Source organism: Castanea sativa, chromosome 7 (genome assembly GCF_040712315.1).
Source record: "Castanea sativa cultivar Marrone di Chiusa Pesio chromosome 7, ASM4071231v1".
Lineage (NCBI taxonomy): Eukaryota > Viridiplantae > Streptophyta > Magnoliopsida > Fagales > Fagaceae > Castanea > Castanea sativa.
Window position 1 is genome coordinate 21,022,722 of NC_134019.1, and position 72,089 is coordinate 21,094,810.

General features: G+C 37.2%; 6 protein-coding genes across 8 annotated transcripts; 1 reads left to right on the forward strand and 5 right to left on the reverse strand.

Annotated features, from left to right (window-relative positions):
- Positions 1-11,636: 11,636 nt before the first annotated feature.
- Positions 11,637-12,706, reverse strand: LOC142644125 (uncharacterized). Its single transcript, XM_075818803.1, has 2 exons — positions 12,594-12,706; positions 11,637-12,441 (listed from the first exon to the last, which is right to left on the reverse strand). The coding sequence occupies exons 1-2, from the start codon at positions 12,704-12,706 to the stop codon at positions 11,637-11,639; spliced, it is 918 nt and encodes a 305-aa protein (XP_075674918.1).
- Positions 12,707-15,439: 2,733 nt separating this feature from the next.
- Positions 15,440-15,919, forward strand: LOC142644126 (uncharacterized). The gene has a single exon (XM_075818804.1). It carries the CDS (start codon positions 15,440-15,442, stop codon positions 15,917-15,919), a length of 480 nt encoding a protein of 159 aa, XP_075674919.1.
- A 5,725-nt stretch (positions 15,920-21,644) lies between these two features.
- On the reverse strand, positions 21,645-30,360 carry LOC142643358 (methylmalonate-semialdehyde dehydrogenase [acylating], mitochondrial). The gene is made up of 19 exons (XM_075817946.1): positions 30,222-30,360; positions 29,994-30,103; positions 29,418-29,489; positions 29,160-29,321; positions 28,998-29,076; positions 28,741-28,895; positions 27,871-27,934; positions 26,875-26,954; positions 26,479-26,544; positions 25,460-25,510; positions 25,182-25,333; positions 23,957-24,047; positions 23,651-23,731; positions 22,790-22,867; positions 22,625-22,660; positions 22,486-22,529; positions 22,299-22,377; positions 21,942-22,032; positions 21,645-21,842 (listed from the first exon to the last, which is right to left on the reverse strand). Exons 1-19 carry the CDS (start codon positions 30,244-30,246, stop codon positions 21,733-21,735), a joined length of 1,626 nt encoding a protein of 541 aa, XP_075674061.1. The 5' UTR covers positions 30,247-30,360; the 3' UTR covers positions 21,645-21,732.
- A 5,110-nt stretch (positions 30,361-35,470) lies between these two features.
- LOC142643309 (methylmalonate-semialdehyde dehydrogenase [acylating], mitochondrial-like) lies at positions 35,471-56,939 on the reverse strand. Of its 3 annotated transcripts, none has more exons than XM_075817875.1 (22): positions 56,790-56,939; positions 54,744-55,047; positions 54,060-54,632; positions 52,566-52,595; positions 52,377-52,471; positions 52,088-52,159; positions 51,832-51,993; positions 51,656-51,734; positions 51,424-51,578; positions 43,131-43,194; positions 41,599-41,678; positions 41,224-41,289; positions 40,940-40,990; positions 40,666-40,817; positions 39,186-39,276; positions 38,812-38,892; positions 36,903-36,980; positions 36,642-36,677; positions 36,500-36,543; positions 36,327-36,405; positions 35,888-35,978; positions 35,471-35,802 (listed from the first exon to the last, which is right to left on the reverse strand). In XM_075817875.1, the coding sequence occupies exons 3-22, from the start codon at positions 54,610-54,612 to the stop codon at positions 35,699-35,701; spliced, it is 2,163 nt and encodes a 720-aa protein (XP_075673990.1). In that variant the 5' UTR covers positions 54,613-54,632; positions 54,744-55,047; positions 56,790-56,939; the 3' UTR covers positions 35,471-35,698. The 3 variants fall into 3 exon arrangements, with proteins under 3 accessions (XP_075673990.1, XP_075673989.1, XP_075673992.1); XM_075817874.1 differs by having other exon boundaries at positions 40,940-41,023; XM_075817877.1 differs by lacking the exon at positions 52,566-52,595.
- Positions 56,940-60,663: 3,724 nt separating this feature from the next.
- Positions 60,664-61,632, reverse strand: LOC142644128 (uncharacterized). The gene has a single exon (XM_075818805.1). It carries the CDS (start codon positions 61,630-61,632, stop codon positions 60,664-60,666), a length of 969 nt encoding a protein of 322 aa, XP_075674920.1.
- Positions 61,633-65,702: 4,070 nt separating this feature from the next.
- On the reverse strand, positions 65,703-66,176 carry LOC142644129 (uncharacterized). Its single transcript, XM_075818806.1, has one exon. It carries the CDS (start codon positions 66,174-66,176, stop codon positions 65,703-65,705), a length of 474 nt encoding a protein of 157 aa, XP_075674921.1.
- Positions 66,177-72,089: the final 5,913 nt, after the last annotated feature.

Genomic DNA, 72,089 nt, shown 5'->3' on the forward strand with positions numbered 1-72,089 from the left:
TACTATCAAATTGCATGTCATTATCTGAAATAAGTGTGCGAGGTACCCCAAATCTAGTGATAATATTCTTCTAGATAAATTTCTTGTTGTCCACATCCCTAATATTTAATAAAGGCTCAGCTTCAACCCACTTGGTGAAGTAATTAGTTCCCACAAGTAGCTACCTTTTGTTTCCCATAGCCCTCGAAAAAGACCCAACTATATCCAATCCCCATTGAGCGAATGGCCAAGGACTAGACAAAGGATTAAGGACACCACCAGGCTGACGAATATTGGGATGAAACCTCTGGCATTGGTCACATTTTCTTGTGTAGTCCTGAGTTTCTCTCTGAATATTGGGCCACCAATATCCCTGAGTCAGAGCTCTATAGGCTAAGGATCTCCCACCAGTGTGACTTCCACAAATTCCCTCGTGCAATTTTTCCAAAAGTGCCTCCGTCGCTTCAAGGTGTACACATAGCAGGTATGGCCCAGAAAAAGAGCGTTTATACAGCTTCTGATCCTCAGACAACCAGAATCGAGGTGTCTTTCGACGAATTTTATCTGCTTTAGACTTCTCCTCGGGCAGAACATCGCTTTTTAGAAAAGAAACTATGGGGTCCATCCAGCTAGGTCCGAACCTTATTAGATGGATACGAACGGCACTTGCGGTGGTTAAAGTCGGTTTTAGCAAGTCTTCGACGAGGATAATCCTAGCAGACATTGAGCCAAGGACGTCGCCAAAGTGGCCAACAAGTCTGCATGCGTGTTTCCACTTCTAGAAACATGCGTAAGGATGAAAGAATCAAACTTGGATTGTAAACATTTGACCTTAGTCAGGTATTCTTGCATTCTCGGATCCCTAGCCTCTATAGTTCCCAACACTTGGCCCACGACTAACTGAGAATCCAAGAACATATGAACTAACTTTCCCCCCATCCATACCGACTAAGACAGCTTCGTACTCAACCTCGTTATTAGTGGCTGAGAATGCTAATCTCAAGGATTTCTCAAAGGTAATTCCTTCAGGGGATACCAAAACAAGTCCAACGCCTAATCCTCTCTGATTTGCTGCCCCATTAACATACACTTTCCAAATTGGAGGCCCTTTGTATGTGATCATGCCAACTAAGTTTTCATCCATATGCAATTCCTTTGTAGTTTCTTCTAATAATGGTTCGGCGAATTCTGCCACCAAATCAGCGAGGACTTGGCCCTTCACAGAGGTGCGCGGCATATCTTTGATATCGAAGGCTCCCAGAATAGTTCCTCACTTGTCTACCCTCCTCGAGTAGTCAGCACATCGCAGTACTGACTTGAGAGGAAGTTGAGTCAAAACCACGACGGTGTGGGATTGGAAGTAGTGAGGAAGCTTTCGTGTAGCATGGACTACGGCTAGAATTGCCTTCTCCAAAGGCAAATAATGCACCTCAGCTTCATTCAAAGATTTGCTGACATAATAAACCGGTCTTTATACTCCACCGTCGTCCCTTATTAGAACCAAGCTGACTGCATGGATAGCTACAGCTAGGTATGCAAATAGGATCTCATCGACCTCCAGCCGAGACATGATGGGTGGTCGGGAAAGATATTCCTTAAGTTTCTAAGAAGCTAAAGCGCACTCCTCGGACCATTGGAATCCTTTCCACTTATTTAACAATTGGAAAAAAGGTCTACACCTATCAGCAAACCAAAAGATAAACCTGCTGAGATCAGTAGTCATCCCACTCAATTTCTAAACTTCCTTCAGATTATGAGGTGGTTGCAAGCCCTGAATGGCTCTGACCTATGTCGAATTTACCTCTATTCCTCTATGAGTCACCATGTAGCCTAGGAACTTTCCAAAGCCCACCCTAAAAAAGAACTTAGAGGCGTTAAGACGCAGCTTATACCTCCTAAGTGTTTGAAAGGTGTCATCCAAATATTTCACATGCATAGGTACTATCTTACTCTTCACTTCCATATCATCCACATATACCTCAATAGTCTTCCTAAGCTACGACTCGAACATCCTGGTCATCATCCTTTGGTAAGTAGCCCCTGCATTTTTCAGAACGAATGGCATCACTTTATAGTGATAATTCCCCATAGGAGTAATAAAGGCAGTCTTCTCTTGATCACCCAACGCCAAAGGTATTTGATGATAACCTTGGAAGGGATCTAAAAAACTCATCTGAGGATGTCAACCATAGCATCCACTAGCTAATTGATGCGAGGCATCGAGAATGAGTCTTTTGGGCAGGCTTTGTTCAGGTCTATGAAGTCCACACATACTCTCCACTTTCCGCTCTTCTTTTTTACGACGATAGTGTGCGCCAATCATTCTGGGTAGAAAACTTCTTTAATAGCCCTAGCCCTTTTAAGCTTGAGCACCTCTTCCTTGACGGCCTCGGCATGTTCTTTCGAAGAACGCCGAGATGGTTGCCTCTTGGGAATAACAGCAGGATTGAAGTTCAAATGATGGCAAATGAAACTTGGGTCAACCCTTGGAGCCTCATAGGGATCCCATGCAAAAACATCGATATTCTTTTTCAAAAACATCACTAATTCCATCTTCTCTTGATGTGGTAGCCGTATCCCAACTTGAAAGAACCTTTCAGGGTCATCATTTATGAGAAATCTTTCCAACTCTTCACACGTGGCCTCCTCTGCTGTCACCGCACCGAGCGCATCCAGAGTTGTTAATTGCTATAAATCTTTCACAGCCAAGGTCGAGGATTCTGATTTGGCTTGATGCAGCACTGCGGCCGATATGCATTGCCTTGCTACTGATTGGCTCCCAAGAATTTCTTTAATCAATCCACCTGAAGGAAACTTCACTTTAACATGTAAAGTTGAGGAGACAGCACCCAAAGCATGCAGCCAAGGCCTTGCGACGATGGTCGTGTATGAAGAATATACGTCAACCACAATGAAATCTACATCAACTGTTTCTGGGCCCAACAGTACAGGTAAACGAATTTGTCCCTTTGGTATGACAGTCTTTCCTTCAAAGCTTATCAACGGCGAATCATAGGGAGTGAGATCCTCCGGCTCTAACTTAAGCCCCCTAAATAAGTCAGGGTACATAATATCCGTACCACTACCGTGATCAACCAGCACTCTCCTGAAGTCATAATTTCCTATCCTCAATGTGACCACCAAGGCATCGTCATGTGGTTGAATGGTCCCAACCTTATCCTCATCAGAGAATCCCAAAATGGGCGTACTCCCTTTGATCCTCTTCGGCCTCGAACCAGACTCCTCGGCTTGGGAATGTGACACCGCCATCACCCTTGTAGGACAACGTCCAATTCTACTAGGTGCAACGAAGATGACATTAATCATTCCTAAGGGCGGCCAAGATGGGTTGTTGTTCTAATTATTTGAACCCAAATGATTTCCTTGTCTGTTTGGCTAATATAAGTGTTGCTTCAATTTTTCCTCACTAACAAGCTCTCTAAATGGTTCCAAAGTGTCCTACAATTCTCAGTAGTATGACCTACATCCTGACGATATTGGCAAAAAAGGTTCTGATTCCGTTTCCCAAGGTCCCCCGCCATTTTACTAGGCCACTTAAAGTAGGTTCCTTGTGGACTTTCTCTAGCAATTAGTGCACCAGTTCTCGGAATACGGTATTAACTATTTGAGGATTGGCTGAAGTAGATTGCCCTGAGAAATCTCTCCTCAGCTTATTGTTATGGTACCTCTCTGACCTAAAATCTCTCCTCTCTTGAAGGATAACCTTCACCTTACCCTTACCCTTACCTTGTTGTTGGTCTTTCTCAACCCTTTTATACTCGTCAATGCGATCCATGAGTTGATGTACACTCCGCACAGGCCTTTTAGTCAGAGATTTCCTTAAGTCATGATCAGTTGGGATGCCCACTTTAAAAGTGTTAATCGCCACCTCGTCAAAATCGCCATCGATTTCATTACATCTCCCAGTATCTGTCAGAGTATGTTTTCAAAGTCTCACCCTCCCTCATGGCCATGTATAACAATGAGTCCAAAGGCCGAGGGACTCTGCTACATATGATGAATCGAGATGCAAAGGCCCTAGTGAGTTCCATGAAAGAATCAACAGACCCCGGCTTTAGTCCGTTAAACCATCTCATAGCAACAGGTCCCGGACTAGAGGGAAAGACTTTGCACATCAAGGTTTTGTTCTGAGAAGGTACCGCCATCCTCTGATTAAAATGGCTCACGTGTTCGACTGGGTCTGTCCTGCCATTATAGATGGTGAAGGTGGACTGAGTGAACCGCTGTGGGAGCCTTCCCTTCTCAATCCTACGTGAGAAGGGTGACTTGGAGAATTGGTGCAACACCCGGCTCATAGCATCATTTCCTAAGATCCTAGAGGGAAATTTCTTATGCCTACAACCTGGTAGCTCATCCTTTTCATAAGAGAAGGTTTCGCTAAGGGGAGTCTTGGACCTTGGACTGTAACTGCTTCCCTAGGACCCCTTAAAGGAAGGAGTGTACGGAGGTAAAGCCCGCCTTCGTCTGATACAGCGTAACTTTTTCTTAAGGTGATCAATCTCCCTTTGCATGGCCTTGGCATCATCCTCATGGGTGGCCCTGCTTCCACCACGTGAATGGCTTACATCAAGGTGTACTGTATGCACAATTCCCTCTCGATCCCTCCGACACTTAAGACGCTCGAAATGATCTTCGTACTAGGACCCTTAAGACTCTGCATGATTCGAACCTAAGCCTGCCATAATGTTCCAATTCCTTCAACACTAGATTCCCACAGACGGCGCCAATTGTACGTGCACAATTTGTACCCGGTCTAATCACTAGATAGACCCAGGCCCAAAGAGTCTTATACAATGAAATTTGTAGATTATGGGTTTGAAATCTAGGTTAGGGATATTGGAGAGTTGATAAACAGGCTAGAATGCCGCAATCTATACAAATAATAGATGAATATGACAAAAAAAACTCTCCTTGGATATAGGCCGAGGACCACTTGTACTGCCTTTCTCTAAGCAAAAGATTACAATTGGTCTTCAAGTTTTTTCTCCCCCCCCCCCTTCTTCATACCTCTCCTCTCCTCTTATATCCCTCTTCTTCTCTTCTTTCTCTCCCACATGTAGCACAGATTTTCCTCATAGATACTTATCCCATCCACCACCTTCTTAAAGTCTTCAAATAATAGCTGGAAGGCTAAATATTACTATTCAAAGGTCATTTCTCCATTAATGCGGTCAGAGAGGTAGATGTAGGGCCTTTAATGCGGTGGTAGCAACTTTTTTCCTTAGATATTTCTCGCACGTTCCTCCTTCTAACGAGTGCTTGGATCACGCCTTTTTCCCAACAGATCTTCTAGAATTCTGTCTCTAAATTCTTTAACACGTCCCATGGCCTTTACTGGGCCCGTCCAAGGAGATACTCCTCCTCAGACAGCTCATCTGCCCCTTGTAGCGCGAACTAGCCTGTGGGCCTTGAAGACTTTAATCGAATGGACTTATACCAACAAACAAGGCCCAAATGTGCATTTAGGCATTTTTACCCCCCACAACTTATTCAATAATTTTAAAATTATATAAATCTTAACATTGCTATCTAAAACAAAATAACACAAAGAAAAGTAAAATAAATACACAAGTTTTATGTCTACACAATATTAATATCCCAAAATATAAAACAAAATTACAAATGACTTATTAGATAACTCATTTAACAAAGAATAAAAACATATAAGAAATTTATAATCTTGAAAATTAATTTTATAATCTATTATCAATTTTGGTTGACACTCTTTTTCAATTTGAGATATACATTAAAATTTGATTGTTTACTTATTTATACATGATCTCTTTTATGAATATCATATCATTGTTAAGTAACACACATTCTAGGAAATATCATAATTTATATTGAAAAGCGGTTTATTTTGGACATAAATTGTTAAAAAATAGGTCTAAGCATTCATAATTTATACTAATTTGATACTTTGGCTTCACTATTTTCACACTTATGAATGTTTCTCACACATGTCTACAATTTTAAATCTATATTTTTAACTCTACTATAACCAGATTATCTTAGCATGTACTTTGCTATTTGATATCTAAAAATCTTTACTCATTACAGATTGTTCAACCATTCATCTATCAATTAATTTGCATGCAATTATGTAAATGTCACAATTGTTTCCTTAAAGCTCACAATAAACAATTAAATCAATATTGTCTTAATTTTTTTCTTTTTTTACCAAAAAAAAAAAGTTTTAAAAAATGGTTTGGGTTCGGGTCAGGTTAACCAGCAAAAAACACGAGTTAGGTCACGGGTCAACCTATTTTTGCTTCGAGTTAAAAAAATCAGATTCGGGTCGATTTTTTCGGGTCAAGTCAGAAAATTCTTACCCGTTTTACCATGTCTACTAAATGTCATGGAAAATATGATATTATGTAAAAATAAATAAAAAATTCGATTTTATAAAGTAGTATATTACTAATTTTTTAACACTTGAAATTTAACACCTCAATGTATTAGGATCAATTGGAAAAAGAAAAAAATATAAAAAAACAGCCCTAAAATATGATATTTTTACAATGGGATAATTGTATTCATCCATCATAATTATAAGGTATTTGCAATTTGCACCCTAAAATTCTAACTACTGTAACCAACATCCTAATTTGAAAATGATTTGCAATATCCCCACATCATCAATTTAGGGAGGATGAGTGGGTGGTTGTAAATTTTTTTTTTTTTTTGGAGAATCGAATGATTGTAATTAAACCATATATTAAAATGTAATTTAAGTGATTAGCGATGGAACATGGATAACTCAAAAAAAAAAAATACCCTACACAAAAAGGTATGAAGTTGATACACCAAGTTTAAGCCTAATAGTTTCTCAAAAAAAAAAAAAAAAACATTAAGCCTAATAATTTGCAATGATACTATTAAAATTCTAAGCCAATAGTTTATCAGAACGATATTAGAAAGACAATTTTAATAGATTTATTTGTAAATCCAAATTTTTTACTTTTATTAATTCAATAAACACTCAATTATATTAGTTTGTAGTAATACTAGCAAAAATAGTAAATTAAATATTATAACTATATATGACACTTTAATATTATTCTCAAAAAAATAATATAATATTTTGGATGACTAAAATATGAGAAAAATATATTTATATATGAAAAAATTAAATATTAACAAAGCCTTAATTTGTTTTACTCCATATATATAATAAGAATCTACTTTTTTTTATTTCAGCAAAAAAAAAAAAAGAATCGATTTTTTTTTAAATCCACTTTTTTACTATTATCAAAACAACTCTTATTTTTTAATTAATTGATATTTAAAACATAAGGACACTAAATTATTTTTGAAAAATAATTAAAAAAATGAAATAAAATAAAAGAGCATGAGTAAATAGTCAAACTAAAAAAATCCCTTAAATACATCAAATCCCATACCATATTTTATTTATAATTGTAAATATTAATAATTATAATTATAAGCATTGAAAATTCAGAATGCTTCAACATTTAGTCAATCAAAAAGTAGAATATAACATCAATGATTTTTTTGTTTAAAGCTCTCAACAAACATATAACACATGCAATTAGCTTAGTTAAAAGCACTTCTAATAAATTTATCTATAAATCTAAATGTTTTACTTACTACTATTAAGTTCTATAATTATACTCAATTATATCAATTTTGACTCAAATGAGCTACAAAATTTTAATATTGATAAAATAAAATCATTATAATAATACTATGGATTGATAAAATTAGAAAATACAAACCAATTTAGTCCTCTATATTTTCATAAAAAAAATTCTTAAATTATTAGAAATTTTTTGATTAATATATTTGGGAATGAATATTAAAATGGGTTTTTCTTTGGTTTTTATTTATTTATTATTATATTTTGGTTTTTAAAATTTTATTAATCTCCACCGACCTTCTACTTCCACCGACCTCAAACAAAATAAAAGTATTCCCAATACCCAACGTTCTTCTCACTTTTCAGTTTTCAATTTTCAAAACTCTCTCTCTCTCTCTCTCTCTCTGAGAGTGAAAAAGCAGCAATCTTTCGTTCCGACTCTGTATCTGAATCGAAGAAGAAGAAGAAGAAAAAGAAAGATTTCTCTCTCTATCTCTGAGAGTGAAAAAGCATCAACCTTTCATTCTGAGTCTGTATCTGAATTGAAGAAGAAGAAGAAGAAGAAGAAAGATTTCTCTCTTTCTAGGAGTTGAATCTCGGCTTCGTCTGCTGACTTCGAAAATTGAGAGAGATACAAGAGGAATGCTACAGTGCCATCCACATCCTGGTGAATGTTTGGACAAATCCAAAAAATTCCACCGTTGTTATTTTATGGGCTTGCAGCGGAAACCAGGTGTTTGTGCTCAGGAAGGTGAACCATTTGATATAAGGTTTACTGTTGAGGAATTTAAGAACACAGTGGGAATGTACACCTGTAAAAAGCCTGGGATGTGGATTGGTGTGTGTCATGTAAAACGAAATAATATTCCGCTGTTTGTCTTTCCTGGTGGAGTTAGGCCTGCCCGTCCCAAGAGAGTAGCCAGGGGAAATGGTGCTGCTGCTGAAGCTGATGAAGCCGGTAATGGAAAGAAGAGAAAAAGAGATGAATCTATTACAGGCCGTAAATTGAGAAAATATGATTCTATGGCAGGGATTAGGAATTCACCTTCGGCAGTGGAAGCTAAAGTAGAGGATTGTTCAATCACTGCAAGATGTCCTATTGTGGATTGTTCACAAAGTTGTCTAGGAGTTGAAAGCCCTTTCAGATTTAGCCCACCAGTGGGAGCTTCATCTTCTGTTGGATGTTCATCAAGCTCTACCGCAGTTGAGATCCTTGTTTCTGATATGGTTCCTGCTCCATCTGTGTGCCAGCAAGGTTCTTCCAAAGAACATGACAGATTTCAAGATGATGCGCAATCAGCGGGTGAAGTCCAACAAAATTTTGGTGAAGGAACAAGGGTAGAGAATGACAGGGTACAGCAAGGAGTGGCTACAGGGAGAGATTGCTCTAATATCTTCAGGAATGATGGAGGGGTAGAGGAACTTGAGCCTGCTGCACCAACCTCTAATGCAGTATCTGCTGCATACCTTGCCCCAAAGCCACTTATCAAGTTTAAATTTACGTCTTTGGTTAGAGCAAACTGCTAGAGCAATACGCAAAAATCCAATTGTCTTGAAAGTATTTTTCAGGGAGCGGATTCTGTATAGTGTCAGACCAACATTGTTTTTATCTTTTTTTTTTTTTTTTTTTCTCCACTGATGACATCTGCAAAGATGGACTTTTTTTTTCTGGAGGTGGCCTGGTTGCTATAGGGAAGTGTGTAGCTTACAACACAGGCTTCTTTCCTTTACAGACCTCTTGTATTAAAATTAATTTTCAATGAATGAATTCAGTTTTTGAGATTCTGACTCTTCTCTCTCTCTCTTAGCATGTGCTGTTTCCCTCCTTTCGTTGAGGTGGACGTTGAGGCGGACGTTGTTGGTGATAATAATGGTGATCATGTTTTATAATAGATCCGCTTCAAGCTATTGAGAGTATTAATAAATGAATTTGGACACTTGAAAGTTGGTTACATATTGATTCTCAATTCTTTGAATTCATTCTTGAGAAATGTTTTCATGAAGCTTCTTGAATGTAATTCTTAATGTACACAGAATCAAATTGGTAAGCATGGCAATTTGGTGATCTGTGTACATTTAGAAACTCTCGCGCATTTTTTGCCCAGTTGTCTTAACTTGGATTATCGATCTGAGTTACTTTGGAACCCTGGAGGCCAGGTAAAAAATTTCGCATAATGGTAATTGGTGAATTATTAACTTTTTTGTGAAGTGATAGAAGAAACCTAAAATTGATTTGAAAATAAACTTATAGATTATACTATTGCTTTTGGATGTTGAGTTGTTCTTTAATGGCATACTATGTACTTGATCAAAGTATTAGATATTTATCTGTTGTTATAATATTTGTAGGGTCCTCCTAGCACACTAAATTGCTGATGTCACCATGAAAAGTTGACACATCGAGATCCTATGGTAGATGAGTGTGTGATTGCCATAGTGAGGTTGCTTGGTTTAGAGTGTCTATACATGGTCCCATCCATAAAGCTTGGTTATGCATTGATCACTGCATTTGTAGAGCGATGGCGCCCAGAGACCCATTCTTTCCACCTTCCACATGGTGAGGTGACAATTACACTACAAGATATGGAAGTTATAATGAGGATGCCCATCGAGGGTGAGACAATGGTTGGGTTCACTAAAAGAACTTGGAAAGCTGTGTATAATGAAATGCTTGGAATTCAAATTCCAGATGAAAATAAAACCGTGCTAGATGGTCAAAGGACTCAAATAAAAGCGCTCGTTGACCGAATTGCACAACCATTGCCTCTGGATGCCAATGAGTTCCAGGTTCATCAGTATGCTCGCTGTTATGTACTAGCCCTACTAGGAGATATGGTATTTGTTGACAAGTCCGGAGATAGGGTCCACCTCATGTGGTTGGAGTTCATGGAGAACCTTCATAATCCACCTAAGTATAGTTGGGATAGTGCAGCCCTATCATGGTTGTACAGGCAATTGTGCAAGGCAAGCAAAAAGACGGCAAAACAAATTGGTGGAGCATTGATTTTGGTCCAATTGTGGATATATGCCAGATTCTCACATATGTCCCCATAGAAAGTGCCCCCACCAGAGGGTGTTTATGGTCCACCACCACCACCAATTCCTCTCGCCATGAAGTAAGTATATATTGCATAATTATTATGCTATCATTAGACGTATTATGCCACAATCGTTTTATCGTTCGAGTTTTACGTAAATGACTAATGACCATGCTATGTTATGTGCTTGTAGGTGGGCAGGGGCCAAGTGTACAAAGAACACTCCCACACACATGCTTTTTGCATATCGCAATCAACTTGCCACAACACGACTTGACTAAGTATAATATTTGTTTTTATATAACGCTTATATCAATTTATGTCTTTGAAATTACACCCATTATAATCAAAATCATAAAAAAGTATTTCATTACCCACTATTGTACTAGTTATGCAAATTATGAGAAAATTGCTTAACGTGGTTGCTTTTGTTGGGGGCTACTATAGGTTAAGTGGAAGCCATATGCGGATGAATTGAGCCGCCTTCCTTGTAATTTTTGCATCAAGGGAAGTAACGTGTGGAGATCGAAAGTGTCACTTATTTGTTTTTGGCTTATAGAGTTCCACCTACCTGATCATGTCCTCCGACAATTTGGGCTAAAGCAGGAACAACCTAAAGATGTTAATACTGATTGCAAATTGCATAAAATAGATGTGAGGGGCAAGGTAGAAAAAAATTGGAGGGTGGAACATGCAGTCCATATTCAAAAATGGATTGATCGTTCTCAGTATGTCTGTCATGCAAAGAGGATAAAGGAGGTGATGTCATGTCATCATCAATACATGGTGTGGTATCGTAGGATCACTCGACTGTATATCGACTGTGCTAGCACTAAAATGGAAATTTTGGTAATGTTTACAAATTTATTTTGTTTTGCAAGTTCTGTTTGATGTCATGTCTGTGTCCTATGTAATAATGCCTGTGATTTAATGACAGATTGCCAACCAACTGGCTGTCCTTAACTGGTTTAATGAAGACTTTAAAGAATACAAGTTCATCAAGAAAGCCCTTGAGGATGTGGATGAAGTTGACCATGTGCAATATCACCCAATATTTTAGTGCGCCGATTATAGAAATAGGCGACAAGTTTGCACCAAATGTAGTCAACCAATGCAGATATTGGTAGTTCACGTGCATCTTTTAGAACTCCATTGAAGCACTCCAACATATTGGTAGTCATTACCCCATAACGGCGTCCACGATCATGTGACAGTGTCCACGTCTCCAAACCCTCCTTCATTAGATATAAGTACGGCTTCTTTTTCTCTGTGCTAGGATCCTTACTAAACTTGAGTTCAGCTTCCTTAAGGTAATCCAATCTTTTATCAAGTTTGCAAGCTTGAGTAGCGTATCCTACTTTCAAGGCAAAAGACTTTAAGAATGGGTCCTTAAATTGAGTGTTGAAGTTGCTAGCAACATGTCTAATGCAATATCGATGATATACCGATACATAATTATGGGGCCACTGTTCAATGGAAGATATGATAGCTTTATGTCGGTTAGATATCATGCAAATGCCAGAATCGAGTACCACATGTTGTATCGCTGTTCGCAAGCAAGATAAAAAACATCCCCAACTAGCCCCTGTCTCATCATCCACAACCATAAAGGCAAGCAGAAAAATCTCATTGTTAGCATCAGTGGCCATTGCAATTAACAACTTTCCTTTATATTTTCCATAAAGATGAGTCCCATCAATACTAATTACTAGCCTACAATGTGCGAATCCAACAATGGAAGGAGCAAAAGCCCAGAACACATACTTGAATATAATAGTACTTGGTGTGTCCCCATTGATTGACCTATAAGACACTTGTGTACCCGGATCACTATCCTTATATGCTAATAACAACTTCTGCAACTTTTGGTACGTCTCTTCTCAATTCCCATGTACGTTTGAATGGCCTTTTGTTTCGCATCTCATATCTTGTAAACCGATATGTCGTGCTGAAACCTTTCCTTCATTAGGTTTTGGAGATCCTTTATTTTGTAAGTGTGATCTTCAAGTACATATTTATGAAGTTCTTGAGCAAGAAAATTTGAATCCAGCATTCTACCATCTACCATCTTTGTTCACCCCAACTGATGGACAAGTGTGAGGACCGTTGGATATTGTGATGGCCCATAGTCCGTTAAGTTTCCGTTGCGAGAATGCTTGGACTTTCCATGCACATGACTAGTTCACGCACTTCACACACAATCTCTACTGGTTGGACCACTCAGTTGTATAACTCCTGTTGTTGTCCATAGAATACACTATTAATGCCTGCTTCACCATCTCTTTATTAGGGAAAATCAACCTTTTGCTAAAATTCATTCCTCGCTCCCAACTTGATGAAAATGGTATCTCAACATTTGAAGGATCAACTATATTATCCCAAGTGTTTGCATGAAATGATGGGATATGAGTTTCGTAGGTAGGGACTGTATTCATAACATTTTGCACACCTATATGATCACCTATATCATCATGAAACTCCATAGCATCATCATCATGATCATCCACAACATCATTATGAACATTGTCAACATTTTCATAGTGATCAACGTACTCGTGGAAGTCATCTCTTCCAATCATCTATTCATACTCATCTCTACCATGATCAACATCGTCTTTATCTTCCCCCCTAGAGATTGTATACATTCTTGTTGATAACTAGATCTACAAACCTCCATTGGAGTTAGTGTCTCATGACATGGTAGTGTATCCCCAACTGTGGTGCATGGGGTAAGAGTTGGAGAAACATACGCATGTAATGATTGTAATTCTTCCCTTCCACCACCCTCCAAAATTGTTTGTTGCACATATTCACTGCCAACTTCTGTATGACGCTCCACACTTATACATAACTCAGCAGCTTTTAACTTAGGCGTAAAGTTTATCCTGTCAAACATAATCTTAACATGTTTGTCTCCTTTTATTTCAATAGGTGTGAAGACAATGCAGTCACTAAAAACTGCATGAGGAGAACGATATATAATTTTTATGTCATGAAACCAACGGTCCAAATCCAGCCCTTTCATAATTTCTTTTTCAACTTCTTCAAATTAATCTCCCGCCATTTTTTTAGCTGAATAATCTCTAACCTTTTACCAGGCCCTTCATTCGTCACTCCATGAATCACATCACTGTGGGGCTCCCCACCATAATATAGATATAAATCAATTGAATTCATTACAAACCTATTCAAAGTCAAATGAGTTTACTAAAAGTTAGTGACAAGTATAACACTTTTATCCAATATGAACTATAAAATATTATCTCCAAGAAAATATAAAGGTAACATTGAAATTTTAAACAATTGAAAATTTATTATCTCCAAGCAAATATAAAATATAAAATATATCATTCTATGGTCTACCAAATATAACATTAGAGATCATATTTTTGAAATTTCCAAGCAAATTTTGTATGATTAACCAAGAACATATAAAATACTCTCTCCAAGCAAATAGAAATATTTGAATTTTTATTCTCAAGCAATTTTTTATATGGTCACTAACCTTTAAAAATTAAAAAACTGTTGCACCTTACAAGTAACAAACCCAATACAAATAACAACACATTGCAAATAATAACATGTTAAACACATTACAAATAACAGCCCATTTCACAAAAAAAACTCATTACACATTGCAAAAAACAACCCATTACAAATACATTAAAAAAATAATAATAAAAAACACACACACACATTACAAACAACTAATTACTCATAAACACTACAAAAGTGGTATGTGAAAAATATATATCTACCAAATGAAAACTTAATTCACTAGGTCTAACCAAAAAAATTTTGAAAAATGTTTAGATATTTACCTAGTGGTTGAAGAAGAATGAAGCTTTTAATTTTGTAGAGATCAATGAAAGTTTGCTTTGAAGTAAAAAAAGAGAGTTTGGGTGTGGGAGAGAATGAAAGTTGCGTTTGAAGTAAAAAAAAATGGCGTGGGAGAGAGCTGGGATTTGTTATATATTTTGAGAGTTATGCAAAGCTAAGACAGTTGTGGTGGTTGAAGAAATTTAATTGAAACTCGAGTTCCAATTTTCAAAACTTTTACTTACCAAGAACTCGAGTTTGCTAGACTCGATTTCTGAAAGGGTAAAAAATTATTCAACTAGAACTCGAGTTTGCTAAACTCGAGTTCCAGGTGGTTTTTTTTTTTTTTTTTAATTCCACGTCAGATTCATGTTGGTCGGACCTCAAGTATAGAAAAATCGATTTTTAGGCGCATGCCATTCACCCAATTCTTTCCTGAAATTGTACTATTTACCAAATTTTGCCCATTAAAATAAGATTGGATTGTATGTTGCAGTGTCCAAAGCTAAACCACACCAAGATGGGAGGTAAAAAAAGACATGTATTAATGAGATGGACTTCGTAAGTACTATAAAGTATAATCACTAAAAATAAATATAGTCTCAAAAATGCCATCAGCTTCACCAGGGCTGCTTCCTTGGAAGGATTCAGATGGTCAACTCTCCATATTGGAAAAAGCACCTTCTCTCACAAAGAACAGTTCTGAAAGGAAATCAAACGGATCAATTGGGAAAAAGAGTAAAATAATTAAAAAGGATGGTCCTAGTATCCAAGAGGTGCCTTCAGTTTTCAATCTGCCCAACTAGTTTCAGTTTTCAATCTGCCCAACTTTTTTTTTTTCTCACGCCCTATGAGCTTTACTTCTCACGCCCTGTGAGCTATACGTTTCCTTTTCTTCCTAATACGTGGGAAGACCAAGAGTGGAGCTATTAGTAGTTGTTGCTTGATTAGACAGTGAGGAAGCAGTCACTAGTTTGTTACCATGGAATCTGACGTGTTGGAATGTATACAGAACATGAAACTCACTACGGAGGAAGACGAGGTTATGTCAATCCGATCAGTGAGGAGAGAAAAATTTTTGGAGGAATTCTCCCTAAGCCTCATAGGGAGATTTCTCACATCGAAGCAAATCAATTTACGCGCTGCAAAAAACTTGCTGCGGAATATGTGGAAGCTAGGTGACGATATGAAGATAATTGAAGTGGGAGAAGGGCTTTTAGTGTTCAAATTCTTGATGGAAAGCCAACTGCAGTGGGTTTGGAACAACGGACCTTGGTGTTTTGACAACCTTCTCTTGGCTTTGCAAAGATGGGAAAAAGGGATGTCCGTCAAGTCCGTAACATTCTTGAAACAACCATTTTGGATTCAAGTGTGGGGTCTGCCGTTTGATCTCATTAATGAAGAGGTTGGAAGTGACATTGGTAGGAGTATAGGTGAGTTGGTGGAACGTCCCACTCAATAAGCCACTCCGGCGGGGAGGTCCAGTGATTAGCCCAGAAGGAGTGACGTCGCGAGTGGCTTTCAGGTATGAAAGGTTGGTGGGATGGTGTTTCAACTGTGGTCGGATAGGCCATGACCAAAAGGAGTGCCCGTCACCGGTGAGTGTCAAAGATGGAGACCGACCTTATGGAGAATGGCTTAAGGCAAGAATAAGGGGGAGATCGGTGGAAGCTGAAGGGGCTCAAAACCATCCAATCCAAAGCTAGCAAACTCCACGAGCCAAACCACGAAACACCACTAGTCCTTCGCTGCCTGAAAACGAGAAACCAACGGAAACTGATACCGATATGCCAATTGAAATCGAAACCGATATTTCGCCAAAAACCAGAGAAGGTAATGTCGACCCGGTCTCTTCGCAACCTCAATCAAGACATTCAATGCCCCAATCAAGTCCCATGAATGCCATGCAAGTTTCCACCACGTCACCACAGTTGTACACAAGTAATGCATCAGCTACAATCCCACCAAAATCAAATTCCATCAAAGAAGTTAATGCCGATCCGGTCTCTTCGCAACCTCCATCAAGACCTTCAATGCCCCAATCAAATCCCATGAATGCCATGCAAGTTTCCAGCACGTCACCACAGCTGTACACAAGTAACGCATCAGCTACAATCCCACCAAAATCAAATTTCATCAATACCAAGCCACGTCCCATGAAACCCATACATAATTCCACCATGTCACCACATCTGGCCACTACTAATACACCAGTTACAATTCCACCATCATCAAATTCCATCAATACTCATAATTCCTCATTAACACAGCCCTAGCTAAAGAGCCAAAACATTCCAAGTTTGGTCCAACCAACTTTAACCCACACAATTAACACCACCGAGAATCAAGCCAGCAATTTATTTCCAGTCCCAATTAGTTACAGCGCAAAACAAATTGCTCCTCAAACCCTAGCCACACCAAACCCACGTGACCCACTTAAAGAACCAAAAAGAAAACACATGCAAAAAAAAAACCACACGATTCCCAGCCAAAACACAACCCGAGCCCTCACAAACTACTCTTCTGAAAGTAGGCACAGAGAGACAGAATGATAACAGTAACCATGGGTAGGATGATGCAAAGCGGTTTAAGGTCGAGGAAAACAAACAACAAACAGGATTATCAATGGCAGAGGCTGATGTTCAGCCCCGCCGATCACAATGATCGTCCTAAGTTGGAATTGTCGAGGGCTTGGAAACCGCCGTGCAGTCGAAGTCCTCTCCAAACTGGTGAGGAAAAAAGCTCCGAAAATTTTGTTCCTCATGGAAACAAAATTGACAGACAGACAGATGAAGCTGATAAAGATAGAACTGGGATTTTATGGTTTGCTAGTTGTGTCATGCAATGACCGTAGGGGTGGATTGGCTCTACTTTGGAAGGAGGAGGTGACTGTGGACACACAAACATACTCACCAAACCACATTGATGTGATCATCCACACACAGACTTCACTAACTTGGAGACTAATAGGAATATATGGCCATTCTGTGGAGGAACGTAAAATTGAAACATGGAGACTCATGAGACACCTACATGCCCGAGCATTTCTACCTTGGGTTTGCTTAGGTGATTTCAATGAATTGTTGGCCTCAGACGAAAAAAAATGGAGGTAATAGGAGACCAATGGCTCCAATGATTGAGTTTCGTAACACTCTCCTCCATTGTGGGTTGGTTGATATAGGATTCAGTGGATACTGTTTTACATGGAGGAATGGTCAGCCAGGGGCAACCTTTGTTGAAGAAAGATTAGATAGGGTAGTGGCAACAACAGATTGGTGTGAGATCTTCCCTAGAGCAAAAGTGAGTCACCTTTTTGTATCCTATTCTGATCATGATCCTATAATGTTAGACATGACACCATCCACTCAACCCCGGAGATGACGACACAAAATCCAGCAGTTGGAAGAGAAATGGGTGGCGCACACCGATTGTGAAAGGATAATCCAGGAGTCATGGAACCAGATACAACCTCATGGTAGCCCTATGTTTTGTCTTTTTGAGAAAATAAAAAAATGTAGAATGGACCTCATAGCTTGGAGCCGTGTTGCATTTGGAAATACTAGAACTCGCCTTGAAGCAAAACAAGGAGAGCTTACCACACTGATGGAGGAAGGATATGCGTAGAATATGGAGAGGATATGCAGTGTGAAGAAGGAGATAAATGAGCTCTTGCACCATGAGGAGGTATTTTGGAGACAAAGGTCAAGATTCATATGGCTACCAGCGTAAGATAAAAACACAAAATTCTTCCACCAAAGGGCGAGTCAGCGAAGAAAGAACAACAACATTATGGGGTTGTATGATAGGGAAAGAGAGTGGTACATTGATGAGGATAAAATTTCCAACATAGCAGAAGAGTTCTACAAACAGCTGTTCACAACATCCACCTCACTAGATATGGAGATTGTAATTGATTTTGTGGATCGGGTGGTGACTGAGGGGATGGCACACTTGTTGACCCGCCCCTATACACAAGAAGAGGTGAAAACTGCTCTTTTCCAAATGCACCCATCGAAATCACTGGGACTTGATGGTATGTTGCCTTTCTTTTTTCAAAAATTCCGGCATATTGTTGGACATGATGTTGCTACTGCTGTATTATTTGTTTTACACTCAGGAAGATACCTTAGAAAAATGAACTACACACATATTGTTCTTATTCCAAAAAAAAAAATGATCCAGAATATATCACAGATTTCCAACCAATTAGTTTGGGAAATGTTGTATCACGAATTATTTCTAAGGTTCTTGCCAACCGGTTAAAGCCCATATTACCTAATATTATTTCTGACTCACAAAGTACTTTTGTGCTTGGTAGAAGTATAATAGATAATACTACAGTGGCTTTTGAAATGATCCATTGTATGAGAAACAGGAGAAAGGGAAAAAAGGGACACATGGCGGTGAAACTTGACATCAGCAAAGCATATGATAGGGTGGAGTGGGAGTTCCTCCAAAGGATAATGCTAAAAATTGGCCTACCAGAGCAACGGGTCAACCTAGCCATGGAAATTGTGCGCATGGCATCCTATTCAATCTTAATCAATGGAGAAGCTAGAGGTTTCATCACACCATCCCGTGGAATCAAGCAAGGGGACCCTTTGTCTCCATACCTATTCCTACTATGTGCTGAGGGTCTCTCCTCTCTCATCCGTAGAGCCATGGAAAACCAGCTTCCGAAAGGAGTGTTGTCGTGTAATGGTAGGGTCAGGCTATCACAGCTACTATTTGCAGATGATAGCTTACTATTTTGTGAGGCAACAACTGTTGAATGCCGAAACCTGCTTGATATTTTGGTGTCATATGAGAGAGCATCGGGTCAAGCCATCAACAGACAAAAAACTACCCTCTTTTTCAGCCCAAACACAAGACCACAAGTGAAGTTAGAAATCCAAAACATGCTGGGAGCACAAATCATGACCAACTGTGAGAGGTACCTCGGATTACCAATGGTGGGGGGCAAATCCAAGGTGAGCACTTTTAGGGAGGTACAGGAGCAGGTAACAAAAAGAGTAATGGGATGGAAAGAAAAAAAAACATTTCAAAGGCGGGGAGAGAGGTATTAATCAAGACGGTGGCACAAGCAATCCCAACATACTCCATGAGCATGTTCAAAATCCCAAATAAAATATGTGATGATATTAATTCGGTATTAGCAATATATTGGTGGGGCCAAACACAAAGCGAGAAGAAAATTCATTGGATTAAATGGAGTAAATTGTGCAATCCGAAGGATAGAGGGCGAATGGGTTTTAGAGATATCCATGCATTCAACCTTGCCATGCTTGCAAAACAAGCTTGGCGGCTGATCCAAGGAAGTCATTCTCTATTTTTCAGGGTATATAAAGCGCGCTACTTCCCTAATTGCTCATTTATGGAGGCCGAAATGGGCAACAACGCATCATTTGTGTGGAGGAGTTTGCTTGAGTCTAGAGACCTTATAAGGGCAGCCACGGTGTGGAAAGTAGGAGATGGGAAGGGCATCAAGATTGAGGATCATAGGTGGCTCCCACATCCCCCACGACCCAGACCAAAGGCAGACAAAAGTATGAAGGTCTGTGACCTCTTCAACCCGGATACAAGGCAAGGGCACCAACAGCTACTAAGTCATATGTTCATGCCTCACACGGTGGCGGAGATTCAACTCATCAAGCTGGATGCAATAGCTGATCGAGATAAGTTAATATGGAAAGAAAACAAGAAGGGCGTATTCTTGGTGAGATCAGCCCACCGAGTTGCGATCCGCATGAGGCAAATAGAATAGGTGGAGCATTCTTCGGCACTGCGGGATAAGTGCTTGTGGAATCGTATTTGGCAGCTACAGGTACCCCCCAAGATTAAAATGTTTGTCTGGTGGGCGTGCTCTGACATTCTCCCTACTCGCATGAATCTATGTCGAAAGAAGATCCCGTTGGACCCGGCATATGCAATCTGCCAGCAACACGATGAGACGGTGGCTCACGCTCTTTGGGCATTCCCCATGGCTAGAAATGTTTGGGCGTTGGTAGAAGGGAAGTTGTAGAAGCGAAGCTCATATGCAGAGGATTTTTATAGTCTTGTGCGTGAATTGATGCCCATATTGATGAAGAATGAGATGGAAGTGTGGGCTATTGTTTCATGGGCTATATGGAACGCACGTAACAGGTACATCTTTGACAGTAACCAAACCCACCCCAGTGACATTCTTAGAGGGGCAATGACACTGCTACAAGACTACCAAAGGCTCTGCCAATGAATAGCTGATGTACATCAGTGGTGGTAGTTTATTTTGTTTGTATGCATAGCTTCATTAGGTTGCCAAAGGGTTTTATTACATGCATACTCATGCCTAGCCAAATTTTGAAATCCTGTATTACGTTGGCCTGGTGATACTTGTACTATATTACTTGATCCAATAAAATTCTATCTTTACTGTCAAAAAAAAAAAAAAAAGTATTACAGAAAAGGAAGCCCATTCGGCTGCAAATATGGACATTGTTTTTTTCTTAGTTCTGTGGGGGTAGCCTGGTTGCTACAGGGACTGAGGGAAGTGTGCAATTTACACGCAAGCTTCTTTGCATTACATACCTCTTGTATTGAAATTATTTTCCTGAATTCAATCATAGAGACTCTTTCTCTCTCTTGGCTAAAGCAGAGGATGTCTTGATTGAACTTAAATATAGTCCACTAAAATACAACATAATCCAGAAATTATTGCACTCGAATAATAGGCAACAGATGGAATGGGACACTCTGGTCATGTAGGTAATCAATTGTGCAAATGGATCTTAACAAAACTTTCAAAAACCACCACTTTAGAGTTGTAGTTGCATCGATAATTTTCAAGTTCCAAGAACTTGAAGTTGTACATTTCAAATTTCTCTTGTCGTTTGGTAGCGAATATATGAGATAACTTGCAATTACGAACAAATCCTAATATTAGGCAATGTGATTTCTTAATAAAAAAGAGAAAAAGAGAAAAAGAAAAAAAAAATCAATTTGGTTTGGCTTGTTATTTCTGTCAAGTTTGCTAATCAAACATGATGGTTAAAATTTGCTTTTGATTTTTATTGCCTTGTCAATAGACCTTAAATTGTCAAAAAATTTATTATTATTCAGACAAGTAATTAACTTCAAAAATTTTAACATCAATATACAACCATGGTCTCCCTTGAAAAAGTTATCTGATTTCACCACTGAGCACAAGCTTTAGAAGAAAGACCACCTTGTTATTAATTTATTGGATAGTTCACAATAAGTTCTGGAAAAGAAACTATTAAGTATTATCATAAATTATTACACTTTAGAAGTTGGCATTGCCAGATTAGCTCCAGTGCCGCTTGGCAAATCCTTCCATTGCTGAGTGACTGTTTTGATTTGGGTGAAAAAATTAACTCCAGCCTTGCCTGAAAATTAAATAATAAAAAAATCAATTAACTACAAGTAACCACTACAGTGAAAGAAAAAAAATGAAGTTACAGATCAAAGGAAGGAAGATATTTTACCGTAGAAATTGAGATCGCCTGCAAAAGATGCCTTAGAGCCAGTAAATGAGAAGAACGGCAAAGGAACTGGGATAGGAACATTGATGCCAACCTGAGTCAAAACAAAAAAAGTTGAGAATTATGTATTCCACTTAAAGCACTGGCAGTGGCAAAACTATAGTTTAAGAAACCAATACAGCTCAGTAATTTTATCAAATCATGCAAAGTTTTAAATCTTTCCATCATATATAATGACACAAATATGGTGAAAAGGGTGTCAGAAAAAGTGGTTCATAGAGTTGATAAATAATTGCCATGCAATTGAAAACTAATCTGTACGAAGCTCTAAGACATAATAATTGATGAAGTGACTCTTACCTGGCCAGCTTCAATTTCAGTTTGAAATTTCCTTGCAGCTACACCAGATGTAGTAAATATAGAAGCCCCATTGCCATATCTGTTCCAGAAGTACAAGTCACATACAAATCACATGTAATACTTCTTTAAGAGAATTAGAAAAAGTATGGTAATATATACAACAAGAGAAGAAAATTTAAGGAAGTACTTGTTTCTGTTAACAATATTTATGGCCTCTTCGAAACTGTCAGCCTGATGTTGAGAGGGACAGAAAAATTGTATGTTAATATCTCCATACTAGGCAATCAATAACCTGATTGATAAAAACAATGGAGTAATGAACACACCTCCATGCAAATAAGAACTGGTCCAAAAATTTCCTCCTGCAAATGCAGAGGTAGAAAAACGTCAGCATTGTTCTGAAGTCACAGTTCAGCTCTTTTTATCCAATGGGAAAAACATGGTTCTTCTGACAACATATGGGAAGAAAAGGATTAAAAGAAAAGGGATACCTTGTAGCACTCCATGTTGGCTGCGACATCTGATAAAATGGTGGGGCCAATAAAATTCCCATGCTGATATCCGGGGACCTATTTGTCAATCATTAATAAATTGATTAGTAGACCAGTTTCTGAAATGCTGAAATTAAACAAATGGGGAACCACCACCTTGTCAAGCACCAATTATCACTCTTGAGAAAGAAATGCGTCTACCAGGGGTTTTTTTTTTTTGGTTTCATATGACCAAAACAGCTGCAACTTCTATGTTTTTAGAAATTAATTTAAGAGAGTGAAAGATGAAATAAATTACCCATACAAATCTAATGCTTAAACTTACTCAGATAGATATGCAATGAAATTGCCCAAGTTCATAGAGGCCCATAAACTTACATTCATGTCTAACTGAGAGCTTAAATGTCAGAGGCAATTCAAATTGATATTAAGCTAAACAAGTCTGAATTGTAGAGGGGCTTCCTCAAAGTCATATTTAAGTTGTTAAGCTTTTATAGATACCAACTTTTTTTTTTATAAGTAATAAAAGTTTTATTCAAACATTAAAAAAGAGAGTAACCCAAGTATGCACGACGTACACAGTTCAGGATCAAAAGATACCGACTATTTGTACTGTTTTAATGTGTTTCCTATGCATAAAAGTTCCTTCAATCACCTACCAAATCAAATCTTATGCATCCAATTGCTTCTTTCATTCACCACAATTCCTGCTTCTTACTATTTCCAGCTATGATGCAAAGTACATATACTGTTTCTTCTTGCATAACACAAGATATCATCCACTATTCATTACAGAAGCTACAAAAAATTCTGGTACGACAAACAGAAAGACAGTAGAATGTTAAAGATACCAAAAAGTACCACTATATCTCTCCCATCAAGGACCAGTCTGGCACCACTTTCAACACCACTTTGAATTAATCTGTGTATTCGTTCCTTTGCCTGTAAATACAAGTAAAATTTAAAGGTAATCCAGTCTGAAACCCACTGAAGACTGATTCAAACGTAGACCAAGAAGTACCAATAAGCTGCTACTCATACAGCTAAATAGAAGTTTTCATAAATGAATCCAAAAAAAAATAATGGAAAGTAAGGAAGTTTTCAGCTTCATTTGTTGCCAGAATAAGCTGTCTGAAGTTGGTAAAAATTTGGAAATTGTGTACGTACCTGTTTGCTAATTACTGGACCTAGGTCTGCATCAGGTTCTGTTCCAGCATTTACTTTAAGAGCTTTGGCGCGTTCCACTAGTTTATTCTCCCTGAAAAGGTTAAAATGAATTATTTTTGAAGGTTTAGACTAAAATATATCCATGTAAATCAACGGACTCAAAGTCCTGAAAGAACCTGCTTTATATTGAAGGTCAAAATGCATGGAATACCTATTCAAGACAACATCTCTGCAGGTATGAAATCTGTCTCTGACAGGTTTGCTATAAGTCACATACTGAGACACATGTTTGTAAAAGTTGAGGAATAGAATCATAGTTCATTGAATATTTATTAGGTTAATTTTCATTTATTTTTCTACCACATAGATGCCATAAAAATGAGATAGGTGTTATGCCTAGCATAATAGCAAATTCAATTATCCTTCTCCAGAAAACAAGAAATCGAACAGGAAGTTTTGACAGCATACTCATCTTTGTCTCCTTTGGATGTAAGATGAATTTGAAAGCTATATACACATGCAAATTTAACACATATTCAACCTTACATTCAGAACATTAATGCCACATTCACATACATCAGAAAATCAAATATCTTACTTCATTATCCTCAATGGGGACATTTTGTGAAGACCCTCCAGGTCTAGATATTAAGATTTTGTTTTCAGGGAAGATAACTCCAGCTTCCAGAGAAATTTTATAATTGTTAGGACTCCTTTAGAAAACTTAATTCACTGCAGGATGAGGACATGTTATGGCAGGGAGTGTCTAAAATAATGGAGAGAAGAAGTCTCCATTATAAGACCAAGGAAACATAGAACTGGGTAGTAAAAAAGATAATAATAGCCTGCTATCAGAATAGGAGTGGGTAAAATGGGAGAATGCAAAAGGAAATTACAGAATCCAATATTAGAATGGGTAACAGGTGAGAATAGAAAATGAGATAAGAAACCTTGCAAACTGATCAAGGATGGTTTAAAGATAAAAGTAGAGAAATTGTTGGCTAAGTTAAGAAGATGAGAGTAGATGAAGCGTTTCAATTTCTTACAGGTACATGCACTTACTGAAGGTCAAAACTCGATTTAGAAAACTTCTATATCCACTACCTTCAGTATAACAAACATGACATGGAGCCTCTGATTTCCAGGATAGGAGTATAAAAGATAGACTAATATTAAAGGCATAAAAATGAAGAAATAGAATGCGCCAGGAAACAAAGCATTTTACCATGACTTTAAGCCTCCAACAAAAACAACTGTGCTGAGTGCCATGCATCTTTGTCCAGCAGCACCAAAACCAGCAGCAACTAGAGCATTTAAAGTAGCATCCTCATTTGCATCAGGCATGACAATTGCATGATTTTTTGCCCCCATATTGGACTGAAGATAATAGTTAAAAAAAATAGTGAGTTCAATTCAACTTTAGCTGTTGCATGCATATAAAAGAAACCACATTACTCATAAGAGGAATGGAATGCTTTTTGCCAAAGTAGAAATGGTGCTTACCTGAACACGCTTCCCTTTAGCTGATGCTCTTGCATATATGTGCATACCAGCCTTTGATAAAAGAATAAGAATATCATGTAAGAATATGGCTAAGAGTCTTAAGATACATTGAGTTACAAATTATAGGTGATAAATAAGCTCCAATGACAACAAAACTACGATGAACAGAGCCAAGCTGACCATCTATTCTATTTCACCTATACAATGGAGGAACATAAACAATTTTTTTTTATAATAAATCTCGGACTGAATTTAAACAACTGTGTATGAACACCATCATGATGCAGGCCATGCAAAAGTAGCAATAGTGTCCTAATCACCAATTTTTGGGACAATTGAGGTGGTCAGTGGAAAATATCAATGTTAAGAAAAAACAATGTGAGAGTTTTTTTATATATATTATTATTATTTTTTAATTGGTAAATTATACACACACCCGCTGGTCTTGACCCATTACTTCATTCCCAACCCTCTTTTAACAAGTCAGAAGGTGCCATTTAAGATACAGCTTGTTGACACAACTCACAACAACGTGAGAACGAAGAAAGCTACAATTTTCATAACAAAATTATCTTAAAAGAAAAAATAAACCTAGACCAAACAACTCATAAAGGCAAAAGCTACATTTTCCCTACAGATTATATTTACTCCTTCCAATTTAAAACTAAAATAGTTAAAATCTCAATGGAAATTAAACCCAGTTTCGAAGTCATGCTGAGTGTTGTCCTATACATCATGCAGACCTTAAAAGATTGAGTTCAGTTAGTGGAGCTGACTGAAATTGTAGGTCAGCAAATCAAGGGCTGACTATTTAGTTATGTAGTCACAGAAGGAATCTTTCATCCCTTGGACAAGAAACCAAATGACATATAAGTATTTGTTTCTACTTATATGAACTACTTTGTAAGCCTGAACTGTTCAAATTTTAAAGACGCATAACAGGATCACAAAGGGTACAGACTATGAAAAAATATATATAGAAATTGGATTCATGAAATTAATGTTTTGAGATAACTTACAGTATTAGAACCAACAAATGATATAGCTCTGATATCTTCATCATCACAAATAGCATTAACAATATCCTGCCATAAAATGAAGGACACTAAGAAAAAAAATTCTTTAGGAGATGCGACATTTAGTGACATCAAATCACCAAAGCATTGCAAGTTTGTCTTCCAAAAAAAAAAATTTATTTAACCAGATTAGTAAAAAAAAAAAAAGATTCATACTGCATAAGCTGTATGTCATAGACCCATCAGATAGTAAACTCATTGAAATCACAACTTTATATCTTTATCATTTTAAAAGTAACAGATCAATAAAAGATCCCACATGAGTCCTTGAGTGCATTAATATATGGACAATTATCGGGATCCAAAAGCTAGTAACAATCATTAAAGTAAAGAGCATACATTGGTGCCATGCACGATATTTAAGACACCATTAGGCAAACCAGCCTCCATTGCCAACTCTGCAAGCAGTATAGAAGCCCCTGGAAAAAAAATATACAAATCACTCCAAGTAGAAGCACAAAAATTTAATTTTTTTTCCACACGTAACAACAAAAATATGAAATATATATATATATATATATTGACATGGAAAGGTAACCTCAATTAACATGCACACCAATTTAATTATAGCCTCATATATGGAATGAAAAAAGATAGCAATGCATAATTCACACATTAGGTCAGGGTGAAAAAAGATAGCAATGCATAATTCACACATGCATAACCTCATCACAGCAGTTGAGGCTTCAATAAGCCCTATGGAAAGAACTAAGAACGAAGGGTGTAGATGATCAACTGCTCTATGATACTCATCCAAAAAAAAGATGATCAATTACTCTATGATACTGGTGCTATGCTAGAAGGTATGGATCCTTCTGAACAAATCCATCTCTGTAATTAAGACAAGGTTCACTTGCATAATTACTCTAGCTTGCCTTAAGAAATTCAGCTAGTAGAATATTCTTCCTTCAATTTTGGAAACCCAACTTCACTTAACAAAAAAAAGGCCTGAAAATTATTTATTGCTTTCTCGATAACAGTATGCATTGGATTTTTAGCAAACAAGCAAATATTATATAATGGCAGTTTTAGATCTATAAATTCAAACAGCTATATGGCTCAACAAATCTAATATCAAGCATCTAAAAAATTAATCCATCTGTGAAAACTTGGTCACAACTCCGGCATATTCAACAATCCTCAATCCCAGGTGCTTCACAAACCTATGCAGGCAGGCTCATGTGCTATAAGCACCAACACAACAGAATAAGTTCTTTTGCATAGATCCAAGGGGAAAGAAAATTTTGAATCCTTTTTCTAGGATTATATAGTTCATAGTATCATGAAGAAGATAATGTTCAATGGCTACACTACCAAGAAGAAGATCAGAATTACCTGGATCTTTTTCAGATGGCTTTAATATAAAGGTATTCCCGCATGTAACTGCAACTGGGAACATCTGCAAAATTATCATAAAACCAACACTTAGAAATTATCTTCTTCTTGGGAGATATGAATAGCTACAATTTAAGCACCATAAAAACTAATTAATGAAGACCCAGAAAAATTACAATTAAAATAAAAATAAATAAAAAATAAATAAAAACCAGTGATTTTATGCTTGTGAGAAATAATAACTTAAGGAAAATAGTGTTTTTTTGCTTTTTGCAGAAGCAAAATAAAATACAGAGCACCTAACTTTTTCCTGCTTTTTGGGAAAATGTGTTAAAATGGGCAATCAAAGTTGAAAGGAAAAAAACTTTACCATGGATCTATTGCATTATGTTATGGAAGACGTTAGAGTCAAGCTTGGCGAATGAAAAAAAAAAAAAAAACGAAAGAGGCATCTAAACAGGAGCTGTGTCCATTGGTGCATGCCTTACTGTTTCGAAAATTATTAAACCAGTGTACTTTAGCTTCAATTTGCAGCTGTTTGTGTTCATTTTATGCTTGTTGCATAACAATCTTTCCCTTCGTTTTGAGAAAAATCTCATTCATTTATGCATTCTCGTGCAAGAGAGAGAGAGAGAGTGTGTTTGACCAGGTTTCACTCTAATTAAGTGCTTTCTCCATCTTAATCACAACTTTTCTGGTTGAATTTCTCAACCTAATTCAACCATATGGTAGCTGTCATAACAAGCCTATGATTTCAAATAAGCAATGCAGTCTACACCCTAGAGCAAAACTATAATCAATGATTATGGGAAATGGAATGGACCAGTCTTAAAAGTAAGTAACAGGGAGTAAAACATATAGCAGGCTTACCCATAAGGGAATCATTGCTGGAAAGTTGAAGGGACAAATCCCAGCACATACGCCAAGTGGCTCTCTAATGCTGTAAGTATCAATTCCTTTTGATACATTGGAAACATACTCCCCCATTTGCAGAGTTGCCATTCCACAAGCATGTTCAACCACCTCTACAAGAGGAAAACAAAGACAGCAAAGAGGTCCATCGTCACTAAGTGACTACAAAATCCTCTTAAAGAGAAAAGAGCAAAGTGACAAGAAAACACACTAACCTAGCCCACGGAACACATCCCCTTGGGCATCCTTCAATGTCTTTCCCTGTTCAGTTGTGATGTTTAAGGCAAGCTTATCCTGGAACAACAACAGAGTGATCCAAATTTGTCAATCGACTGATTTTGAAAAACCAAATATACCAATGACTCTGACAGACTTACAATGTCTCTCCGGATAAGCTCTTGAAGCTTGAACATGATACGCTGACGGGTTGTAACTGGGGTGTTACGCCATGATAGAAAAGCCTGCTTTGCTGAAGACACTGCAGCTTTAAACTCTTCATTTGTAGTCAGTGGAACTTGTGAAACAACTTCTTGTGTTGCCTATTACCAAATCAGACCCCCACCAAAAAGCAAAATATGCTATAATTCTGTAGTAAATGTAAAAGTAAGCAGTATGGTGCATCTTAAGATCCTTACAGGGTTTATAACATCAATGGAAGCTAGTGATTGTGAATCAACAAATGCGCCTCCAATAAGATTGGGAACCCTCTGATAACATAAGACCAGTAAAACAAAATGAGAAAATAGCATATATTACATTCTATAAGCATCAACACTGTCTGGCTGTGTTTTGTTGGACAAATACATTCTACAATTCTGTGAAATTCTAATTCCTTAGCTTCACTGTGATATTGCTCATTAGATCTCTAAAACAAAAACAAACAAACAAACAAAATTGTAAATTTGTTGGTCCAAAAAGTAAAATCAAATTTTGAATCTTTAATCAGATTTTATGCAACCCAAATACCATTTCCCATCAACTCCTTTTAATTCATTTCCACAAAAATTACAGGCTTTTTAAATATTAAAAAAAAAAAAAAACCAAAAACACTTCCATTAACACTCCATTTGATAGCTAAACTTAACATTCTATAAGCATAATTAAATTTTAAAAAAAGAAAACACAATCCTCAGTAAAGTTACATGTGTGCGTGTGTGTGTGCGTGTGCGTGTGTGTGTGTGTGTATATATGTATGTATGTTTTAAGAATACCAGACTGTTAGGTTGCTTAGAAGAGGGCTCTGTGGCCGTAGAGAAATGGGTGTTTCTCAAAGCGAAGATTTGAGGCCTTAAACTCAAAGCCTTCAAGTTCAAATTCCTCACTGCAACAACAATCAAAATTATATTTTCTAAACTACCAACACCAATACCACCAAAAAAAACAACAAACAAATTGAATTGAATTGGTAATGAAAATGAAATTCGATATATGAAATGAACCTCGTTGAATCGAAAACCGCAACATTTTTTACTTCGAGGATGTTGATGATGCTTATGTTCGGATAGTCTACGAGGCTGTGACTCAGCAGTCAGCAGACTCAGCACTAACTCTCTCAGTTTTGTAGTGCAATTGGCCTATATAAATACTATATCTTATATATTTTATAATATATAGTTACTTCTTCTTTTTTATACATAATATATAGTTACTTAATATAGATATTATTTACTTATTACAACAATTGAGTTTAGCAAAAAAAAAAAAAATACTTATTACAACAATTGGAGAGATTCTCTCAAAAAAAGAACAAAAAAGAAAAAACAATTGGATAGATGATTTGAACCTATACGTCTTTCTTAAAAACACATTAAGAAGTCTATAGAATTAAAACCTCTTGGCATAAATTCAATGTAACTCACACATTTAATTTACTCATATACAATTAAAAAAAGGAGAATTGAAAAAGGAAAAAAAAAATGTGTCGGGGAGGGGGAACAAATAGGGTAAGAAAATGATACCATCCCTTGAATCTTTTTCATTTCCTGACTTCGATCTTATTTGATCCTTAGTTCCTTACTTTTGATCCCATAAGACCAAATATACAAGAACAGCAATTACTCCAATAACCTTAAAAGTAGTTATAAGACAATGTTTGTTATTTAAAATCTTTTACTTACAATTTTTATAACAGATAAATCAAAATCACATACAACAATCAAAATCATATGAGAAATAAAATAATTTTTTAAAAATAACACTGAGAGAATTACCTTGTAAGAAAAAGACTACTCCTTCCTCTAAGAGAGAAAGATGAGGTTTTTTATTTATTTATTTATTTAGATTAAACAGGAGGAAGAAACACAGTTATTTATATTTGATTTGATTTTGTCAACTGAGTGTCTATTTTAAGGAATATGAATAAGAGGTTATCTTTGGATTAAAATAAATAATTAATTAAAAAAATAGTGTATTCAAAATAGTTTAAACATGAGATTTTTTTTTTTTTTTTAATAATGTGTTTCTTTGAACTGGGGAGAGCCGGAGAGGTGTCTTATTCTGATGAAAAAGGGAAGCCTAAATTGTTTATTTTTTATTTTAAAAAATGAAGAAGCTGTATTATACCTGACTAACGTCAGCGAAGAAAGGAAAACAAAAATTGTTTAAGATTGTCTTAAAAAAGCTATTTTATTTTTAAATTTGAATTTGACAAAGAAAGGTGGAGAAGTAGAGACATGAATGGAACTGCTTTTTAAATTTATCAAAAATGTAGGATTTTTTAAATTAATAAATTTACATGTCTAACCATCAATTTAAACTTTCCAAATATATGATTTTGAGGGATTTTGGTATGCCAAATGATAAAACCCAAACAAGGGAATCATGTTATTAGTACTACTAATAACATGCTCAAGCGTTTTCTAGGTCGTCTCAAACCTTGCAATTGTCTTTTCTTCCCAAAAAAAAAAAATATATATATATATATATATCCCATTTGGAGTACCAAAATTCATCTATTTAGTGTGCGTTTAGCATTGATTATTTTTGCCAAGTTATTTTACTATTCAGTTTATTTTTGATACTATTCATGAGTCTCACTGCACTTTTTGGTACTATCCATGGGTTGCACTACACTATTTCAATAAATTTTTATCTTTATTTACAGTACTTTTAACAAAAAATTTTCAGTTTTAGCTAAATAAATTCTTCCTCCCCATGCACGTTTATTTGTCAAATTCAAATTTTAAAAATAAAATAGCTTTTTTTAGATAGTCTTAAATAGCTTTTTCCCCTTTTTTTTCTCTCATGTTAGTCAAGTATAATACAACTTTTTCATTTTTTAATAAAAAATAAACAACTCATATTAGTATTTTTTAGCTAACTATTTTTAAATTTATCCTAAAACTATCCTAAAATTTAGGCCTTTTCCCCCTTTTTAATCTGAATATATCTTTTTCTATTGTTTTATTACTCATATAATTTTGATTGCTATATATGATTTTGATTTATTTGTTATGGAAATTGTAAGAAAAATATTTTAAATAATAAACATTGTATTATAACTATTTTTAGGATTATTAGAGCCTTGGCAATTTTTGTATATCTGGTTTTATGGGGGTGGGGGGAAGGGGGAAGTAGGGAACTAGAAGACCAAATGAGATCAAAGTCAAACACGAAAAGGGTTCAAGGGATGACATGGTTTCATACCATATTTGTTTTTTTTTTTTTTTTTTCCCCTTTTTTCCCTTGCAATTCTCCTTAAAAGTTATTATTTGTTTTTGTTGTATATGAGTGAATTACATGTGTGAATAGTTTTTTTTTTAAAAAATTTTTGGCATTATTTTTGTAATTTCGTAACTGTGAATAAAATTTCAAGTAGAAAAATGTAGTTATTTAATTTAATTTATTGCAATTGGTTTGTCAATGATGATAGGTTCTAGAATGAAAATGATATAGAAACAAGAGAGATAAAATAGAATGAAATTCTTGTGAAAAACAAGGTCATGAGTCAATGCCTATTATTTGTAGAAAAATGTGTAAATTGCAAATTGTGATGAATGAAAAATTATGACACTAAATACCAAAAGAGAGAAAAAAATAAAATAAAATAAAAAAAGACCCCGATCGCATGCATGAAGCAAATGTAATGAGGGCATGAGGCTAATATTTTATAATATAATTCTAGTTACTTAATATAGTTTTTAGTTATTACATCAATTGAAAAGTTAGATTCTTTTATTAACATTTGAGCTCGTGCAAAAATTTTTGTTTATTTTAGTATAAGAACTTTATTTATTTATTTTAAATACTCCATTTTCAAAACACCACATATCGGATTATCTATTTTACACTATATTTTATTAAAACATCAATTTTCTTTATTTTTTTTTATACTGTTTCTTTTTCTTTACACACAACAACCACTATCTACTTTTTTTTCTTCATTATCGAGATACATAAAGGCAAAATAAAAAATTAAATGCAAAATAAATAGTATCATTATAAATTTAAACCGTTACTATAACAACTCTATGTCTTTACTCTTTACACAACTTTAAATGACCTCCAAAAAAAAAAAACTTTTAAATAAACTGCTGAGGGCAAATTTTAGACTTAATTGACTAAAATGTGATACATTTTCTATTTTACAAGCACTTATCTGACTCTAACATATGCCAATGGCACTAAATTCTCTAGGCATAAGTTTGATGTTTTTACCTTTTACCATAAATTGTTTCGTAATTGTGCAACTTGTATTCTTCGGTGGTAAATCTATCTAAGTAATGGAAAATCATCCACTTGAGATTTATCTGAGTATTAACAATCTTGTCAGGTAGTATATCACAGCTCACACGTGATGATTCAGCAATACAGGATAACACTATATTAATGAAAGATTCTTTCATTTGTCGATTTTGTTTTTGTTTTTGTTTTTTTTTTTTTTAAAGTTTATCTGGAGAGAAATTATTCGAAGTTTTCTTATATCTTTTTATCAGATGTGAATTTTGAAAATCTAGTCATTTGACGGTATTTTTTTTTATTCATCAAAATTATAACTCAAATTATATTTTACACCCTAAACTATAACTCGTGGTACACTTTATACCCCGTCGTCAATTATACAATTTATACCATTGTCTTGGATGGAAAACCAAAATTTAGGGTACAAAGTTTAATTAAGAGTATAATTTAGGGATTTTTTGGCATTTAACATGATTTTGGAAACAATTTAGTTAGTTGTTGAATTTGCGAAACTATTTTGTAAACTAACATCTTGAGGCTTTGAAACTCGAGTTCAATGAAGGAACTTGAGTTTTAGAGTCTCGAGTTCCGAGTGGTGACATTTTGACGTGGAAATCGAGTTCATACATATTACTATAAGAAGTTAGGAAATCTAAATAATTAAGATTAAATTTAGTTAATTCACCGAGATTTTATTTTTTATAAATTTTGTGGGGGCCCGAGGACCGAAGCTGGAAAGCACTATTATAGCCTTCAATTGTTCCTCTAGAAGGAGTATTCACAGCCTGAGGAGTGAGGTGGTCCAAGGATAGAATGGGAAGTAACGAAGTGTCCTTGGGGCATATAATGGGTGCAAGTGAGTGCCTCAGGGGTTGAATGAGATCTTTGTGGGAAGTTTCTAGTAAAAATCTCACTTGTTCCTTCGCATTAAATGGTTGGCAACAGCTTTATTAGCTGTATTAATGAAGAAGTGACCTGAACAATAGATCCATAGCTCAACAGCTATTTCCACCACCTTCACTAGACATCTAATAGGACAAGTGTTCTAAGGAGATTTGGAAAAATTAAAAATGGAAGGCTAGGATGCAAGATTCCATAGGGTATATAAAGGAAAGAGACTCAGATAAATGAGATCGAAGAAAGAATTGAAAAAGAAGAATCATAGATAGAACAATAATTAAGAGAGAGAGAGAGAGAGAGAGAGAGAGAGAGAGAGTGTGAAGAATATTTGTAACAATTAAGAACATTGCCTTCGGGCAAGCTTGTAAAGATCTATTTATATATTTTAATCTTAAGCCTCTGGTCCTTCTTTCTCTATCTGTGTCCTCAGGCGAAGCCCAAATTTGTTCATTCCACTCTCTATACAAGTATCTATTGATTTGGACCGAATTTAAGAATTCCTATCTCACTATTTTCAGTGGGCTTGGGCTGTGAGTTCTCGTGCCCTTACAGATTTTGTGTCAAATGTTTTCAAAGTAACTAAACATAAGTTTTTGATACTAAAAAAAAAAGATAAAAAGAATGTCATATCATAAATCAATTATTACTATTCCAAGTAAATCAGTTAATACAAATAATTAATGCAATTCATATATGCTGTGCATTAATTATTTATAGGATCAGTTAATAATTATTAATGTTAGCTGATTTATATAAAATTTATAAACTAATTATATAAATTCAGTATATATAAATAATTAATGCACAACTATAGATATTTAATATATGCATTTACTTAATTGGCTAATTCATTTCTATGTATATATATATTGATGATTTTTATCAAACTTTAAATCTCATGTAAACCTTATACTGATCTCCAGCTTAAACCTGAAGAACGGACTGGCCTTCTTTGTTTAGTTTGTTACAAGGGGCATAAAATCCATTCTAATTCTAGACACAGTTTCAAAGCAACACCTCTAAATATGGCGCTAATAAACATGAAACATGAAACATGAAACAACTTCTATAATAATAATAACAATAAAACTTATAACAACAGTATATCTGGAATACTGGAACATCACATTATATGAAGCAAATCCCTGATACATCCAAACATGCCATGGGAGTGCTCACCTGTGCTACACACAAAGATGTAAAGGCTACATGTGTTCTGGGTGATCTTAAAAAATATATTTACACAGTGATCAAAGATTCACATTAATAATACTGTTCTAAAAAAATGTGTGCGTTATATACATATATACATTGCATTTTATGTCCATTATAACCTCTAAGAACTTGGCATTAGCAGGGATGCACCACTGCTGCCCGGTAAGTCCTTCCACTGTTGAGTCACCATCTTAACCTGGGTATAAAACTGAATTCCAGCCTTGCCTGCAATTTAGTCTCATGACAAATTCAAACTATCCGATACTCTACACGATTGCTTCTAAAAAAGGTGGAAAGAAGTAAATGTTACCATCAAAATTGAGATCACCGGCAAAGGATGGCTTGCAGCTAGTAAATGAGGAAAAAGGCAGCGGAACAGAGATGGGAACATTTATGCCAACCTGAGTCAAACCAAGTTCATGTGACAAAAGCAAAAAATATGACAACCAACTTAAAAGAAAAAATAAATTAATACTTCATAAAAAAACTACCAGTGTATAACAAATATTAGGGAATTTCATCAACTAATACAGTGAGCATTACAAACAAAACATGCGGGCCAAATTTGTGGAGACAACTACTGTCCTAAAACTCCACCCATTGAAAGCACTTCAGATTTTTAAAAGAGTGGGCATAGGGCAGTGCAAGACAATGGACCAAACAAGAAACACATGGAGTTTATCCAAATTTAGTCTTTTAATATTTTTCCTGTCCTTTTGCCTTGTAACATGCTGCAAAAAGATGTCTACCTGCCCAACTTCAATCTCAGTTTGAAATTTCCTTGCAGCAACACCAGATGTGGTAAAGATAGAAGCTCCATTGCTGTACCTGTAAGAGGGAAACTCACAGGTATAAGAATATTACAGGTTTAAAGGATTCTCTTCCTACAAAGAGGGTCAAGAGAAGCTAAATTTGAGGATACTTATGTCTGTTAATAATGTTAATGGCCTCCTCAATGCTGTCAGCCTGGGCACAAAGAAAAATGTATCTTAACATCTTTAAGCAGGTAAGCAACAACTCTAACTGAAGAAACATGAAGGAGGGATAAGCAGCATTGTAGCAACCTGCATACAAAGAAGAACTGGACCAAAAACCTCCTCCTGCAGAATCCAAGACAAAGTGTCATCTAACTTCATAATGGACAGAGGCAGAGAGGAGGGGAGAGAGAAGGGTGGCCAGAACAATAATAAAATTAACATATTATGGCCACCTTTCCCCTCTCTGCTCCTCTCCTTTTGTTTCAAACATACTCGAAGTCTTCAATTAGGTTCATGTCTCTACTCCACTACAATGCATGATTGCCTCTAGAACACTGTAAGAGATACCTTGTAACACTCCATATTTGTTGCGACATTGGATAAGATGGTGGGACCAACGAAACTGCCATGTTCATATGCAGGAACCTTTTTGTCATCCAAAAATCAAAACCATACATTAGGTCCAGAAGCTTATCAAACCACAAAGAAAACTGCAGCTATAAACAAGCTTCTTAAACTCATACTACAATATGATAATAGACAGATTGATTACTGCCAAGTGTGTAGGGATAAAACTTTGAAATATATTCCTGATTGTTGGTGATTTATGTTAAAAAATAATAGCAGTATAGCCTTAACAAAGAGAGCAACACAGAAAGAATACTGGTGTCAAACTGATATAAGGACTCATAATATATTGTTGTGTCCTAACCCCTTAATATGTAATGTATCTACTTTTTTTTTTTTTGATAAATTCTGTCTTAACAAGTGAAAGCATTAATGAATTGCGAGTCATCCATGCCATGTCACGTTGGACAATTTTACAGCCATTGGAAGTGAAGGGCTCTAGATAAGAACCCCTCCAAAGGAATTAACCTTTCTCACCAAAAGGCGTAATTCTATCCTACTTAAAAATATTAGGATAAATACAAAGTTGACAATTCATTATGTCATTTTTAAATAGGTCATGTGACTATAAGTACATGTGGATACTACCTACCAAAAAAAAAGTACATGTGAATGATCAAAAAGTACATGTGAATGATCAAAAGTTCCTCCAAATTAGTTTGGAAGAAAATTCTGTTCTTAGGATAAATTACAGCAACCTCCTTTGAGGTTTTGGGAAATATGAAAGACTTGCATCCTCACTTTGAAAATGTCACTCCACCCCCTGAAGAAATTATCAGCTTACATCATTAACAAAATAAATTAAAAAATATATTTAAGAAAAATGTTTGAAGACCATTTTTTATGCCTTTGGTTAGTCCTGAGTTCTCAGTTAAGCCCATTTGTATATAAAATTATAAATGAAAGAGAATCTTCCAGAACACCAGAAGATATCCTTGAAGCGTGGAGCAAGCTTACTTTTTCTGGTTGTTTCTTCCTCTCACTTCCTATCTCTGCTTCTCCCTTTATTTATGTACCTTCCCCTCTCTTGATCTATCTTTCATCCTCCTTCAAGTTCTGACTCAAATAGCTCTCTTGAGCTATTTATCTCTTGTAATGCCCGATTGGTTAGATACACAATGACTTTTTAAAAAAAAATAATTATAACTTAACCATCTAATTATCCAACTCATCCAATTGCTAAAAAAGGACTGCTTAGTTTGTTCACTCCTTTGGTTAGTCTATAAGGGAATCTATTTTGAAAACAGCATATTTTGTTATTGTAAGTAATGACCATAGAGTGAAATAGTATATCTGTTATATGAATCACAAACCTCAATCAATGGAGTGTCAAATTTGAAACTGGGGGGGTGGACATCCCTAACATTTCTCCAAACCTCTAGGGCGGTTGCTGTAATTTACCCAAAATATTAATATTGTGTTTGAATTTAAAAATAATGACTCTTTGCTTCCATTTCTCTTGCATACATTTTACAACCAAACATTTGTGCTTGTCCGCAATCCTTGCACATTTCACATATTTAGATCTCTTTGCAAAAATCTTGATTAAAAATTTAAAATTGAGTTCTGCCTAAATAACTGGGCATGCCAGGTTGAAGAAGGTTTAATTATTGAAACCAAGTGCTTCAGTCACCCCTACCAGGTTCTACATGATAGAATTTAGTTCCAGACAATCAGACTTATAGAGAATAACCTTGCCAGCCCTCATTTAAAATTTTCTGTTGCATCCTTTATCCTTTCTAGAGAACTATTAATAGAACAACATAATAAATAGAGGCACCAACACATCCAAAAACAAAAACAAACTATCCTAATTGAAAGATTAAATTGGCAGAACATAAGACAATACCACAATATTTCTTCCATCAAGGACTAGTTTTGCACCAGTATCAACACCTGTTTGGATCAATTTGCATATTTGTTCCTTTACCTGTCAACAATTAAGAATGTTCCCTTTCAAAAAAAAAAAAAAAAGAATGTTGAAGAATATGAAATTATAAATAAGACACATTTAAATGTAGAATGAGAAATGCTCAAAGTGCTTCTACTTCCGCATCCAAAATAACAAATGCATAGTGAATAAACTTATGCCTCGTGCAAAGCACACAATGTCATGAAAATTTATGATTATTGAATTATAAGAGAAAATTACTGCCACATCAACAACTCTCTTTATGATTTTAAGGCTGCTAAATTGGTCAAGGGTTAATAATATGCATCCACCTGCTTGCTAATCACTGGGCCAAGGTCTGCATCTGGTTCTGTTCCAGCATTTACTTTAATTGCTTTGGCATGCTCCACTAGTTTATCTTCCCTGGAAAATAATGAAGTCTTCTTACAACAAACCACTTTACACCATGCCATATGATCTCTATCAACTAACTGAATCCAAGAAGCAGTATTATCAAAGCAATCTAAACATATGTAAGAAACTTACTTATAAATATATTTTATTTAAAAAAAAACATATGTTAGAAACATAAATTTATTTTTACCTTTTTCATTTAGGTGCACAATACACATTAACCGTAGGCCCACTACAGAGGGGCTATAACCTATGCAGGGGGTCTAAAACTGGAGAGACTTTTACCACATAAGCTAAACAGCATAGGACGTTAAGCAGGCTTCAATTACTTGTTATCCAAGAAAGGGCATTTGGAAGGTAAAGTAGCATAAGAAAGTGGCTTTCTTTGCGTGGATAGCTGCCGTTGGGAAGAATCTCACTATTGATAATTTGAAAACTTGGGGGACGATCAATGTAAATTAGTGCTATATGTGTACAAACAGTTAATTGGTGGATCATGTATTAATCCCTTGTTCTTTTTCCAGGGAGATGTGGTCTCTAATTTTGTCTTTGTTTAGCTTTACATGGTTTATGCCTCAGACAGCTCTGGAATTGTAGGTTTGTTTCTGCAAAGGGTCCTTCAGTCAGTATAGGAGTAGTGGAATGAAAGACAACCCCTTAATGCCTCATGGGTATCTTTAGAGAGAGGCAGATAGAGACTAGAACATCCAACTGAGTTGAACTTTTCCTGCCTAAACAAAAGTCTTTATTCTTGAGACTGCTTTGTGAGTGGACATGGATTTCTTTTCATTCATTGTGTGTGTGTGTGAGAGAGAGAGAGAGAGAGAGAGAGAGAGAGAGAGAGAGAAAGCAAGAGAAATAATAAAAAGTTTGACAGGGTCAAGCTTTCCCTGCCTAAACAGAAGTTTTGACTCTTTTTTGATAAGTATATGAGTCGAAAGGGATTTCTAAACATCGCAAAGAGTCTTGTGGCTTAGTGGCATTGGCTGTTCTCTCCAATGAGGAGAACTTGGGTTCAAATCCTTCCTCCCCCACTTCTTGTTAGCAAAAAAAAATTTCACTCCTTGTGGGACTTTTTAGAGAACTGCAATTTTAGATCTTGATTTTTTGGTGTCTCTCATGTGTACTACCCAATACCCATGGACTTTGAAATGCCCTCCAAACTATTTTCAATAAAACTACTATTACATATTAAAATTATTAAAATTATTCAAATAATAAATAGAGATCCTAATTGTCGATTCCTTAAATGGAATAGGATGTGATAAAATTAGTCACAATAGAGTGAACCACCTTCCTAAGAAAGAGAGATACACATTGCTCAAAGTTACAAAGTTTGGATTCAACAAATACGAACTCAAAAAACACAAAGATAAGCAAGGGAGCAAAGCAGAATACCATGGATTTAAGCCTCCAACAAAAACAACTGTGCTAAGTGCCATGCACTTTTGTCCTGCAGCACCGAAACCAGCAGCAACTAGCGCATTTAAAGTAGCATCCATGCTTGCATCAGGCATGACAACTGCATGATTTTTTGCTCCAACATTGGACTGAAGACAACAGTCAGCCAGCCAATTTTCATTGACTTCAACTACTGCATTAATAAAACAGCAACCACGATGCTCGAGAAACTGCAGGCTTGTTACCAAAGCATATGCATGAATAGAAGTACCTGGATACGCTTCCCTTTTGCTGATGCTCTTGCATATACGTAAGGGCCCGCCTTTGAACAAAACATAAATAACTGATCAACAATCTGAAGTAAAAGACACATGGTATGACCAACAACAATGTCAAGAATCAAGATTACCAGCCTAAAACAACCATGTTGCTCATTGTCAGATATGCATAAAACAAATGACATACTGTTTTATCAATGAAGAAAGAACAAAAAAACTCCAAATAGAAGTAACAAATTGCAACTTGTATCATTGTCAACGCTAAGGAATAACTTACCACATTTGGACCAACAAATGAGATAGCTTTAATATCATCATCATCACAAATAGCATTAACAATTTCCTGTCCCAAGTCAATGTGAAGAAAGTGAAAAGCTAAAGATGATAGAAAGAGAAGAAGAAAAAAATCCATTTGTGATTAGGCAGATAGCATCATAAAAAAGCATCAAAATCAAACAATTTTGGTTGAGCACAAAGATAAAACCATGTTCATCATAAGGCATAGTTGACCAAACAGAAGTAGACAATTTTGCAATGTATTCAATGGGAAAAACTGATGGCTTTAATGTAAAGATCAATTACATATACCCATACTCAAGGAAGGTATCAATGGAGTGAACAAAATCTGATAAAAAATTATTAGAAGCCTTACATTGCTGCCATGAACTATATTTAGGACACCATTAGGCAAACCAGCCTCTACAGCCAACTCTGCAAGCATTACAGCAGCCCCTGGAAAAGTATACACACACACACACCAAGTAGGTTATTAAGCACAAATGTGTGCATATTAATGTCATTTGCATGCACAATGAATGAGCTAGTAAGTCCAATTCTTAAGAATAAAAGCATTAGAATCGAACACTTTCTAGACTGCTTGTAGCTTTGCCTATGTAGATGTACCATTTACTCTGGTAGCTTTACTTTCATTTTTTACAATGACTATTTACTTACCAAGATAGAAAGCATTAGAATCTCAAAAGACCTCTATTTTCTGGTCATTGGAAACACAAAATCTTTTCCTAATGGGAAAGGAAATTTATAAGAAATGAACAAATTACAAAAATAGAAACTGACAATTTACCTACCACGGAAAAATTAAAAGTTACATACATACATACATTCATATTATAAATGCTGAGCACTCCACACATTTGATGAAATGTAATTGACACAATTTCAATTCACATAGACTGAAATTTATCTTTGGATTTCCTATTGGCTACAGATATTAGGTATCAGGTTTTTCACTTTCTTTTAGGTCTTTAATTGGATGCCTCTTGTGTGGATGTTAAGAAAAATCCATAACATACAGTGAATTCAGGAAAAACTTAAAACAACATACTTCAAATCCCCTTTTGACAAATAAGTTGTCATATTAAGGGACATAATATATCCTTTTCAATGTCTGGTGCATGAAAGGATTGGAGTTTGGATATGATTTCCTTTTTCCTTTTTTCAGCCTTCTTGCCTCTTCCCTTTGTTAAATAATAGGAACTCTAAGAATAACGGGGAGAAGAGGACCCTACCTTTCAGGATTGACCAACACCACCCATCTACTTCACCTACCACTGCCACATGTTAATATCAAAATCTAGACCTATCTCCATCACTACCAATTTAAACCCATAGATCATCTCCACTATTGCTTCCCTCATAACCACCATCACCTACAACCAAACAAATCAACTTAAATGCCATGCTGTCAAGCCCTCACCTCTGCTGCTCCAAATCTAGCTCAGTTTCACCACAAGTCCATCCACACACCATTCCTGGCCAACTACAAAATTAGATCAGTGGTAGAATGCAAGACCAAAGTTCAAGATCCATGGCATTACTTGTCCCTTCTATCTGTTGGGATGTTCAGCAAAGTATCATTTCCCTACCCTTGTTTTATATAGTTTTTATAATATATAGGAAGTGCAAGGATACATTTGTCCAATATTTGGTTCACACCAACACTACAAAATGGATAATTTATAAACTATCAGCCCTCTTATCCTGAGCACCAAACATATCACGAAGTGATCCTCCTCAAGATAGTTGTTTTTTTACATGTTGTCATTTGAGACCAAAGAAGAGTTATTAATCCCTTGTACTCTACTATTTAGTGCATCATAGTAATGAGGAGCAAAAGTTCCATGATCTCATATATTACAATACTAGGAAGGATTTGATAATCACCTGGATCCTTCTCTGACGGCTTCAGAATGAATGTATTGCCACATGTGACTGCCAAAGGAAACATCTGCACAAGAAAAAAAGGTAGGGAGGAGATTCCAATTGGTCCATTGAAACCCATGAAAAATTTATTGAACCTTTCTTTAGTTCTTCATTATTTTGGGAGGGGGAAGGGGTATAATTAATGAAAGTAGTAAAAGGGGACATATCCCAAGTACACAATATGCATATGGAAACACCCCAAAAAAATAAAATAAAATGAAGAACTACAGCTTAAGACCTGAAATTGTGAACATCTATAAATGAGGGGAAAAAATCCATGGAATACCTCATAATCCAAATAAAGTTTGAAATACAATAAAAATACTAAAAATTTACTATGATGCAGAACGATGGCTGTATTGAATTACTAATAATGTTCTTAACTCCATCTTGAAGACAAATTTGTAGCAGTTCTTTGAATGGGTAATTAGATTAAAAGATAAAAATATAAAATATACCTGACCTTGATTTCAAATTAATCCATGAAGTTGCAATTAAGATTTGTAGCTTCAAAATGAATGCACACTGGACTTTTATTTTATCTAACAATGGCAAGTTTCCTTTATTTTTACTTTATGCTATTTTGTGAGCCTTTTAGGTGCTGAAACATTACCTATAATTCATATGGAGGAATTTTGGTATCTTCCTTTTTTTTAGAACGCATATATTACAAGATTTTTTTCCCTGAAGGAGATTTTTCACACAAAAGATTGTGAATCAAACTACTCCTAAAGAATTAGGACCTCAAACTCAAAAGATCTAAAAACTCTAAACAAGAATACAAAGGGATGCTACCCAAGGTAGTCATCTATGCATACAAACATCTCAACATGGACTGTATAATAACGTGATTAGGGTCTTTGACACCGTCAAATGTTCTACTATTTTGCTCCCACCAAATTCTCCATATTACACATAAAGGAACAGCCTTCCATATCTTTGAACTCCTATGACAATGAAATCTTCCGTGCCAGCAATCCAGTATCACCATTTTCGGCCTAATTGAATACGCCATATAATGCAAACACAAAAGACTAAATATCTTGTGCCACTGAACAAAAAAGAAGAAGGTAATTAACTAAGTCCTCACTGTTCTGACACATACAACACAAAGCAACAACAAACACACGTCATCTCTGTATATTATCCACCATTAAAATTTTATCCAATGTTGTTATCCATGTGAGAATCTTTTGAGATACCTTAAACTCCATATGTTCCTCCAAGGGAAGTGAAGCCCCTCTAGAACCCCTCATTATCTCATGGGTTAATAGAGGCCAACTAAAGATTCAACTAAATTTTTTGAAACAATAGGGTAAAAAATAATGCAATTGAAACTTCAGGATTTTTGAACTGTGAAAGTCCCTCATAGCTGCAGTTGGCGGAAGAGGAAACTTCTGAACTTAAGAGCTGAGCAAGGCCTTTTATAAGGTTTGAAGGGGGTAAAACTCTCATATTTCTCTCTGGCATGATTGGGAGTATCCTTTAGGAGTGCTATAGACCATATTTGGACATGGTCACATGGGATGGTATGTGATGCATAAAGTAGTATGGAAGTCAATGTGCCTAGTGTGATCATTACAGTGATTGGGGTTAGAACATAGAAGCCATTGATGTCTAATGATTTATTTAATTTCAGAGCAAGTTGGGGTTGGAGGGAGGGATAAACCTATTTAGATTCCAGCTAAATCAAGAGAGTACACAACTGCTGAAACTTGGAATGAAATTAAAGTCAATTTTTTTTTTTTTGATGGGTTAAATTAAAGTCAAATTAGAAGTAAATTGGTGGAAATTGATCTAGTTCTTGGCTGCAACTGCAAGTCATGCCTTTACAAATTGATTGACTTTTAGGAATAGATTGAATACCTGCAACAGGTTACTTAAATGGAGCCACAAAGGTGACCCTCTCCGTATTTATATTGTTGGGGTTGTGTGGAAAGCAGGGACCATCTGTTCTTTAGGTGTGGGTTTTCTAAGACAATCTAGGAGGAGGTGATGAAGAAGTGTTGATTAGGAAGCCTGAGGTTGAGTGGTCCAGCTTGGTGGATTGGAATCTACAAAATATTATTAATATATATATATATATATATATATATATATATATATAAAGGGGAAAGTCAGAAGGAAATTATATGCAAATTAGTATGGGGGCTGTTGTATACCATGTGCTATTGTCAACACAATGCTAGGACTTGGGAGGTCAAGTGCTGAGTTGTTGCTAAAGGGCAGTTCAAGAACTCTATAAGGAACATGGTGCTATGCTGTTATTGTGGGATTCATCTCTGCACTAAGCAAGTAATAACATCTGTAGCGGAGAGATCCATTTATTTTGTGGGTGTTAAGTACTTACTTAGATTTGTGATGCAGAGGTTTTTGACTGTGTCTGCAGAAGTCACTTTGTGTTTTTGAGTATGTAGGCTTTTTGTAGTCAGGGTGTGTTTCTTATTTTTTTTGATAAGTAACGAAAATTTTATTAAAAAATGAAGAACAGCCAACCCGAGTACATTGGGAATGTACTATGGGGGCATAAATCAATAACCAAGATTACAACGATCAAGTAAAACAGGAAGGGAAGAACAAGAAAAATGACAAAAAACCACACTCCAATCGAGGAGAGTGTGTAGGAATAAAGACTTAATCTCTAGTATAGAGCGTTCACAGCCCTCGAAGCATCTCTCATTCCTTTCGCGCCAAATACACCATAACAAGCAATGAGGCACAATTCTCCACAACTCTATATTTCTATGTCTTCCAAACTTACCCTGCCAAGACTCAAACAACTCAATAACCTTCTGAGGCATAACCCAATGAATTCCAAATAGGCAAAACACCAACGACCACAACTCACAAGCAATGGGGCAGTGAAGAAGAAGATGATCCACCGACTCTCCACAATTCTTACACATATAGCACCAATCCAGAACTAGCACTCGTCGTTTGCGAAGATTATCTGTTGTTAAAATCTTACCTAAAGAAGCAGACCATGAAAAGAAAGCTACCCTTGGAGGTACCTTCGATTTCCAAACCAACTTCCAAGGGAATGGTAAGGTGGTAGGAGGGTAGAAAGAACGATAGAAACCTCTAACCTCAAAACCTCTACTCCTTGCTGGCTTCCAACACAACCGATCCGGACCCAAACCCCGTACCGTCGAAGAGTAGACCATATCCATAAACCGATCAAAGGATTCTTGTTCCCAATCCTGTGGAGGACGACGAAATTTAGCATCCCAATGAATCCTCCCACCAGACCAACACATAACCTCTGCTACTGAATAATCCTTTGTCGTACTAATACTATAGAGCTCCGGAAAAGCCTCTTGGAAAGTACGATCACCACACCATACATGCTTCCAAAACTTCACTCGAGTACCATCACCCACATCATACATAAGGAGTTTAGAAAAACATGTCCAACCACTCCTAATATGTCTCCACAAACTAACACCATAAGCACTGGTCACCTTTTTCGTGCACCAACCACCCCAATCATTCCCATATTTCACTGCAATAACCCTCCTCCATAGAGCATCGGTCTCCGTACCATACCTCCATAACCATTTTCCAAGTAAGGCAGCATTAAAACTCCTCAATCTTCTAATACCTAACCCTCCATCCTGCAACGGCTTACAAACCTGAGCCCAATTGACCAAGTGTAATTTAGAGTCACCATTAAGACCACTCCACAAAAAATCTCGCTGTAACTTCTCCATACGATTCGCCACCTTCCCAGGAAGAGGCAGAAGAGAAAGGAAGTAAGTAGGTAAGGAGGAAAGAGTACTTTTAATAAGAGTTACCTTACCCCCCTTAGATAGATACAACCTCTTCCACCCTGCTAATCTCCTTTCCATCTTCTCCAAAATAGGATTCCAAATAGACGACTCCTTAAATTTAGCTCCTAACGGAAGCCCCAAATATCTCAAAGGAAGAGAGGATAGCCTACAACCCAGCATCCCCACCAACACATCCATATTGTAGACCTCCCCTATAGGAACCAACTCAGATTTCCCCAAATTAATCCTTAAGCCTGAGACCTCCTCAAATCTAGCTAGGATCGCTCTCAAACAAGCTATATGCGAAGAATCAGCATCACAAAAAATAAGAGTGTCATCAGCAAACAAAAGGTGAGACACCATCACCGAGTTACCAGCTGAATTACCTACAGAGAAGCCTGAGAACTGACCAGAAGTAACAGCCACATCCAACAATCGACTCAACCCCTCCATAACAATGTCAAATAGCAACGGAGACAAGGGGTCCCCTTGTCGAATCCCCCTAGAACTACCAAAAAAATCAGAAGGAGTACCATTGATCAGGATGGAGAATTTAACAGTAGATATGCAACACATTATCCACTTTCTCCATTTCTCTGAAAACCCACAATGCTGAAGCATATACATTAAAAAACCCCAGCTTACATGGTCATAAGCCTTCTCCACATCCAACTTACACAACACTCCCGGAACACCTGACTTCAATCTACTATCAATACATTCTGAAGCAATCAAGAAAGAGTCCAATATCTGTCTACCTTTCACAAATGCATTCTGAGAATTCGAAATAAGCCCATGTGCCACCCTTCTGAGACGATTAGCCAACACTTTAGAAATGATCTTATAGATCCCACCCACTAAACTAATAGGCCGAAAATCCTTGATCTCCACAGCATCCACCTTTTTGGGAATAAGAGCAAGGAAAGAAGCATTAAGGCTCTTCTCAAACACAGCCTGAGTATGAAAGTTTTGGAACACTGCCATAATTTCAGCCTTCAACAAAGACCAGCAAGACTGAAAGAACGCCATAGAAAAGCCATCCGGGCCAGGAGCCTTATCACCCTTAAAATCACTAATCACCCCAAACACCTCTTCCTCGTCAAAAGGCCTATCTAGCCACACTGCATCATCCTCTGAGATACAAGAGAACTCCACATCATCTAGTAAAGGTCTATGAGCCACAGTTTCAGCATATAGCTGCCTATAAAAATGAGAGATACAACCAGCTATAGCCTCCGGATCTGAAGACAATTCACCATCTACCATAAGCCTATCAATGGAATTAACTCTTCTGTGAGAATTAGCTATACGATGAAAGAATTTGGTATTCCTGTCTCCTTCTCTAATACAAAGGACTCTAGACTTCTGCCTCCAACAGATTTCCTCCATCAAAGTAACTTTTTCTAATTCACCTCGAATTCTTTCCAACTCCAGCCTTTCCTCCGCAACTAAAGTTCGACTATCCTCAATCATCTCTAAATCACGAAGCTCTTGCCACAATTTTCTCACCCGATCTTCAACATTTCCAAAAACCTCCACATTCCATTTCTTCAAATCATTTTTCAAAAGCTTCAATTTATAGGCCAACACAAAACTCGGAGCTCCTTGGACATTATAAGATGCCCACCAGGATCGCACCCTCTCCACGAAACCCTCATCTTTCAGCCACATATTCTCAAATCTAAATGGCCTCCTACCGCTCTGAAATGAATTACCCTCAAGAACAATCGGTAAGTGATCAGATAACAGCCTAGGCAAGCGTTGTTGAGAAACAGACGGAAACTTATCATCCCAATCTACAGAAAACAAAAACCTGTCCAGCCTAGCCTTCGAAGCAACTTCACGAGTATTAGACCAAGTGAAAGATCCCCCTTGAAGCGGAATATCAATGAGACCTAGCTCAGAAATAAAATTGGAGAACTCCCGCATGGCATTAGTAAAAGAGGTTGAACCAGCACGCTCAGAAGGAAACCTAACCACGTTAAAGTCACCACCCACACACCATGGAACATTCCACCAACTATTCAAGCCAAATAATTCTTCCCATAAGAACCTTCTATCTCTCACAGAATTAGGACCATAGATACCAGTAAACACCCAAACAAACTGATTTGACACACTAGTAAATCTACAAGAAACTGAAAATCGCCCCACAGCCTCCTCCTCTTTATTCACAACCCGTGTATCCCACATCAATAACACCCCTCCAGAAGCTTCGCAAGAGCCTAGATAAGACCAATCAACATGTTGGCCCCTCCATAAACTGTGAATCACATCTCTAGTTATCAACTCCATTTTAGTTTCTTGAATACAAATAATATCTGGCTTCCATCTCCTTACCAAATTACGAATCCGAAGCCTTTTATCCCTATCATTCAGCCCTCTAACATTCCAAGAAATAATCTTCAAATTCATTGATGAACCACCACAGCCCTCTCCTTACTTATATTCCTCGGTTTCGTTGAACCAACCTCAACATTCAGAGATGTCAATAAATTTTTCAACTCCCGCTGACCTTTCTGCCCTGACTTACCGTGCTTCATAAGATCATCTACTGCCTTAAGCTTATTATTCTTTTTCTTGGCCTCTATAGCCAGCAGCAATCCTGGAATCTGCTCCTCAAAACCTTCCAACGAGGTGCCCACTGATTTTCTAAAAGCCTTAATCCGATTTGTTACCCATATTGATAAATTATTACCATCACCCGACTCCAAACACCCAACCCCCCGCTCAGAACCACACTCCAAATCCAAAGGAACTTCTGTGGCCAAAGGTACCACCTCTAACGGCTTGCCACTACACTCCCAAGACATCAACCTCTCATCAAAATCCCCCATCTCCTCCTCTGCCTCCTTAACAACAGACCAAGACTCAACTAACCCATCACAGTCCTCTGCCCAACTAATTATCTGACCGTCAATGATAACAGTGTCATTACCTGTTACAGCCTCTACATCAGTGACTGAGCAATCCGACACACTTTCTGGAGATCGATATAGAGCTAACGGAATCACTACTTGTCGACCATCTCGCAATTGTAGCATCCATTCTTTGGAATTACCCCATGATTTATCCAAGTCACTAACCAATTCCCTAATAGTGGGAGGATGTTTAAATACCATCTTACCATCAGAGGCCTCGTGCTCCGTCGCCCTTACCTCCGGACCCAACAACTCATCATCCTCCTCCTTCATCTTCGTCGGAGATGACGACATCTCCACCAACTGTTCAACCAAATCCCCTGAAGACATCACCTTCATCACTGCCGGCTCAACCGAAGTACATATCGGAGCTACTGTTGACGAACCCACCTCGCAAACATCCTGCACCACTTCCGACGTCAATATCGGCACTGTAGGAGGCTGGGTAAGGCAGCTCGAACTCACCGGATCGCAAGATCCACTCCCGCCAGAAACTTCCAGCGCCGATATGGGAGGAGTCGAGCCTATGGAATCCACCGGAGCCTTCGTTGTCCTCCTTGGTGGTAGAGAACCGAGCACCGAGCTCGCTGAGACAGTCGCACCCTTCGAGATCGTGCTCAGGCCCGACGTGCTTGACTCTAATTTACCATCCTCAGCAAATGGGCCTATAAGACCTGGGCTGGGTATAAGTTCTGACTGTCTGGAACAGGCCCCTGCCTCAAAAACATATGGGCTAGTCAACAGTGGGCCTGGGCAACACTTAACTGCATGGGCTTCAAAAGGCCCATTGTCCATTCCCTCCTTCACAACCTGGGCAGAAAATTCCTCACGTGCCACCCACTTAACAGCTTGCTTATCTCCCCTATAACGTTGCCAAGACACCCGCCTCTTACCAAATTCATCTACTGCCACAGTCAAACCTTGAGCATTAAGTTCTACCTAGGTATCTGGATGATGTACAGCTTTTGCTAAATGATTTGTGAACCTTTGTTTGGTATGAATAATAATTCATCAAAAAAAGAAACTTTAGGATTTAATTTGGAACTAACGTCAAACTCTAGGGTTTATTATGTAATTACCCCTTCTTTTTATTGTTTTTTTTTTGTCAGTGAGACCAATCACAAGTTCAAAGCATATTTCTCCAGCTCTTATGTTATAAGCATAATGCCATTCCTAAGCAGTTTAATAAGCCCTGATTAACTCACAAAAGTCTTTCTTCTAAAAAAAAAAAAAATAATTCACAAAAGTCTTCATTCACCTGACAAAATCCAACAATAAAGAGCAAATACCCACCCACACCCCCCCCCCCCCTTTTTCTCTTTATTTTGTTTAAGATATAAAATATATATATATATAAAAAAAAAGAGAGAAAAGCACACTAAAAATAATATTAGATAAATTACTGTCCCAACGTGATTTTAACAACAAACTTGTTCTCTAAATGGCAACATGAGTGATATACATAACCAAATTCATAAGCAGAAAAAGAGTACACAGCCTAGACCAAAAACTACTACTAAGAACCAAAGAGCAATAGTGAAAACAGAAGTATAGTGAGCTTACCCATAAAGGAATCATAGCTGGAAAGTCAAAGGGGCAAATCCCAGCACAAACACCAAGCGGCTCTCTAATGCTGTAGGTGTCAATACCATTAGATACATTGGAAACGAATTCCCCCATTTGAAGGGTTGCCAATCCACAAGCATGTTCCACCTCCTCTATGAATGATAATCAAAAACCTTGTAAGAGCATAACCAACATCTATTGAACTTTTAAAGACCACAAAGAGACTAACCTAGCCCACGTAACACATCACCATATGCATCCTTTAATGTCTTTCCATGCTCAGCAGTAATATTCATTGCAAGCTTATCCTAGAAAAAAGATTGGTATGATAAATATTAACTAATAACAGATCAACAAAAAAGTCGTAACTTGACTTGAGTCAAACAAAGAAGTCCCATCACTAACAATGTCTCTGCGAATTAGCTCTTGGAACTTGAACATGATGCGCTGACGAGTCGCAATGGGTGTGTTTCTCCACAATGGAAAAGCCCGTTTTGCTGCAAAAACTGCGGCTTTGAATTCCTCATTTGTAGTTAAAGGAACTTGAGAAATAACTTGTTGTGTTGCCTATCAATTAGGGAAAAAAGAAAATTTATTATTGACTTAAAATTGATACAAAAATCCTGGAAAATTAGGTTTTAAAGGCATATTTTACACTTACAGGGTTCAAAACATCAATAGATACAAATGATTGTGAATCGACAAATCTACCTCCAATGAGATTGGGAACCCTCTGATATGCATTACAAGAAAAAGAATACAATAAGATAAAACCCCAATGAAAAGAAAGGCTAGGAAGGGGGGGGGGGGAATAGAGAAAGAAAGAGAGAAGACAGAGAAATTCAGTAGGCATTAACAGAAATAGATTATTTCCATTTTCCTTTTAACGGTTTGCTCTCCTCCAAGTAGTAAGGATAAAACTTCTTGAGCAGAGTAACATCAAAGCTTACCGGAGGGTTGCGCTGCCTCCAAGATGGCTCGGTAACTGCTAGATAATTGTTTCTTACAGCAGACTTCTGAGGTCTCAATGACTTGAAGTTCCTCACTGCAACATAAGCATGCCATCTTCCACTGTAAGGAAACTGACACACTTTTTCTTTTTTAAATAAATTTTTGCTATAGGTTGTACATATACTTACTGATTTGCAGAGAATTTCTAAGGTTTTCAACTGAAAAGAGGGCAAAAAATTGATTGTTACTCTCTCAGACTAATCATCTTATAAACAACAGATTTACAATGTTACTTAAATAATGCCCTCTGAAGAAACCAAAAGGTAAAAGGGAAAAGAGTTCCAGTTTTAATTCTAACAATTCTGAACTCATGTGGCCATAAGCAGTCATTTTTTCTTTTTTAGAGTGTTCATCATCATGAACACAATGATCTTTTATATCAATAAAATTCTTATTACCTATCCAAAAAATAAAAATCAACAGTTAAAGTTTAACCTGAATTCCAAAACCATCAAAAAATTGACGAAGGCAACAATCCTCAATACTATAGACAGCCAGAACTTCCTCATTTGGAAATGAAATTCCCAAGCATAACCAAAGAGTATGAAGAGATTTAGCAATTAAAAAACAGAATCATATAGCCTTTGGGGCAGCTCTCTGACCTGGGAATGGCAATTAGTAATTGGCCAACTATAATGATATCTCCTGATGTTGCATAAAGGTACCTAATTATGCTTGTAATTACCACATTTATTTATAAGTAATAATTTATATCAAGCCCGCTGTCATTTAATTCATTAGCATCAATTGAACACAAGAAAAGGGGGGAATGGGAGGAAAGAAAAACAAGGCAATATTGGATCCAACAGCTATTGGCTAACCCTGCAAAGGCTCAGGAACCTATTTTGTCACTTAACCAGCTGGCCTCCTAGATAATAAATAATTATAAATTCAATACACATAACACAAACATAATGAAGCTCCATTCTAAAAATAGGCAAGCATTAGTCCTGAGATTCATAAGAATATGTAGCAACCATGTTCTACAGGGACCATATATCTGGCCAAACATTTTTTGATAAGTAAAGAATGTGTTCATAAAAGAGCATAAAGGGTGCAACCCTAGTACATTGGGAAGATGGTGGTAATTATTGTTTAACCATTAACATAGCTGCAGTGAGCATTAAAAAGCACCCATACCTTTTTGACCTATGCTTAGCAGTACTCAGCATCAAGATTATTAAATTTTATCAAAAGAATATGTCAAAACATACTCCAATATATTGTACCTAGGAAATGAGGGTACCACAATGACCACATTAGATGCGTTCCCTATGATATCAACAAATTAACCAACCTATCTATTGAAAACATCTGCTAGCTTCACTGGTGGAAAATAACAAGTGCAATACCTAAACCTAAGTTTGAGTTCCAATTCTAAAATCTCCACAAGCATGTCAGGGAAGGGAACAAAAAAATTAACACTTAATTTCCATTCAGTAGGACTTATCTAGTGTAAGATGGCTCAAAAGAAAGAAGAGCTTAACAAAATTTGGTTCTTTAATTAAGCCTAGGTGAAAATGATGATTTAGAGAAATGAGGTAATTACAGAATAAAAAATAAAATAAAAAAGGTCAAAGAAAGAGTGCTTGAGGACTTGCAACTTCAAACGAAGACCACACCTGTCATGTTTCCTTGTCGGAGCTTAGCTTTAACATTGTACACATGCTTTGGAGTTGATAAAAGATCTGGATTGTTTTGCCTCAGTCTCTTTAGAATTTGGCGAGGTTTCAATCCAGCTTCTGTCATTTCTTTAATTAGCACAATTTCTCTCTCCGTAAAGCGACGAGCAGAGGGATGCTCTGAGATGTCCTTTATGGGTTCATGGTTGTGTGTTCCATTTTTTATGGTAAGGATCCACAAGCCATCATCCTTCTTGCCCACGGCTTCAAAAGGACAATTTGTAAGCCGAGAACCAGTTTTTCTTCGACGAGTACGTTCAGCAGATGATTCATCAGCAGGTTTCCGCCTGTTACGATAAACACCTCCTCTGTCACAGCCAAGGACAACCACCCTATCCCTCTTAGACTGCTTAATAGTAACCACATATCCCTGGGAAACGGCAAAGTCCCCAACATGTTGGATAAGTTCTTCACGATCCACAAATGTTCCAGGTGGAGGTGGAAGCATCTGCGGGAACTCATTCAGTTCTGTGCAGCTTTCAATGTCCATCATCAATAACCGCAAGAGAAAGCCTGCATTATGACTTGATCATCACCTTACATCTAATTTTCTTCATATCGTATACCAAACTTATGAGCACCAAGGCTCCACTTAGCATAAAGAAAAGTAATTTTAGGAATTACCATTAAATATATATGCTGCAAAAAATTTATCACTTGTTGTATCTGTAGATAAGATACTTCATGTCTGGTTGAGAACAAAACCAAAAACCCATTCTTCAATTTGAAATTTTCAGAAGTGAAATACTGTAATCGCCTCTCATGTCTATTGAATCTCATATCATTGTAAAACTACTGTAGTAAGGCCCATAATGCATGAATCCAGAAAAAGTTTAACAAAAACACCTCATACAACAGCACTGATATCCTCCTCTGCCAGCACTTCACTTTCAGTTGAAACAAAAGAGGTCATACCCTATAAAGTCCCCTGTCAAAAAAGGAAGTTGATACTTGATATAGATTATACAAATTTCAAACAATCCAAGATATAAATACGCGTAATGCAAAATTTTATCCAGTCCTTTTGGAATAGGTATAAGCCAACATATTGTGCCATTACATGACTTTCAAAAATTTACATCAGACACACAGTGCATGCATGCACACACACACAAAAGATACACCAGCACACACACACTATCTAGCATTTTTTCTCCCTATTACAGAATCCTCAGAATTTGAAAGCATCACCATGTACTACTTTTGCACGTACCTTTTCTCCTAATCACCAACAATATAGCATCTCATACATATATTATACACAGAAGCAGTTAATTAAGGGATGTGTGTAAATAATATTCACATGAACAATAAAACTATGAACCATAACTTAGCACGCTACTCTTGTGTGAGAGGTTATAACCATTACCACTTCATCCACTAATAATAGTTTATCTAATTTATTAAAACTACAATATGATGCTAGATATTAACCTGCTTGCTTCCTTTACAAGTCACAAAATTAGCAGTTAAAGTAACCCCTTCATAATGACAATTGATGAATGTCATGATTTCAATTTTCAGACAGGATGACTCAACTCTCAGGTATCCAAAATCCAATTTGCTAATTTAAATTTGAAAATGAGGTTATACTACTTCATACAAAAAGCACAATCAAATGTATTTTCCCCTTATACACAAATTTAAATTAAAAATGTTATGATTCACTGACTTGATGAGTTATATACCTGTACTTTGGAATACACTTGATGTAGTACATGAAAGACACATCAGGATTCAATCTAAACTGATAATACAGGTGCTTTTTGCTACAATAGTTACTAATGATTGTCAAACAAAGTTGAAAGAGAAAGTGCAATTTACCCTAAAACGTAAGGTCCCATTTATTTCCTCCAAGGAAGCTATCTAGCGACAGAAAAGGCGAATTATGCCATTAAATAAGCCTGGAAGAAAACATTTCCTATAAACGAAAAGGATGGAAAGTATCTACCATGTTCATCCAATGTAAAGAGAAGCACTTGTAAAACTGAAGTTTCACTTTGATGTGATGGGATTAAACAAGATTATTTCCACGCCTACTAAAGCATGTCCAGTAGGCTTACCGTCTAAACTAGATGGCAAACCACCTTAATCTTTTCTATAAAATTAAAAAACAAAAAATTATGCAAGAAAACTTCAGGTCTAAGGAGAGGACAGGCCTACATTTATTATTGTCTTAAATTTTCACTTTTGACCACAATAGTGATCATTGATTGTTTTATCTCACTGTCACATTCTGCAATTTATTCCATGAAAAACTTCCATTTGCCACAAAAATTAAAGCCTAACCCATGTGTGTTTTTTCAATCATAACCAACCAAAAATCTCAGAATCAAGGTTTTAGTTTCATTTTTTTCCTACAAATCCTCAGCCAACAAACATAGGATTAAAAGTAAATAAAAAATAACTAATAAGCCTTAAATTAATTCACCAAAAAAAAAAAACCCACCAAATTATGATCTTTACAACCTCAGAAGATAAATTATCGCAGAATTTTAAGTTATATGAGGACCCAATTTAGAGTCATAAGCATCAAAATGATGGAACAAACATTTCCCACACTTTACTTTACAAAACAAGTATATCAATTTTCTCCTCCATATGTTTTCCCACACTTTCTATGAAACCAAACAGGGTGGAGAGAGAGAGAGAGAGAGAGAGAAATTTTACCGGCGACGGCGATCGGCCGGAGTTGGGTTACGTGTAGGTCCGTGAGTGGAGAGAGTAGTGAGAGGTTTGTGAACGGAATTTGCAAATGCAATGCAACTGACTTGTTGAGCTCAATGAGTGAAGTCATTGTTTGGCGTTAGATGATAGAGTGGAATTTTAGACCTACGTGGAATGCGTTAAAAAAGAGTTTTAAGTGTTTAAACAAACGTGGTAATATAATTACTATCTAACAGCTAATGGCTAATCCTCCGTGCAAATGCAATGCACCGGAATGTTTAAAATATTAATTTTTTTTCTTTTATTTTTTGTTTAGAATAGAAAATTTGATTATTATTAATGAGTATCCGTTAGGTTTGTTTTTGACTGCATGGAACTATCTATAATTATAATATTAGGTCTGAATATAGAATAAAATTTAAAAGCAATAAAATATAATAGAATTGTGATTTATAAAATTGTGAGATCTCAAGAGCTCTTTGTCAAAATATAATAAGGTCAATCAAGTGAGTTCGAGTTAGCTCAACTGATAAAGTCTCTAATAGTTGAATAAGAGATTTGGGGTTTAATCCCCATTTACATAAAAAATCGACTGATGTCTTGGTCTGATAATAAAGAGTTATCATCAATAGCAGATGTTATACTTCTAATACTCTTATTTCTTATAATAAATAACACATTTTTTTTAATTATATTAAACCAGGAGATATTATACAATACTTTGAAAATACAATAATGTCGTACTCCCTCATTTCATATGATAGTTATCATACTAATTAAATTTATAGTGAGATTTACTAATTATCTAAGAGGAGCAAATATTGTTTTCTTCTCTTGGAGTATTGTATAACTTTCTTTAAACTAATTATTAGTTCATGCAATAGTTGGAAACTAAGGTTGGGATTGCTTTGAATTTTTTTTTTTTTAGAAAGAAGACCTGGAATTTTATTAATTGAAAGAAAGCTTGGCTATATTAGCCTGAACAATAGAAAGTAAAGGTGGCAGAACATCCTCCATCCATACTACATAGTCATCGACATTAATCGAATGCCCGACTAAACTATGGGCAAGGTTATTACCATTTCTCTTAGTGTGAGAATATAGTAACTTGGTAAAAGAACTGGCCTAATTGAGAGTATCAAGGATAAGGGGCTTCAATAACGCTAAGTTACTCCCTCCTTCCTTCAAGGCATGCGTGATAGCTTGACAATCACCCTCCAACACATCTTCGTTTATTCCAACCTCCAGTCCAAACTCCAAGACACGGTGGGCTATCAATGCTTCTATCTCCAGAGCATCATATGCTTGTGGCAATACCTAGGCTAAGGAAGCAATCATATGTCCTTTGCAGTCCCAAATAGCAACACCCACACCACTTTTATTTTCAGAATTAAAGACAGTGCCATCAAAATTCAGCATGAAGATGTCGCTAGGTGGTGGTTTCCAGACTACCTTAGATTGTGGGAGAGCAGGCAGTGGCTATGGGAGAATAGAACGAAATTCATTTAGTTTTTCCAAAGCCACTTGAGCAATCAGGCCCGTATTGCAACTTGAGACATGATGTTGAATCTGGTTTCGTTGGTTCCATATTGTCCAAACTGTCATGGCGAAGAGCTCAAGCTGAGCATGGTTTTCAAGTATCCAAAAGAGCAATTCACAGAAGTCCACATAGTCTGAAATGCTCCGATGACCCCACCCACCCGAATCAGACCAAACCTGATGCAACTCTCTACACGACCATAGTGCATGCAAACAATTTTCTTCTTCTATTGAGCATTGATCACACAGCCGGAAGACAGCAATGGATCGTTTTCTCAAATTTATCTTTGTTGGAATAGAATCTTTGCAAGCTCACCAAACGAAGTTCTTAATTTTATTTGGGACCTTCAACATCCAAACCTTTCTCCAAAAACTTGTATCAGCTTGTTCTTCACCACTATCTTGACCATCATATAATTCCTTGAGGAACCTATACCCGGATTTGCAGGTATATTTCCCTTGTTGTGTAAAGGGCTAGAAAAATTTCATCTGCGCAAGCCATCCAAGCTAAAGGAATTCTTTTAATCAAATCAGCCTTGTTGGGAGCAAATAAACCATCAATGATACCTATGTTCCAAGACCTTGTTTCAACATCCTTCATATTAGAAATACTGAATGATTGTATTGTATTTTTCGAGACAAGAGTTCAGAGGCATACTTGACTTTAGTATAAAACACAATATGCTAGTATTGATATATCATGTTAAATATGCTAGTATGGATGCAGAAGTGAAAGCATAAAGTATAGAACACAATAACACACGAGAGTTACGTGATTCAGCCTAATGACCTACATCCACGGAGAAAACTTTAAAGAGCTACATCAATAATATATTAGAGTGGAGTACTGTGTTACAATAAACCATAACATGTGTATATATAATACACTAAACCCTAGACTAATAGACTTCTAGTACAAGTGGGAGACTTGGCTTGCATACAAAGTAGAATTAAGCTTGAGCTTATACTAATGAGCTAATATATCTCCAACACTCCCTCTCAAATTCAAGATGGAAGCTTGATGAAAGCTAGAGATTTGATAAGGTTGAGAAGATCCCTTGAATGAAGTTTGGCTTTGTGACGGTGGTTTGAGGAAGGCAATGGTCTTGCAGTGTTGATGCGACTTCTATCGGTGGCATAACTATACCAGAGAGATTTGACAGTAGCAGTGAGAAGCCAAAGAAGATGAACGCAATGAAGAAACACTGAGGAAGACAAAGATTGCTCTTAATATACCGTAAGGACTGAAAACCATGGCAATAGGAAGGTGGCTCTGATACCATGTTAGAAATACTGAATGATTGTATTGTATTTCTCAATTAAAGAATATACATGTGTGCCTTTATATAGGAGGCACAAGAGTGAAATACAAGTAAAGGTGTACTACAAGAATGTTTTGGGCCTAAAGCAATCTATCTAGTTGGGCCTAAAGCCCATAACACTATACACGTTAACACTTCATCAAATCCACTATTGCATTAGTGAGTGTAATGGTCAATTTTGTTGGTATTTATTAGTAATAAAAAGTTATGCATGATTTCCCTAAAAGAAAAAAGAGTCATCAAATCTTTAAAAGAAATTTGAAAAAGATATGTCCAATTGAGGTTTTTCTAAAACGCATGAGGTTGCTAGAAAAAAGAAAAAGAAAAAGTAGCACCCTATAGTTGAAGAATAAAAACAAAAAAACCTATAAAATGGCACTGTCATAATATCATAAATTTAAATTTAGTTTACCGTGCACATGAGATCCCACTCCCAACTATGATTGACAAGTCACAAGTGCATAAATCTTTAATTGGGATTTATGAGAGAGAGAGAGAGAGAGAGAGAGAGAGCCCTCTAAGCATGCGTATAGCATATGTGATAGGAATAGTTTTATAATTCTTAACCCTAGTCTCTACACACAATCTACATTCATGTTCATAATTTTTTTTATATATAAAAAGGACATTTTAAAAAACAATTCAAATTCAAATTCTTCACAAGTTAAATTTAAAAAATAATAATAAATAAATAATTAAAAACTAAATTAACAATATAAGAATGCTAACTTAAAAAAAAAGAAGAAGAGAAAACCCTCATTTTCTCTATTGTCCTCTTAATCTTAAATACATATTAGAGGGTTTTGTTTTTAACATAGATAGTTTAGATGAGGAAAAAAAAAAAACCAAAGATGTTGAATATGGACTATGAACACCTTTAGTACATTTGTAAATAAAATTATATCAAATTGAGGTGGGTTTATGTACATTTTTTTTTGAAAGGTGAATGATTTGGATTTAAACCAAATAAAAGAGACAAACAGAGCAGTTCTACAAAGCAGAACAGAGACTAAGCATTACAACATATCAGATTGAAGGAAAGGGGCTACAATAGGAGGCGTAACTCCTTTCCATAGTTGTTGAGTTCCTGATCTTCTAGCGTGTTGGGCGAGCTCGTGGGCCACTGTGTTGAAGTTTCTGCTTAAGTGTTTGAAAAGGCAATTCTCAAAGGAAACACTAGCCCGAAGGATCCCCTGAATAAGGTGCTCAAAGCTGCTGCCCGTGGCTTTGTCCTGGATTGCTTGAATGGCATTGGAGGAATCTGATTTAATAATGACCCGAGGCAGCTGGAGCTCCTGAGCTAAAAGAACACCTTGCTTCAAAGCCATGATCTCCGTAAGCTCAGCAAAGAAGCAAGCTTTAAGAGGTTTACAAAGGGCAGCCACAACTTGACCCATATAATCTCTAATGACAACACCAATACTTGAGAAACTTTCCAGCTCTGATGATGCCCCATCAACAATTATTTTGTGGATTCTAGGGGGAGGAGGCACCCATCTGGTCGGGAGAGTTCTAGTTTGGCTGAAGTCCCATGTGGCAAAGCAAGCAAAGTCCTCAGCATTACCTTTAGCCAATTGCCACACCTGTTCAGAGGGGAGACCACAACCCTCATGTACAAACCTGTTTCTATTGGACCAGATAGCCCATGCAATAGTAAGGAAAAGCTCTAAGTCTTGGAGTGTTGCATAGGAAAGAATAAAAATGACAGGGTCCAAGAAAGATTTTTTAAAACCATGGATGCGCATTGGGTTCTTAGGCCAAAGACTCCAGACCAAAGATGAGAATGCACAGTAAAGGAGGGCATGATTTAAGCATTCTGTTTCATTTTTACACACGAGGCAAATCTTATTTTGAGATATCCCCCTGCAATTTATGACCTCCATTGTAGGCAGACCATTAACGCATGCTCTCCAAGCAAAGATCTTGATTTTTGCTGGGAGATTAAGGTCCTCCAAACTGGTTTGCAAGGGTCTCCATTTGGGCATTCTTCACTTGCCTTTGATTCCTGAAGATTATAGGCTATATGGTAGGCACTTTTGACGGTAAAAACCCCTTGGCTATTTTCAATCTAGATAATTTTATCTTCAGGGAGGTCATGGCATAAGGGTATCTTCAGGATTGTGTTTGCTTCAAATGGGAGGAAGGTAGCTCTTATTATGTTCACTCTCCACCACTTTGTCATAGGGTCAATGAGAGAAGAGACCATTGGGTATTGGGGGGTATCATTTGGAGGTGAGATGACCTTGTAGGTAGATGGGGTTGGCAGTCATTTGTCCTTCCATACATGGATTAGCTTTCCATTTCCCACTCTCCACCGAGTTCCCAATCTTATAACTTCAAGACTACTATGAATGCTTCTCCAAGAGTATGATGGGGAATTCTCAAGTTTTGCATTTAGAATATCACTAGTAGGGAAGTAATTCAATTTAAGAACCTTTGCCACTAGAGAGTTTGGATTTTGGAGGATTCGCCATAGTTGCTTTGCAAGCATTGCCTTATTGAATCTTGCAAATTCCTGAAACCCATACCACCATAAGCTTTTTGTTTACACATTATTTTCCAACTAACCCAACACATTTTTGTTTCTTGCTACCTTTGGCCCCACCAGAACTTCCTCATCATATTTTCAATTTCATCACATAAGCTTTGGGGAAGAAGGAAGCAACCCATAGTGTAAGTAGGAATTGCTTGAGCTACCGCTATAATGAGGATTTCTTTCTCACCCACAAATAAGAGTTTCCCTTTCCATCCGGCGAGCTTCTGCCCAATTCTCTCCTTTAGAATGGCAATTTGATCTCCCAATAAAGGATAGGAGGCCCAGATACCTTGAGTGTCTAGTATCTTGCATTGGGCTTAGAGTAGCCAAAATCTCATCCTTCGTTTCTTGTGTTGTATTAGGGCTGAAGAAGATTGAGGACTTGTCGGTGTTAATTTTATGGCCTGAGGCTTCCTCATATTTTTGAAGAATATGCTTCAACTCCTAGCTATCACGCACACTAGCTTTGCAGAAAAGAATACTGTCATCCGCAAAGAGAAGGTGGGTGACTCTTGGGCAGCCCCTACAAACAGAGATACCTATTAATAGTTGGTTTCAGGCAGCCATATGAATAAGTGCAGAAAGCCCTTTAGTACAAATGAGGAAGAGAGTTGGGGAGAGGGGGTCCCTTTGTCGAAGCCCTCGTGTAGGAATGATGTTTCCACGAGCAGGCCCATTTATGATAACTAAATATGAGATCGATGAAATGCACCTCATTACGAGATTTATCCACTTTTGACTAAATCCCAATTTTTCCATAACCCCCTGTATAAAGCACCACTCGACCTTGTCAAAAGCCTTACTCATATCAAGCTTGGCAGCAATATAGCCTTCTCCCCCTGCATTTTTGTGATTTAGAAAGTGCATTAACTCAAAAGCCACAAGTACATTGTCAGTAATTAATCTGTCAGGAATGAAAGCACTTTGGTTCTCTGAAATGATGTGAGGGAGAATAGCCTTAAATCTATTAGCAATAGTTTTGGATATGAGTTTATAAACTACATTACACAGGCTGATGGGTCGGAAGTCAGTCATTTTTTTGGGATTATTTACTTTGGAATGAGGGCAATGTTGGTTTTGTTAAGGCATGCCATGGACATATTACTGTTAAGAACATTTAAGACCATATTAGTGATGCTACATCCCACAATGCTCCAATATTTTTGATAAAAAATAGCAGACATACTATTGGGGCCAGACCCTTTAGTGGGGTGGATCTGTTTGAGAGTAGTAGCAACCTCCTCCTTAGCGAAATTTCTGTTTAAGCTTTCATTCATTTTTTTGGTCACCCATGTGGGGATGGCATCAATTACCTTATCTATCCCCGATGGGGAAGCCGAAGTATAGATGTTCTTAAAGTAGTCAATGGTAGCTTGAGCAATACTGTCCTTTCCATCACACCATCAGCCTTGGCTATCCCAAAACCCCAAAATAGTGTTTTGCTTGCACCACTCTGAGGCTTGGGCATGGAAGAATCTGGTATTTTTATCGCCTTTTTTAAGCCAGTGAGCTTTGGCTCTTTGACCCTAGTAAATCTCCTCACCGTTAAGGAGGTCATTAATTTCCCACCTTAGGCAGTTAATCTTAGTGCTTAGCGATCCATCTTTATCTTGTACGGTCAGTGAGTTTAGGGCATCTCTTTTTTCTTGTATCTTCTTTGGAATCTGACCAAACACTTTTAAACTCCAATTTGTCAGCTCTACAACATAGCTACTAAGATTAGTCATAACTCCTTTCGGAGTACTGAGATCAAGGTCCATTCCCTATGAGTTTTCAATAATGGCTTTACATTCTGCGTTCTTAGTCCACATCGCTTCAAAGTGGAAGTGTTTAACTCGGGTTTTCTGTTGGATTGTAGGGTTAGAAAAAAGCAAAGCATAGTGGTCGAATGTTGAATCGACCAGATGAAGAGCTTTCATTCCCCCAAATTTTTCAGTCCATTCCAAGTCGACAAAAGCTCTGTCTAGTCTTAGATATATTTTGTTTTCCCCCCCTTGTGTATTACACCAGGTAAAGTCAGAGCCATAGTAACCTAAATCTTGGAAAGCACAATAATCCACTACCCTCCTAAACCCATCCATTTGTTGTTGAGATCGAATAGCCCTCCCCCTGCTTTTTAGAGTTAGATAATATTTCATTAAAATCTCCTAAACATAACCATGGGAGATGCAATTGATTATTTAGGAAAGCTAATAGGTGCCAGGATTCATACCTTCGGTGAGTCTTCGGATGGCCATAGAAACCCGTCAACCTCCATTTGAAATTTTTCTTTGCATCATTGATTACAGCATCTATGTGGTTTAGAGAGTAGCTCTTGATTTCCAAATCAACCTCTCTAGCCCACAGCATGGCTAGACCCCCTTTTCTGCCTGCACAAGGAACAATGAGACCATGTGTTAGCCCGATTTTGTTTTTATTCTTTCCATCCTTCAATTTTTTTTCTTTTGTTTTCATCAAAAATACTATTTTGGGATTCCATCTTCGGACCATATCGTGCAATGCTTGAACTGACCGGGGGTTCCCAAGTCCTCGGCAGTTCCAACTTAAGGGATTCATGGCTCCCGGCGGTGCTGCCTTGCAGCCACTGCCGATCTCTCATCATGTTGGTTTTGGACATCAGTTGTTGCTACAAGTTGCTTCTTCTGAGAAGCTGCTAGTTCTTCTTCAAAAATTAATTTCCCCGCTCTCTTGGATCCACTGCTTAAAAGTTGGGCACCTTTAATTGGGCTTTTATTTTTACCTTTCTCCCTTGCCATTCTTTTCCATTGGGCTGTAGCTTTTATTTTTCCTTCTATTTCTTGGCCCTTGACTTCAAGCATGCCTTCCTTTTCCTCTGTTTGGGCTGCTGTGGTTTTAATTGGGCTATTAACTTCCAAACCTTCAATTTCGGAGTGGGCTTGCTGGCCCACTAATGAAAAAGCTTCAGTAGCACCCGAGTTTTCTCTTAAGCCACGCGGGAAACCTGTTAAAGGGTGGATGTTCAAATTACGTGCTTCTGACATTTCATCAGTGACTAGTTCCATCCTAGTTGAATAAGCACGTGTGACGCCCTGCACCCTGCACCCTGTCATTTCGTTCAGAGCTTCAGGAGTTTGAATTTGAAATTCTCTGGTTTCCATGTCTACTTGATGGGCTGTCACCACCGTCGGCCACCGAAGCAGCAGAAAGCTTCATTTTGCCAAGGTTGTTTCCTTCGAACTGGTCTGTGCTTCCTTCTTCTTGGTCTCCATTGCTGGTTGACCTTGATTTTTCAGATCCCATCTTTGGGTTTCCTTGAGCTCGGAGCCATTCATTGTATTGCTTAGGGTTTTGCTGATCTAGGGACTCTTTGCAATGCTTCTCATCATGGCCCAACCTCCCACACAGAAAATAAAAGGTTGGGAGCCTTTCATACCTGAAGCTTACCCAGAATTTTTCTCCTTCCACACTAGCAATCTTACCCCCTCTTCTAAGAGGCTTGTCTAATTGGAGATCCACTCTAATTCTCATGAATTTTGCTTGATCCGGCTGTCTTGCTCACTAGTCTACCTCAATGAACTTTCCTATGTTGTTTCCAAGCTCCCTGCCAACTCCATCTGACATAAGTTGAAAAGGGAGTCCCCAAACTTGGACCCAAAAAGGGGAACAAGTAAAATTTATATTTGTAGCTGAGAGCCCCCTTCGCCATCTGCACAACAATAGTAGATTATTATCGAAGTTCCTTGACCCATTTTGTTTGACCCATTTCATTTGGTACTCCGATTTGAATATGAATTGCATGATGTTATTTCCCGCATGCACAATTTGTAAATCCGAGCCCATTTTCCATGCCATCTGCAGAGTGTTCTTTGGTGCTCTTAGATTCTGGTTTTCGTCCGCCAGTAAACGGCCAAATAGACTAAGCGAACACTCCTCCAATAGATTTGATTTGCATCTTGATTTAATAGAACTTTCCTCTTCTTCCTCCTTTGTGAGGCAGAGATTAGACAATCCCTTCACTACCGTGTGGTCCATGGTAGTGATGGGAAGGAAAAAAGGAGATGAACTCTAGGAAGAACCCTTGTTACAAAACAAAAGGGAAGGGTGACTCGGCTAGAGAAAGCGAGAGAGAAAGACTCCTACTTGGGAGAGAAACCCAACTCAGGTGGGTTTATGTACATTCATATGTTTCACATGACTCCTTAAATAACTTAATAGATTCGGATTCAGAAGCAAATTTGCAATTCAACTTACCATCTTTAGAGTTTTGTTTTTTGTTTTTTATGTTTTACATCAATAGTTAGGAGTAAGGAGATTTGAGACCTAGCCATCTTAGTTGGAAAAAAAAAAAAAATTACCAGTTAAGTTGAACTACAAGACGCTTGACAATTCTATAATTGTTCATAAATCACTTTTTTTCTCTCTTTATGACTATGCTTTGAAGCTTCCTCTAGAACTCTAAGGGAGTGTGGTACCTTGAACAATGAATCCCCCTTCTATTTATATGGGGGACCTTTTGATGAGTTTTGGACGAGCATGGGACTCTCCAAACTAATTGGCTTGGATTTCAATTTCAAAATTTATCCAATTAAGAGTATCATTTAGTTTTCTACAAAGGATAATTCTATAAATATTAAATAGGGATAATTTTAAATTACCCACCTAAGATTAAGCTCAATTTTATGTTTTTTATCTCATTTGAATGACTTAAGGGTGCCTCTATTAATTTATAATAGTTTCTTAGGATGCATCCCACTTTATTAGATCAATCTATTTGAAGCTAGGTGGTTAATTTTGATTGGCCCACAATTAAATAAGGTGACAAGTTGTGATTGATGTATGATAAGAGTGATGTCAATGGTGGTTCCATGTAAAAGTGATGTACTAATTAAAATCTACAATCTCATATGCTGTGAAAAAGGCTGTCAACAAAATTTGTTGTGTACATAGCATTTACAAACATCACCATAAATGATTGTCAATTTGGTCATATAGTTTGCTTGTAGATGATTAAATAGTTAACCCATTTGTCACAAATCAAAAATTTTTATTTTTGTAGACGACTATGAGCCCGTTTGGATAGGCTGTTCTAAAACTCTTAACGCGCATTTTTATCAAAAACGCAAATATGTGTGTGTTTGGTATTGTGATTCTACTAGAAACTACGTTCTTTCAAACACCATATATCACGTTTTGAAACTAAAGTATCAACGAACTTTTTGAAAAACGCCACTTAAAACGTAGATTCGTAATACTTTTTAAGGTTTGAATACCTAAAACACCCTCAAGCATTTGCTAAATGACAAAATCATCAGCCAACAAATAAACTCACCTCCCTAACTTTCCAGTGACAGCACTACTCAAGGCCTCAGGCGGAATTTGCAGTAGTAGTGGAGAATGTTTTCACAACAAGAACGAGCTCAGTTGTATCATTATCGTAAATGGAAATAAGAAGGCACTACTTGTAGGAACAACTTGCATGTCCACTTACTCTCTGTCCATGTTTACAAGAAGAAGTTTGCATGCCCATGTGAATGAAATCTTTGTCTCTCTCTCTCTCTCTCTCTCTCTCTCTCTCTCTCTCTCTCTCTCTCTCTCTCTCTCTCTCTCTCTCTCTCTGCTATCTCTTTTTCACTTTCTTTATTTGAGGTTGATATTAGCATTGGGAAGGGAAAGTAATTGGGGGTTATTTTAATTTAGTTTTTGCTTTTAATAATATTTACCTTTTTTTAAAAAGAAAGGTTAGTGGGGATTAGTGAATATTGTAATTATTATTATTATTATTATTATTATTATTATTATTATTATTATTATTATTATTATTATTGTAAGTGCACAATTGCACCTGGACCCAAAGACAACTACGGGCTCAGGCCCAATGAACCTTAGACAATAAAATTTGTAGAGCGTGGGCTTGAAACCTAGATTAGAAGTGCTGAGAACTTGATAACGGGCTAAGAGTTACAAACAGATGTAGATAACAAAAGATGACTGAAAATAGGCCTCCTCGGACGTAAGCCGAGGACCACTTCTGTATTATTGCTATTTCTTCCTTAAAAGTTACAATTCTTAGTTTCTTTCTTTGTTCCCGATCCCCTTTTTCTCTAGCCTCCACCCCCCTTAAATACTTCCTTCCCTGATACTTTTTGGACTGTGACTAGAAGTTTCAGCCCTACTGTTCAGGGGTCATTTCCCCATTAATGCGGCCAGGGAGGTAGGTGCAGAGCCTTTAATGCGGAGGTGGCAGCCTTTGCACTTGATATTTTCTTTAACACTGGTGCATCTAGAAGGTTTTGGGTGTCCCCCTTTAACCATCAGTCTTTCCAGAGTTATGCCTTAACCTTCATAATGAAGTTTTGAGTTCTCTTGGATTTGTCCGAGGAGAAGCTCGCCCTCGGCTGTACCCACGGATCCTCGGCGTATGGGCCAATTCGTAGAGTTTAATTCTGGAGCAGGTCGGCCCTCCATGCTACAGTCCAAAGGCCCATATGCCCATTTGGGTCCTTTTACCCCCCACAATTATTATTATTATTATTATTATTATTATTATTATTATTATTATTATTATTATTATTATTATTATTATTATTATTATTATTTTCATGAGCTACTTAAAAAATGATAGAATAACATCAATATCAAAATTAAGTCTTTAAGTCCTTTTTGGTAATTTGCACCGAAACGCAATTTTAAACTAATACTATACACAAGTTTTGCCAAACGTTTTATTATGATTTTCAAAATTGTGTTTTCCAAATGCACATTTTAAAAATGCTATTTTTAAAAACGCACATTTTCAAACAGCTTACCCAAATAGACCCTATATTCATTTCATGCATATGTCTTATTCCTTTTTCCTTTAAATGCTAATAGTTAATCAAGAATTATGTATGCTTTCAAACAAAAAGAAGGATTTCTGACTTTCTTGCGAAGAATGGTTAACTTCCTATATCAAACTTCTTACAAAGTTAAAAGCTGTTAAAATAGGTAAACTTAACTTTCCTTGAGTCAATCTCTCTTGCTTGCTACTTGTTCTAGTACTACGGAGAAAAAAAAAAGCTTGATCAAACATATATTTGTCCAATGAATATAATATGCTTGTAGCAAAAATTTATATGAGTTCGATGTACTAATAGAGCTTTACTTCTTTCTACATTAGCATAGTCATCTAGTGCTATTTGAAATTCAAATGGTTAGGCATAAGCATAAGGATACTCGTCATTAAATGCATCCATACATATGGATGGGGCTACAAGCTAGTCTTGTTTTCAAAATAAGTAGTTTAAACTTTAAAGGCACCAAAAACAAATATAAGTGGTCACTAGACCTTTAATTAGGAAAGGTTTTAGCTTTTAAATACAAATAATAATGACATGATGAGTTGTGCCTAGCCTTTAACAACCATTTATAAAATTCTTATAAAATTATATCATAAGTAAAGAAAATAATGTTAGAATTTTTGGCCTTAGTAATGAGTCCAATAGGTTAAACATAGTTATTGTGGGGGGCAAAAAGATCCTGATGGGAACGTGGGCCTTTTGGGCCGTGTTAAGGAAGGTCGACCTGATCCTGAGTTTAGAATTTGTTAGTACTATGGGTCGGCCCATACGCCGAGGATCCGAGGATCCAGCCAAGGGTGACCTTACCCTCGGATGAACACCGAAGAACTCGGGATTTCATAGTAAAGATTAGGGGATGACACGGTTAAGGCCAATGGTTAAAAGGGGGGAACCCTAGAACGCCCCAGAAGCACCGGTGTTGAAGAAATGTCAAAGATAAAGGCTGCTACCTCCACATTAAAGACCCTGCACCTACCACCCTGGCCGCATTTATGGGGAAGTGACACTTGAACAGTAGAAGAGAAACTTCTGGTTACTATTCAAAGGCACTGAGAAGGGAAATATCTAGGCTAAGGGGGAGGTGGGGCAACACGTGTACAAAAGAGGAGTATTTAAGGAGGAACCTGGAATAGAAACGGGGATGAACTTTTTGTAATCTAAAAAAGAAAACAGACAAGGAGAAAGATATAATATAAGAACAGCTCTCGGCTTACGTCCGAGGAGGCCGATTTACAATATCCCTTGTTGTTTCCAAGTATTTGCAATCTTTAATTTGTCATTTAATCCCCACACACTTCTAACCTGGGTTTCAAGCCCACACTCTACAAATTCATATTGTTTAAGGCTCATTGGGCCTGGGCCCATAACTGTTCTTGGGGCCAGGTGCATTTGTGCACTTACAATTGGCGCCGTCTGTGGGAATCTAGTCTAGAAGAGGTAGGGATATTATGGCAGGCTTAGGCTCTCACCATGCAGAGTCACAAGGATCACAACCGGAAGATCATTTCAAACGTCTTGAACATCGTAGGGATCGTGAGGGAAGCGTCCATACAGAATACCCAGGGGCTAGCCATACTCATGGAGGGGGTAGCACTACCCATGATGAGGGTTCTAAATCCATGCAGAAGGAAATCAATCGTTTGAAGAGGAAGTTACGCCGCGCTAAACGTAAGGTTTCCCCGTCCTCGTCTAGTTCTTCCTCAGAGAAGGATAGGGGACCTGGCTACAGTTCAAGGTCATGTTCCCCCACCAGCGCAACATCCTCCGGTGAGGAGGACGACCAGCCAACCCGTAGACGTAAGAAGCTTCGTTCTAGGGGCTTAGGCAACGATACCATGAGTAGGGCGTTGCACCAGCTTTCTAAATCTCCGTTTTCACGGAGGATTGAGAGGGGGAGGCTTCCCAGGAGGTTCACCCAGCCCACCTTTACCATATATAATGGCCGGACTGATCCGGTGGAGCACGTGAGTCACTTCAACCAAAGGATGGCAGTGCACTCTCACAACGAGACTTTGATGTGTAAAGTCTTCCCCTCTAGCTTGGGACCTGTAGCTATGAGATGGTTTAACGGTCTCAAATCGGGATCTGTAGGCTCATTTGGGGAGCTCACTAGGGCATTTGCTTCGCGGTTCATTACGTGTAGCAGAGTCCCTCGGCCATTGGACTCGTTGCTATCCATGGCCATGAAGGAAGGGGAGACACTGAAAGCATACTCCGACCGATACTGGGAGATGTTTAATGAAATAGACGGCGACTTTGATGAGGTGGCGCTTAATACCTTTAAGGTGGGTCTCCCTACTGATCACGACCTAAGAAAGTCTTTGACGAAAAAGCCCGTCCGCAGCGTACGCCGTCTTATGGATCGTATTGATGAATACAAAAGGGTAGAGGAAGACCAGCAGCAGGGAAAAGGAAATGAGAAGGTTATCCCACAAGAGAGAAGGGATTTCAGGTCGGACAGATATCACAACAACAAGCCGAGGAGGGATTATTTCGGACAATCCGGCTCGGCAGCACCTCAGGCTGTAAATACTGTGTTCCGAGAACCAGTGCATCAGTTATTAGAAAAAGTTCGTAAAGAGCCCTTCTTCGGATGGCCCGGCAAGATGGCGGGGGACCTGCGAGAAGAAATCAAAACCTTTTCGTCGGTATCATCGGGATGTGGGTCACACTGCGAGAGCGTCGGACACGTGGAACCATCTAGAGCAGCGGCTCGTCGATGAGGGAAAGTTAAAGCGGCACTTGTGTCGGCCCAGGGCGGGACGGTCAAGTTGGTTCAAACAACCGGAGGAACGGTTCATCTCGGCCAGCATTGGGAACAATTAATGTTATCTTCGGCGCACACAGGTAGGACCGGCTCAGGTCCCACTAGGGTGATGGCGGTTTCCCATCCGCAGGCCGAGGATGTGGGTAGCAGGCCGAAGAGATTAAAGGGCACTTTACCTGTCTTGGGTTTCTCCGATGAGGATAAAGTAGGGACTATCCAGCCCCATGACGATGCTCTTGTGGTTACCCTCAGGATAGGGAACTATGATGTGAGGAGGGTGATGATAGATTAGGGCAGCGGTGCATATATCATGTACCCTGATCTATTTAAAGGGCTAAGATT

Coding starts and splice junctions, on each gene's coding strand:
- LOC142644125 (XM_075818803.1), bottom strand. CDS start 12,706: ATGGTAGATGGTAGAATGCTGGATTCAAATTTTCTTGCTCAAGAACTT. Junction 12,442..12,593: donor CAAAACCTAATGAAGGAAAG/GTTTCAGCACGA, acceptor AGTGTCTTATAG/GTCAATCAATGGGGACACAC.
- LOC142643358 (XM_075817946.1), bottom strand. CDS start 30,246: ATGTTGCGGTTTTCGATTCAACGAG. Junction 26,955..27,870: donor GCCATCTGAAAAAGATCCAG/GTAATTCTGATC, acceptor TTTTTTTTCCAG/GGGCTTCTATACTGCTTGCA. Junction 22,530..22,624: donor CAGTTCTTATTTGCATGGAG/GTGTGTTCATTA, acceptor TCTCAACATCAG/GCTGACAGTTTCGAAGAGGC.
- LOC142644128 (XM_075818805.1), bottom strand. CDS start 61,632: ATGCCCAAATGGAGACCCTTGCAAACCAGTTTGGAGGACCTTAATCTC.
- LOC142644126 (XM_075818804.1), top strand. CDS start 15,440: ATGGAATCTGACGTGTTGGAATGTATACAGAACATGAAACTCACTACG.
- LOC142643309 (XM_075817874.1), bottom strand. CDS start 54,612: ATGATGGACATTGAAAGCTGCACAGAACTGAATGAGTTCCCGCAGATG. Junction 41,024..41,223: donor CATTTGTTGGTCCAAATGTG/GTAAGTTATTCC, acceptor CTTTTACTTCAG/ATTGTTGATCAGTTATTTAT. Junction 36,981..38,811: donor TTGATGGAAGAAATATTGTG/GTATTGTCTTAT, acceptor GATGACAAAAAG/GTTCCTGCATATGAACATGG.
- LOC142644129 (XM_075818806.1), bottom strand. CDS start 66,176: ATGGACCACACGGTAGTGAAGGGATTGTCTAATCTCTGCCTCACAAAG.